Genomic DNA, 72,089 nt, shown 5'->3' on the forward strand with positions numbered 1-72,089 from the left:
GCATAGTGCCCCTTCTGGTTACAGATATAGCAACTATCACTGCCGGCCTTACAGATTCCCACATGATTTTTGTTACATTTGGGGCAATGTGGGGCTCTCTGTTGGTTATTTCCCATCTGTTTCGGTGCACTCTGGCCTCCATAGCCCTGTGACTGGAAGACCCGTCCCTGCCATGGCCTCTTCTCGCCTTGGTTCGGGTTACTGTTGTCCCATCTCCTCTTTCCTTTGAAATTCTGATTATAACTTTGATCATGTGGAGGTGCTGGCGCAGGTACAATTGCAAGTCTTTCTCCTGGCATGGCTGCCTCAATGTCTAACGCTCGGCTGAGCGACTCAGTGTAAGAAAATCCTCCGTGGCTTGCCAAAGCCATCCTAATTTCGTGCCTCAGACCGGCACAAAACTTTTCAGCCATCTTTTCATCTGTGTCAACTTGGTCCGGCGCATATCTAGACATATCGCAGAACATCCTGTCGTATTGAGTTACCGACATCTTCCCTTGTTTTAGATTGTAAAATTCAGCTTCCTTCTTCTTGCGGTAGCTCTTGGGTATATACTTGTCATATATACCGGCTTTGAATTGTTCCCAAGTCAGGTTTTCTAACTGCTCTGCTGTCATCGTTTTCATCCGTGCTTCCCACCAGAAATCAGCTGACCCAGTCAACTGAAAGGACATACAAGTCAGGCGCTCTTGGTCGGTGCAACGCAGAAAGTTGAAAATGCGCTCAATAGCGCGAACCCAAGTTTCAGCTTCTGCCGGGTCTCCTGTCCCGTTGAAGGTAGGTGGGTTCTGTCGCAAGAATAATTCTTCAATCCGTCGTTCTGGCTGAACAGGTGGTTGAACTATTTCTGGTTCTGGCCCTGTTTCTGGGCCTTTTCCTTCATTTCGGGGAATCCTGCCCCCTCCTCTTGGTCGTCCTCGTTTTGACGGCATTCTATTAGGTCAAAACACAAGTTGTTAATGCAACATCACAAGGCATACTATTGTTCTATCCAACTTCTCTCGGACGCCTTTGCTTTGTTGGCATTCCGATGAGTCGACATATAGTCACCAATGTAATACACAGATGCATATCATCGATTCTGTAAATTGTTTTCTTGATTCTCAAATCTCGCTCATACTCTTCCTCATGAAAGTATATAAATAACATAGCGGAAGTAACTTGTCGCAAAAGACTGATAGGGTCGCTACATAGACATGGGAAATTAGTATCAATGAGGACTATTTCATCAACAATTGAATATAGATCTGGTGATCTATTCAAGCATTATACACGATGAACCAGCTATCTAGCAAGGTCATCATGAAAGAGCTCAGTTCCGAAATGCCCTATGAACCAGCATTTTCGTACTAATACTTATCAAAATAACTAAGCCAACATAGGGGCATACAAAAGCATCGAAATGATCATCGTTTTTGAAATACACAAATAACGTCCTACTAAATGCACAAGAGAATGTCTGTATGCATTACGTGCTTGACCCTTGGATTGAAGCATACGTGTTTGACTGATTTAATCTGATGAGTATCTGCTTGTCCTTGGGTCACAGAAAATCTACCAATAGCTAGTATATCGCAATGATTCAAATCACAAATGGCAATTAGGCAAAGTGTTTCAATAATTTGCCAAATAATTGAAAATGAATAACCATAGGGTAGAAATGAATTGACTGAAAGGTCGAAACGAAATGACCTAATAGTCTGAACCCGTTTGGCTTTTCAGATGAAGGTTTAAAATATATAGGTTTAAAGACCCATATATGACGACTACTGAGATTTTGGCCATGTGGACTGGCCAGGTCCGACATAACTACTTCTCTGTTACTCGGAAATACTTTTCCGAACTTGGAAACTCTTATTCCTTGGCTGCAAAAGGTATATTTGGTCTAAAATCACTACTTTCTTCTTAATATCTTGAACATGTCCTTGAGAATATTCTAGAGCTTCTCAAACTTGGAGTCTGCCTCCTAGTTTAATGCAATCCTTAAACATCTTCTATAGGTGAAATAAGGTAGGCTCGACCTTACTCAACAATGTTCCTCTATATGATCTTACTGTAGTACTTCTAGTACTTAGTGTTCCTTCACATAGCTCTTGAAATGCAACCATATAATTTGAAGCACTCTTCCGTGTTATTGCAAAAGACCTTCTGAATCATCACGCATTCAATAAGGAAATAGCTTTTGCTCATCTGAGTACCTTTATAGGGTATGTGTCCCCATGTGTAATTCTAAGTCATGGAATGACCTTAGTCAATGCTTGCATTCTGGCTACTAAACTGAATGTTTGGTCTAAAATGTTCTAACTGGGGAATGTCTCTGATCGACTAAGGTATGCATACTTAACCTGCTTAGTCTCTCATCATAATCTCAATCTCTTAACTTTAACATCGAACCATTGTCGATATTTCTAGCTCTTGTTAAACTCCAAACCATCTTCAGGAACTCCTCCCGTCTTACGCACTTGTATAGATTTTTCTAGTCAATCATAATGGTTGGTAACTTCTAGTTACCCATGGCACCTATCCTCCTTTCGATTTGTAGCAGGTGATCGTAATCAATAGGGATTCTAAATCATGCTCACGTGTAATATAATAGGTAATTGTAATCATAAAGGTTCTGAATATCTGAAACTGTAAGCTGGCAGTTCTAATCGCGATGCTATAACATCATACACAAAGTGTTATAACTACATATGAGTCCGACTCTGAAGTTCAAGCATAAATCATGAAGGTTCTCTTCATGCCATAACTGGTGATAATCGAGAGTTAGTAATGAGTCTTAGCTCATTATGCGATAGCTAGCTGATTACATAAGTCACACTCGTCGCTACGAGCAATGACTCACGTGATCTATCATCAAATAAGACAATAGTCGATTCGGTGTTCTGTCACTCGTGAACAACCTGAATGAAGAACTATGCCTGCTTCAGTGATTCGTGCGTGGCACTCCGCTTGCACTGCTTTCATGGGATTCTCTTTTTCTTTCTTAGCTCTTCACCATGGCTATAGTGAAATATAACTGAGTTTCTAGCTTCTATTGTTCTTCTCGTAACAGTGATCATGCATTCTTAACGCATCTAAGTTCATTGAGATATCTAATCAATCAATAAAGTATAAAACTTGAATGTAAGCATCAGTACATTCATATAAAACGTGAACTTCTCAATGTTTTAAAATCATTACCACCTTCTTTCTTGCTGAGCATGACGATGTGATGAAGTGATGAGCTTTGGCTGACTGACTCATATATACTAGTGATCATACTAGAAAAATGGCTAACTCTAGGGTTCAGAGCAAATGAACTGCTCCGATACCACTCTGTCACGACCGGACATAATTAAGGATAATTAAGCCGGGGAAACCGTGACTAATGGAGGGAGATTAGAAGCGGGGTAGAAAGGGGAATAATCAAACAAGAAAGGATCGCAGTATCATTGTTAACAACAGGGATATTTATAATATAACGGAGTTTTAGTCGTATAGACTCAAATAACTAGTAAGTTCGGATAACTCCGACTTATCCAAAATAACATAAAACTTCTGAGTACGCAGCGGAATAAGGTTCTGATTACATGTATGAAGACATGTAACCCTAGAGTTCATTAATACATAATAAGACAAAAGAGTCCCGCTCGTCACTTCATCACCATCGGCAGCTGCTCAACCTGCACATTTAGAAATATATGCAGGGCTGAGTACAAAAGTACTCAGTGGGCACATATGCCTACTATGAAATATAACATGCTTCGTAAAGTTGTAAATTGTCATGCCATCATAAACAGTACAGCAAGGGAGTTTTTCGCTAAAAAGGCCCAAGCTTACTAAATTCATTTGTGATTCTTAAAGTTCGTCTGCAGACTAAGTTCTCTTGTAATCTATCATATCTGGAACTGTGTACCGGAGAGGTGGCCACCTCTCACGGACACTTGACCGGCCAACCCGCTAGATGACTCACGGTCACTGGTGTACACTAGCCCTGGCAGGATAGCTATCAACTGCTCAGGACCCGAATTCGATTTCATAATAACTGGCAAAGCCACATCAGATAGATATCATACCAAACATTGAAACATTTATGGCAAGACAACAGTTGAAATAATTTTCAGTTCAAAGATTTTGCAATGAAATCACTGTTCAAACATAACATTAAACTCATTTGATATATATGAAAGTAACCCACCTGATATAAACTTTTGCTTTGGTAAAGTAGCTCCTTGACTGGCTATTATTACTCTCGCGCTTTACCTTTATTGTGATGATATAAAGTAAGATATTTGCTCGAATAAAATCCTCAATAAATGAGAATGCGTAATTAACGATGCATGATCCTCTTATGAATTATTATTCAGAAATAATCAGGGAATTTCTATTGTTAATCTAGATTATCGGATTTAAACCAAAGCTAAGTCTCATCTCATGAAGCCGGATAATTAACTAAAATTAATCTATTCTCTTCAGGATGTTATACTCCACTGATTAAATAAACCCCATTCCTCGTAGTCAATAGAAAATAAATAAATAGTTCAACTTATTCGCTTTATAACCTCATAATTAATTGGGCTTAATAAATAGGAACAAGTAATGTTATAAGATTAACTAATTAAAAGGCTCAACATAAGGCAGCCTAATAATTAATTAAATAGAAGTGGGCTTGAATAATTAACATGAGAGGCCCAATTGAAATAATTCATCGGCTCAATTAAATAAATCAAACGAGGCCCAACGAAATAATGTAATAGAGGCCCATCTGAGTAAAATAAATAAGGCCCAACTGAAATAAATTAACCAAGGCCCAACTGAAATAAATTAATCAAAGGCCCATATAAATAAATTCAGAGGCCCAATCAGTAATTAAAATCGGCCCATATAAATAAAATCAGAGGCCCAATTCATAATTTAGATGTGAAGCCCAAGTCATTAAAAATAACATCAAGCCCAGCTTAAAATAATTCGGCCCACAATAAATTAAAAGGAAAAGCCCAATTTCCTTAAAATAAACAAGCTCAAATTCGGCCCAAACAATAACTCAAGCCCAAAATTAAAAAAAAATCGAGCCCAAATATAAAAAAATTCGAGCCCAATGTAATGGCCCAACACCCAATTCTCTTCCCCCTTTTCCTTCCAAATTCGGCTGAGCCCTTCTCTTTCTACCTCACGTTTCCTCCCCATCTCTGTTCTCTTTCTTTCTCTCTGTTGGAGCCGCTCCCTTCGGTTCTCTCTCTCTTTCGATCCGCCTCCAGCCGAGGTGTCGGCCGTCGAGGCTCCGGCGAGACCGCCTGACTCCTCTCACTTCGAGTCATCTCTCAACATACTCGGTCCTTTCTCTCTCTCAAAGAAGACGCACGGCGCTCCTCAAAATCCAGTCGGTCCATCTTTTCCGGCCGTCCAACCATCACTGCTCCGGTCAGCTTCGACCGGCGACGTCATCTCTCTTCCTCAATCTGCACGTAGAGTTCAAAATCAAGCCCTAACTTCTCCTGGTAAATCTGCACGCAGAGTTCAAAATCAAGTCCTAACTTCTCCTGGTAAATCGCAGCTGCCACACCTCCGTATAGAATCCGGCGAGCGGTCGGCGCCGATCGTGGCCGTCTCTCTCTCCCCGTCTGAAATCCGACGGCTGCTGTCGTCTGGGAGCCATCGCCGACTGGAGTTGCTGCTGCTCGTTCGTTCGGAATCCGTAGAATCAGTCGGCATCTCTCAACATCAGTCGAGCTTCAGTCGCCTTCTATGCTCCAACAGGCGTCGGCTGCCTTGTTGTTCCTGAGTTTCCGGCGACTAGAGTAAGATGGCCTACGCCTCTCACCGCGCCGCTGCTGTCCTTCCGATGCAGGCAAGACGACGAGAGTTCGCCGCCCGTCTTCTTTTCCCGTTCAGCAGTAGGTGGTTCGCTGCCCCTTGGGCAGCCGGCCCCTCCCTTACTAAAAGCTAAGTTCCACTCTTCTATTCTTCTCTAGTTCTAGTTGTTAAGGAGGGAGATTCTCAAGCTTGTTGCTCTAGAGTGCAGTAAGGTGAAAAGCATGAGTTTTTCTATTGTTATTCATGTCATGTGAAATATGATTATGCCTCTGATATGAATGCGAACTGAAAGATTATTTGGGATTGTGAATTACCTCCAATGTTTGAACTGATTGCTTGTTGTTGGAGGTTGAACGTATTGTACAATAACTGAAATGAATTGAAACTGCCATTGCTTAACTAATGAAGGAGACTTTGGCAGTAGTGGTAGATTTAAGAATAAACTCACCTTGAAGTTGCTTTGTTTGATTGTTGAACTGATTGCTAAAGCTGAATAATTGTAACTGGGAAGATTACTGAAATGAACGATGGTTCTCGTTTAATGCAGGTAAACTTCTCAAAGAAAATGAAATGATTAGCTTTGTTGGCTGAATTTAAAAAAATCCATGGAGGTGGTGGTTGGCTGTAAAGTTTAAAGGAAAGTGAGATAGTGGTGGTGGTTGGCTGAGGGAGGAAAACGTGGTGGTGGGCAAAGGATTGTGGTGCACATTTTTTTTTCTTTCTACTAGCTTTATTGACTTCTATCTCTCTTCTTTAATTGTTGTGCCAACTTGAGTGAGTGGCAGTAAGGTGGCCACGTAAATTCAACCTTGTAATATACTATACGATTTTCCCCAAGCTGGGAAGTAGACTGTATTCGTGAACTGTAATAAAATACTGGCTTCTATTCTCTATCATCTGTTACTGTATCTGTTTGATATCTGCTTCCTTGTTTCCAATATTAAAAAAAAAACTATAATATGACTTAAATTAAATCCGTAGATTTAATCTGCTTTGCTGTCGGAATAAATCCTCAACTTCTAGTAGCACTAATAAAATATAAATTCTTCTGTTTTTTTTTTTCGATTAATAAATAACATGACTTTGCTAAGTCAGTTATAACTTGGAAATAATAATTATTGAATGCTTTAATAATATGAATTCAGGATCATAAGCTGAATTCATATCAGGATAATAACCGTTTTCATTCACTGATGAACAAAAATAAACACTCATTACTGGATTTAAAATATATAAAAGAGCGGGTCACTACAGCTCGGCCATTGATGCTCGATTGCTCGACTCGCAATGGTCGAACATTAGTACATTTATTACTAATTCTTGACTCATAGATGTCGAACATGTTGAGCATTAGTACATTTACTACTGCTCGCATGCTCGACTCGCAGTGGACGGACATGTCGAGCATTAGTACATTTACCACCAACGCTCGAACACATTGGTCAAGCATGTCAAGCAAATTCGTGATTAAGGTGATATATATAAAATATCAAGATGAAGTTTTCAATCTATTAAGGGATAATTGCGTGAAAATACACAAACTTTGCCAAAAATCCATATTTGACGCGAAGTTAGGATTTTACATTTTAATACACCAACTTTCGTTGTTGTCCAAATTTGACACGACTTAATTCTTAAAAATTCAAAAAACAACCCTTTTTTTGTAAATAATTATACAAAGACTCACTTATGTTATTATTTGGGATATTTAAACCAAAATAAGATATTTCATTATGATGTTTTCTTTTAATCTCTGATCTGCGCCTAAAATGGTTTAAAAGAAAACATCATAAGGAAATATCTTGGTTTGGTTTAAATGTCCCAAATTATAACATAAGTGGGTCTTTGTATAATTATTTACAAAAAGGGGTTGTTTTTTGAATTTTTAAGAATTAAGTCGTGTTAAATTTGGACAACAAAGAAAGTTGGTGTATTAAAATGTAAAATCTCAACTTCGCGTCAAATATGGATTTTTGGCAAAGTTTGTGTATTTAGGTGCAATTTTCCCATCTATTAAGTATGGACAATTTTGTCCTTTCAATTTTTGTCTTTGAAAATGGGTAAATTAAAAGCTACTATTAACCTTATTTTATATATTTTAGTTTGTACGGGTATATTTATCGTCTAGTTTTCAAAGTGAGTGTAAACTATCATTAAGTCATTTTTATGGAGTTAGCATATACTCCCTCCGTCCGCCAAAAGTATTCCACTTTGGCTGGGCACGGAGTTTAATAAAATTGGAGATGATGTTGATGTAGTGGAGAAAGGGTCCCACCACTTTATGAGATGTGTGGTTGAGATTGAATTTTAGGTGAGTTTTTTGTAAATAAAGAGTGTTTGTAAGGATAAAATATAAAGGTGGATGGTGGGACCATGACTTAAAAAGGAAAGTGGAATACTTTTTGCAGACGCCAAATATAGTAATTGTGGAATACTTTTGGCGGACGGAGGGAGTATAAGAGAATATATTGAATTTTGGACTATAATAGACATGATTTTGGCCTATTAACCCAAACTCAAAATGAAGAGTATAATATCATCCACATTAGATAATATATAATCAAAAAAATTGGGCTAATGAACATAATATTGACACAAATATTGAACAATGATTAGACTAGAGCAGAAAATAGTACTTTTGAAATGTGTAAGGAGTAACATAATGCAACAAGTTACAGATTATCTATATATACATAAATATATATAACTAGTGATGTTGTTGCTCTCCTATCCAAGACCAAACTATTTCCTCAAAGGCAGGTCTTATATTTTGTTTCATCAAATGCTCATAGTCTATCAAATCCCCACTAGATTTCTTCATTTCCACTAAATGGTAGGAGGGGCCAATCTCATATATCTCTACATCGACGGACAATGCATCCTTGGTGCCTTCATCAGGCCCCTGGTCAAGTTTAAACAACCCTCTCCCCTTGTTCATCAGCTTCAACCCCCCGGACCGGCGCGCAACCTCTTCGAGCTTCGACACGATGCAAGAGGCCGAGCTCGTGGACGTGAAGCGGGCATCACTTTTTTGATCCCGACTCACAAACAAACCAGATAGATCGAATCCATCAGAGAGAGATATGATATTGAACGCGTTGAGACTATCTGGCCTCACGAGCTCCATATTGGCCTCATCAAAAGGCTTCCCAACAATAACATCATCAAATTCCATATTTTGCTTGTCCACTCGTGCATTTGAACTGCTCAGATCATTCTTAAACCACGGGTGCTCCATGATCTTGGCGGTAGAGATCCTCGTATTAGGGTTGGGATCAATAATCCTGGACAATAGTCTTCGCACCTCAGGGGAGAACCAATGAGGGCACTTGTAACTTGCCTTTGCTATGTTTCTATACATATCCATGAGGTTCCTGCAATGGAAGGGAAGATGTCCCGCAAGCATCACGAAGAGGATCACCCCGCATGACCAGATGTCAGATTTTGCCCCGTCGTAACCCCTTTTGCTGATGACCTCGGGGGAGACATACGCCGGGGTCCCACACGTGGTGTGGAGCAACCCATCCTGCCTTTTGGACTCGGAGAGCGCACTGAGGCCAAAATCCGAAACCTTCAAGTTCCCATTCTCGTCTAAGAGGAGATTCTCCGGCTTGAGATCACGGTGGTAGACGCCTCTGCTATGGCAGAAATCAACGGCACGGATGAGTTGTTGGAAGTAAGCCCTAGCAGCCTCCTCTTTGAGCCTTCCTTTGACGATCTTCTTGAAGAGCTCGCCGCCTTTAGCGTATTCCATGATGAAATAGATCTTGGTCTTGGTGGCCATGACTTCCTCAAGATGCATGATGTTGGGGTGCCTGACCAGGTTCATGATGGAGATCTCTCGTTTGATCTGATTGATGAGCCCAACTTTCACCACTTTTTGCTTGTCGATAACCTTGATTGCCACACTCTGCCCTGTTCTCACATTCCTACCGTAGTAAACTTTGGCAAAAGCGCCTTGACCTAACATCCTCCCTACTTCATATTTCTTCATCAATATGTTCTCCTTCTTCTTCGTCGACGTCTCCATCTTGATCCTCTGAGAGCACGAAACTGCAAATGTGTTGCGCTAAGAGCTCATTGCAGCCTCGTGCTCCACCATTTGCTGAAATACACAATATAATCGTTGTAGTCCTTAGGAAACCATAGTTGGTATGCGTTGGGCGAAATGTTGCAAACAGCCCACGTGGAAGCCTCAACAACAATATACATCTTTCAGCATCCCTAGGGAGTTTGGATGTCGTCGAAGAATAAGGAGAACCTCTACATTAAAATATAAGACACATTAAAGTTTATAAGGTACATTAATTTTTTTTTACATGACAAAGCCTAGACCTTGTTGTTTACATATTAGGCCTACATCATTTGTATGTCCCTTGAGACCACTTTAATATACTTTTGTACAAAAGTTGAGCTATTAGGCTATTAGTTATGTTTTTTTTGTCACTAACTTGCTTTCAAAACATTAAGATAGAAAAATTCATGAATGATTTGAAGTGTTAAAATCACCATGTTGTTTTATTAATCTTAAATAAAAATTGATATATTGGATAGGGAAACATATTAAACTCCAAGCAAGCATTCTGCAAATCCAAAACAAATGAATTTCACCATTTTGCAGAATTTGTAGGATAAAATTATCTATAAAACAAAGTTCAATTTTCTGGTGATCCAAATCGAAGTTCTTCATCGACAAAACAACACGACTGAATTAGACATAATTAATCATATTCAAATCTCCAACTCGATATTCAAAAGAAAGAAAAGAAAATGTTCAACGGAAATTATTCCGCTTTAATATCTAGAAACTTTGTAATAACACGGAGACATTGAAAATGGGATAAAACATCAAATGGGGTTATAGAAAACCTAAGAAATTGTTGTGAATTAATACAATGAAGACGATACCTTGATGAAGATTGAAGCAAAGAGGGCTTCGGTTCGGTTGGATCCAAAGCCACAAGAGAGAGAAGAGAGTAATGTTGAGGTGAGCACATTTTTGCGGTTGTTGGTATAAATATGGATGAATATAAACTAACTATTTAAGGAATGTGTTTGTGTTTGTGTTTGCTTAAATATTTTTGTTGTCATAATTAGAAAGGTGTGGCGACACTTTTATTTCTCAATATAAAATATGCTAATTCAATGGATCTTTGTTGCAAATTGTACGAAAATAGCAATTTATTTCGAATTACTATATTTTTATTAGTACAATGTGCTAGCAGAAGCAGTTTTACCAATTAATTATTTGATGTGATGAAATAATATTTTTGGTTGGAAAAAATATGAAAAATAATATTTCATTCATCCACAAAAAAATTGACACGTTATGGACGACACGAGTTTTAATAAAATGTAAGTGGAGTTGGTAGTGGAGCAAGGTCTCACTCTAAATGTGAGTAGAAATATGCATATCCTATTACTATAAATGAAAGTGATAAATTTTTCTTGGATGGAGCAAAAAAGAAATTGTCACAATTTTTTTATGGACAGAGGGAGTATATACTAAGGGAACGTTTACTTTTGATGATTAACCTTGATAGATAAAAACAGTCAGACTAGTCATTTATTTACTTAGATAGATTGAAACTTTGGGATATCCCAAGGCCCTTGATAACTTATATCATTTGAGTTAGTTTTGCTTGATTTATATCTCATTCAAAGGGTGTGACTGAAACAATCCTAATATGAAAGAAAAAAAATACTCAATCATGCGTCTTATAAATCATGCAAAGTAAACACTCCTAAGAGTACAAATCTACTGCTAGGTCAACCATATTAAAATAACTTGAAGATGCCTACAAAATAGGGTAAATATCAACCAAAAGCCTAAACTATGAGTTGAGTCACAGATATATCCTAAACTATTGATAATATCAATCAAAGACCCGAACTATCAAATATATATCAAATATAACCTCAGTTAAGTTTTCCATCACAGAAAAGTGGCGTGTATTTTTCTTTTATTTTTAATGATGACCTGGATTACATTTTCCCATTCATTTTAAAACACCACATACATGTCAGATGATCAGCTCACGAACATAAGAATTGCGGGAACAAGGATTCAACCCTAATGTGAAGAAAACAAAAAGCCACATACAAACTTGAAGCAATCCTACGCAACTGGGTTGAGCACCAGGTGCCCGCAATTTGACGGCGATCAGAACCTCTTCTACCTCGACTTTGTCTCCCCCATGTGCTTCGACAATGCCTACTTTAAGAATCCGCTAAGTTTAAAGGGCCACCTCTACTCCGATCAAGCTCTTCCCATTCACATAAACACACAATAAATATCCCCTTGATGACATCATTCTGCCCAATTGATAGAAGTGTTGCAAAATTAAAGGTAATGTATATTTCTTTTCAATACAGGAGCACAACTTTTCAATTTGATAGAAACCATCATTTACCTTTTCATTGTTTTGAAAATTAAGATACTAAAAAATCCTCTATATTTCATTAACCATTTAACATTTGTTGTAAATGACTTATGAATCTCTAGGAGTCTTAACCACTATAATTTTCAATACTATCTCTATGTATTATTTGATGTCTTTTCTAATGCTTAGTTAATTAACTTATTTATTTTTTGTAAATGCAGCATGAATGTTGGTGAGTGTTTTTTCATTACAATTGAAGTTTATTCAGGAGGAACTTTTGTAGCAGAAACTAATTATGATGGTTATAAGATTTGTTATGTTTTGGAAGAATGGGATTGGTTTTCATGGACTTTTGAAGAGTTAAGTTATTCGGCGACTAGATCTTGCCAAATCGTCAAAAGATATGCCTTTAGGATTAAGAACACTAACAAGTTCATTTTCTTCGATGGTGCTAAAGGATTCTTTGAAACTCCATGGGAGTGTGTTGATTTTGAAAATAAAAAGTTAAAAGTTTATGTTGAGTACGCTGGTGATTATTATGCAAGTGGTAATGCTAGTTGTGGAGAATGACAAACAGAAGATAATGATGTCGATGATGAAGAGGGGCAACAAGATTAGAACACATCTGATTTTGAAGGAACAAATGATGGTATGTCTGATAGAGACTTCACAAGTGAAGACGAGGAGTTCTTAGAAGCCCGGAAGAAGATAAGTGGGATGAGAAAGACGAACAAACAGGTTAAGGAAATGAGGTTAGATATTGGAGAACCTTCGGTACTTTCTAACGATAGTAAGGATGACATTGTGTCAGTATATGGGGATGAATTGTCAGATAGATCAGTTCCATCATTGGCTTCAGATGAAGATGCTGAACCATTCCAAAAAAGGGGAAAAAGTTTGGAATATGACAAAAAGTGTGATCATAAGAAATTAATTTTTCAGGTAGGCATGAAATTTAAGGTTGTGAAGGAATGTAAAGATGCAGTCATTTTGTGGGCTATTCTGAATGGTTACAACATCAAATGGACTAGGTCTGTTAAAAAAATAGAATACAAGCAAAGCGTGAAGAGAAATGTTGACGGAGGTTGATCATTTACCTTGTCGGTGTGCAGTGGATTCTTCGTGCAAATAAATTTGTAATTTCCCTATACCCACAGCTAGGTTCCGCTAGCGGTAAGTATATGGTTGATCCCACGAGGAGTTGGTGTATTCTTCTCCCTTGTCACGGTCACAATCACACACTCTAGGTTGTGCCCTGATCAGAGCACTGGAAACGAAGAGTCTGAAATAAAACAAAAGAAAGATAAAAAATAAAATGAACTTGGTTTGGGCATAGTCTCGTCAAGTTTGGGCAGAGTCATCGCTCATAGGTTCAAGGATTGTCATTGTGCCTTCACATCTTTGGCTATGGACAGTCGTCAGTAGGTTGGGCCCCCCTTTTTTAATCGTCACGTGCACAACTTACCCTGTCCTCATCCGTCACATTTGCTTGGTAGAGCCAAATGACCCATAAGCATGTCCGAGGACATACGATCACATTTCCCACATTTGCCACACTATGTGGAGCCGGATTCCTCCTAACTTGAGCCCACTTGTTTCTTGTAACTTGATCGTGCCTAGAACGTCATCGGCCTAATGAAGTTCCGGGTTAGCCCAAGTTGTATTGGCATCAAGCCAAATGCTTCGGGAATGTGACTGCACAAATCTTGTGCCCACATTAGACCTCACGATTTCACTTGCTCATACTTAACTCGATTTTTAGCCTAAACAAAGTAAAATAATTACCTAGACATAATTAAATAAAATAACACAAAATAAATAAATGAAATAAACATACTTGAATTGAAATAGAAGTTCAAAAATAAAAGCAATCTTTGAGCAACACCAACTTTGCCCAAAGCAAATAAAAAAATACATAAAATAAAAAGGTGCCCAAAAGGCTTGTTTCTTCCTTGGCTAGACTCTCATTGAAAATAAAAATACAAAACAAACTAATCTAAGGTGTGGAATTATGTGTGGTAAACTTCCACTCTCTAGCTCTCCAAATTCGTCCTCTGACCGCAGGGGGACTGCTTCCTTATATAGAGATTTCAGTGGGCCTTTGGGCCAGGTCCATGTAGATTAGGACTTGTGGGCGCAGCAGCTAGAGTTTCTGGGCACGGCGGCTAGGGTTTCTGGGTGCAGCCATATTGCTGAGATTTCTTTCCATATTTGCTTTGCCCGCATCAGATATGCATCCCATAACTTTGGCAAGTAAAGTAGGGCAGATCCTCCTATGTATGGTAAGTGGATATCCGTCTTCTTCTTTCCTTATATTGATGGGTGCGCGTTGTGCCCTTATACGCCAAGTTGTGCCTTAAAATCAGCATCACAGTTCTGCTTAATTTTCGTTCGACCTCTGACTTGCGGTTGTGCCTGTGAACACCAACTTTTTCCGTTGTGCCCTGGAATGCCAGATTTTGCTCCTGTGTCGCGGCTGTGCCTTGGAACGTAATTGGATCTCGCGTGGTACTTAGTTTGGGCATAGGAGTACAACTGCTGTGCCCATGAATGATATCAAATCTTTGCTTCTTTTGCGAAATGCAGTCTGTTGTGCCCGGGATCCTGTCCACCTGTCCTTATGCCCAAAATGTGTCCTCCCAAACACAAAACACATAACAAAAGACTCGATCTATACCTAAAAGACACACAAAAAGAGCACGAAAAATGGGCTCATCAAATTTCCTGGAGGTTATACGCAAGTGAGTTACCTCGTGAACCAACTTGTGTCATTTAGACATATGTTGCTACGCACGAGTGTGTGAGGCCGATTCGACACAAACAAGTCAGTACTGAATGGGTATCAAACATTTTCATGGAGGTTTTGAAGACTAATCCTACGATGAAGGCTCTTGATATTTGGAAAATTTTACAGACACAATATCATGCTAATAATGTAGAAATAATGACGTGTTACAGGGCAAAGACGCAAGCCTTTGAAAAATTGGTGGGAAGTTATGAGTCTTACTACAACAAGCTTTAACCATATTTGGCTGAATTGCAAAAGAGGGATATAGAGGGAAAGTTTATTGCAAAATCATATTTTGATACAAATGGCAGAAGTGTGTTTGAACGTGTATATAGGATTTTATGCTCTTCGAAAGGGTTTCTTGATTGGATGTAGAAGGTTCATTGGATTTAATGCGTGCTTTCTCAAGACTCGTCTAGGAGGGGCATTAGTTGCTGCATTTTCAAAAGACTGTAGCCTAAAAATGTATCCAATTGCATGGGCTGTCGTGAAAAAGGAAAATGAAGAGACATGGAAATGGTTTATGGAGTTGTTATTTGAAGATTTTGGTATATTAGATGGGTTTGGATGGACATTCATGAGTGATAAGCACCTGGTAACCTGGTAACCTTGTTGTCATGTTTAACATAATTGAAGTTTACTTTAATATTTCCAGTTTATCTTTTGCGTGCATGGCTTGATTAATGCGGTTCAAATATTGGCTCCTAATGTTGAGCACATAGGCACTGTGCAAGGCATATTTATGCCAATTGGAAGAAAAAGCATGGTGGAAAGAAGTTCAAGGCTTTATTTTGGAAAATGGTGAAGACTACAACGATCATTTTGGGTACTACCCACCAATCCTATAATTTTCCTCAAAAACTAAAATTTAGCCTTTAAAACTTACCATTTTTTTATCACTTAACTATTATTACAACTAGTATGACCATCCGTGCGATGCAAGGCGAAATCGAAATTAAATTATATGTTTAAATAAATAAATAAATATATATATATATATTAAACAGAAATAAAATATAATAAATACAAAATATGATTTAAAAATAAAATACTGGTTACTCAATAAAATTTCGAATTTAAAAACGTAATTTTCAATTATGTATAAAGTGTAATGATAATTATAGTTATTAAATTATTTTAAATTATTTGATAATGAAAATTAATATTACACATTATTATTATAGAGCATTTCACACAATAATAATAATAAATAAATACTTTCATTCACAAACATAAATAAAAAGTTGTAAAATTTTAACAAATAAAAAGAAAATAAAATATTTTAAAATTTTAGTAACCTATTTGTTTTAAATTCATTTTTGATAATTTTTATACCATATTAAACATATTAAAGATCTTCTGACGAACTTAATCTTAAGATGCACATTGAATATTTTTTTATAAATTAAATTTGACCATGTTTAGAAAAGAATTAAAATCATAAAAAAGAAAAGAGAAAAAATATAGTTAAAAATTTGATAGGAGAAGAGAGATAAAAAATGGAGGGAAAAAATGGATGGAGAAAACTCCTCTTTTATATATTATATAGATTACGAAAAATGCCCAAGCTAAATCCTCTTCCCTACGCCCGTTCCCATCCCCGGAGCCGGAGTTCCAACATTTGACCTTATGATGATATTTTAACTCAAATTATAAATATAATTTATATTAATATTTATTGTTCTCTTAATAACTCGAGTTAAAACTTCTGTCAACTGAAAGCGGATCGTATATCATCATAAATAAATTTGGCAACATTGTCATTAGGGGTGAGCATCGGTTCGGTTCGGTGCAAAACCGAACCAAAAACTCAAAACCGAAAACCGAACCGACGGTGAAATTTGAAACCGAACCGCACCAATAGGGGGCTCGGAACCGAACCGGTAAAACCGTCGGTTTCGGTTCGGTGCACCGAACCGAAATGTGGAAACGGCTGCTGCTACTGAGGAGTCGCCGGACGGAGGCGCTGAGGAGTCGCTGGTTGCTGGAAACGGCTGCTGCTGCTGAGGAGTCGCCGGACGGAGGCGCCGAGGAGTCGCCGGCTGCTGGAAACGGCTGCTGCTGCTGAGGAGTTGCCGGACGGAGGCGCCGAGGAGTCGCCGGCTGCTGCTGCCAAAGAAGGCGCTGAGGAGTCGCCGGACGGACGAGGGCTGGGCTGTCGCGCCTGGGCAGGCCGCAGGGGTCAGGGGACGAGGTCGGTTCGGCAGCAGCGGACGAGGACGCCTACACTGCTACACACGCGCCGAGGCCAAAGTAGGCGCTAAGGAGTCGTCGGACTGCCGGAGACGGACGGGGCGGAAGGAAAATCTGGGACTGTGAGGGAGTGGCTGTGGCGCGCAGAGAGATATGGGAGGGAGCGGCGCGAATGGAAGGAAGAAGACTTAGGGTTTCTTAGTTTAGGTTAAAACTAAAATTAAATATATTATAAAATATAAATATTTAATAAAATATTAATATTAGTCGGTTCGGTTCGGTGCAAAACCGAACCAAAATTACAGAACCGAAACCGAACCGAATTTTTTCGGTTTTTGGATTTTGGAACCGAACCGAACCGACCACCAATAGAATTGGCACCGAACCGCACCAATACGGTTCGGTTCGGTTCGGTTTTGACTATCGGTTCGGTTTCTGCTCACCCCTAATTGTCATTCTTTCAACAGAAAGCCTCCCGATTAATACAAGAAATTTCCTCGATGGCATCGAAACATATGCATAGGCAATTGACTCAACTAATTAGCCTTGCAGATGCTATATATCTTTTTTGCATCAATTCAAAGTTACAAAAAAGTTTTATACAATTAGAAGGTCCATCGAGCGCTCGTGGCTGTCATAATAGATCCAAACAAATTCTTTATATAATAAAGCAGAGGACTCATACTAACAATATTTTCGCCTCAAAAAAATATATATATATACTAACAATATATTGGTAGACTTTCTCTTTTACCACAAATATTTCACCACTTTTGTTCTAAAAGGACTCTTTCTACTGTCATAATTTTTCCCGTTGAGATTTCTATCTGCAAAAGGTTTAACTCATTGTTAACATAGCCACAAGTCTAGGTTCCAAATCCTTAATTTTTAAATAAATTTCCATATATTCAAAACGACAGAGAAAAGTTGTATATCATGACCTCAAATTACCTAATAACCCTTGAAAATATTGTCGATGGTGAGGCATTTTTCTGGAACAAATTATAAAAACAAAAATCTGCCATGAACTATACATCTGAGACTTGATGAAATGCACTTTGTACAGACTGCAAATTATTTTTTCCCATTGCATTCATAAAAGAAAAGAAATGTAATAAAAATGAGAAATCAAGGAAAGAAACGTATGAGTTAGAGGAAGGAGAAGGATATGCAATGATGAGCCCTTAATTACAACACATGTACAAGAGATGTCGCGAGAGAAGAGACGAGTCAGTATATGGTGTCGATGGTCAGCTTCCTCTTCGGAGGTGATTTCTCTACAACTTGTTTCTGCAAGTCCATGAAGGTCGAACCTTTGTGGGCAAACAATCTCCGCAAATTGATCACAGACAGCTCATTGAAGCTAGCAACGGCTAGGTCAGCTTGCCCCAAATCATACCTGGTTTTAAACGCAACATCAGCATGTTGATATTTTTCCTATTTAAAGATTAATTGTCTGTTCCTATCTCTGAAATCACATCATTAGAAAAGAATACAATTTTGGAATTTTCTTTTTGGCATGTGAAGGAGAAGTTGTACAAAATTATTAACATGATGCAAATCATTGACATATCTAAATAGCAAATGACAAACTGAGGGAAATTTGTGGGTCACGTACGCTGGATGGGTACCAATTAAAGCTATAGCCATCATCGTGCAATTATGAGCAGCCGTTATTCCTCTGGGGTCATCCTCAAACACAACACACTTGGAAGGTTTTCTGTCCAACTGCAACAATTTTTAGGTGAATGGTGAGAATTAAAAAGCTGTGTCGCCCCAACTTAAATATTCTCATATCGGATATGTGAAGTATTGTTTCTTCTCTATTTAAGCAGATTACTGTACCAAAAATACAGCTGAATGTACCTTAACAGACGCTGAAAGGAATCTATGAGCTAGGGACTCCATACCATCTTCCTCCGACACAACGGCCTGCAACTCCAAAAGGGAAAGTCTTAGCTTTCAAAAAAAGTGATGATCATCATTTTAACCTAATGCATATCAGTTCAAAAGACCATAGAAATTTGGAGAGAGGTGTCATTTTGTCAATTTCCAGGTACAACATAGGGCCTAAAGGAAAAGCATCTGCATATGAGACTAAATCCACATTTGTCTGGGTAAAAATAGTATGATTTAAATCAGAACAAGTTACCACGTACATTAAAGACCATACACAATATTAATCAACATTGAACAGTGGCCAAGATAAGAGTATAATGCACTGTCGTGAGGATAAGGAGAGGAGAACCAGAATGACAAGTGCATAATATCCGAATATTTGAATTTGCAAGTAAAAGCCTAGTCTGTAAGCATCTTCATGCCTGTGCGAGCATGCACACAAACACACACTGCTGACATGCGCACATATAGAGAGGGAGGAGAGACCTGGAAATAATTTTTCAGACCCATCCTTTGTAAAGTGTCAACCATGTTCTTGCGGTCAAGACTTGAAACAACTGCACAAGGGATGCGAGATGTAGACAGAGCATCTAACCATTCCTTTAGACCTTCCACAGGTTCTGAAAACTAAAGACAAGATTAAATAATTAATTACAGTATATATATATATATATATATATATAAAGAATAAAAAAAAAGCAGAACAAGCAAATGAAAGTTATTGAACATCTTACTTTGATAAGGTTGTCATAATATAACTGTGAGAGCCTGGACTTCAGTCTATCTACATCATCTTCATCCTTTTCCCAAAGCAATACCTAAAATTTTGTCAAAGAAATACAGTCAGGACTTCAGTGGAGGAATCGAAACTTCAATGAAGTATATTCCTCTTTTTGCACAGACAAGCTTATGTAAACCTCCTTATGATGCTGCTAAATAAAGATGATAAATCAAAGCTTATAGTTTCTTTTATTATTGTAATTTGAAGAAATACAAAATGACTCAGACATGCAATAGCCCCTCAAGGTGACTCGAACCCCCCAACCTACTAGTTGGAGGGTAAATTCAATTACACCTTTTTAGAGCCCCAGACCCCCTTCGTGGCAACCCCTCCTCATACAGCCAAGCCCAGACACACTAAAGGTTACAATTCCGGTGCGTGTGTGTGTTGGCCAAGCGATAAGGGGTTAATGCCCAAGGCCAAAGGTCTTGGGTTCGAGTCCCCTGTGGCGCGGCCTTTAAATTTATTTATTTAATACTGTTAATTTATTCAAGAAAAAGAAGTTACAATTCCATGCTCACTCCTGCCTACTACCACTACCAAAGGAATAGATAATTCCTAAATGCTTGTAGATGAAACAAACCAACAAGGCAACAACCCATTAGTAAGAAATACCAAATAAACCACCCCCCCCCCCACACACACACACAAAAGATTAATAGCAAGAATAAATAACATGACAACACTAGCTGAACAGCTCGATTTTGACCTTTTGAAGCTTTTTATTGAACTTAGTCTTCCAAAATAATGTTACAGAAGCCTATCCAAACACCAGCACCATCCCAACCATGTGCCAAACAATTTCTCTCCTTACATAACAAGGAAAATGCCGTGAAATGAGAAATTGAATACACTTGTCTGAAATGTCTATGAACACCAATGCATGAATTCATTGCCTATAGTCAGTTTAGAGAACATATATAGTATTCCCTCCGTCCCATTGGGCTTGTCCCATTTGGTTTCGGCACGGTTATTAAGGAGAGTATTAGTAGTGTTAATGTGTAGATAAAGTAGGAGAGAGAAGGAGAGAGAGGTGATAAAGTAGGAGAGAGAAAGTGATAAAGTGATAAAGTAGGAGTGTTATTTATAGAAATGGGACAAGATCAATGGGACAAACAAAAAAGGAATACGGGACAAGATCAATGGGACGGAGGGAGTATAAATGTAATAATTTTTCGATACCCAGTCAAATTGGAAATTATGCATAAAGTATTTAAGTATCATTAAAAGCCACAAATGACGGGAAAGAGCACACGAAAAATCATCTTTAGATTCAGACCTTGCGCAGAACATGATCAGCACCAGCATACAGCAAAAATCTTTGTACATTGTCATCGTTAGGAATCTCCTTTCCTGCAAAATAATTGTTCTTTTCTCAAATCTATAGACTATAGGAATTCACAAAAACCTAGTACAGGTGCACAAGGTCATCATTTTCCTGTTAAAGGGTGTCAGTGTCAAAGCCTCAAATCAATAGGAATTCAGAAGAACCTAGTAGAGGTGCGCAAGGTCATCATTTTCCTATTAAAGGGTGTGAAAGCTGAGAATTTCACCAACTGGAACTAAAACATAATTTTCTGTAAGCATACATCCACTGGGCTACTTTAAAACAAACATGTTTCACGTAACACCAAATAAGTCAGCTCTTTCTAGCAACCAAATTTCTGGTACATTGAAGCCCATGCTATTGTAGGCAACAGCAACTAGATATTGATTAATCATCGCAACATAGCTTAGCTAAAAAGTTAACTTTCTAGCCAATACAACGAAGAAAATGTCATTACATCCTGAATTAAAGCACATAAGCAAGTTTGTTTGTTTGCCATAAATGTAAAGGCTGCATCCTTTACTCAATTTCATTGTGGATATTAACACAAAGCTCAATCCTAGAATATTCTATTCAGTGTTGGTCATGCACTTATCCATGCATACATCCTAGGGATTTGTTTCCAAATGTAAGTCAAACTTTTGCACTTTAGATTCTGATATCCACGTAGAATCCCAGACATAATAAACAAGCAAACTGAGAAATCAATCAACTCAAGTGAAATACCCTCACCTTCTTCAGATGCAAGTTGTTCCCAAGCACGCAATTTTAAGGCTTGAGTATCTGCCTGTACAGGAATCAAGGAGTACACATTCAGTAGAAGAACATGCAATCTACATAATTAAAATTGTAATATGTACAAGAAAATGCCATTCAAATTAGAAAGTTATACAGTTTCGGGGGGGGGGGGGGGGATTTAATTTAAGCTCCCTTTTGACTGTAAGAAAAATAAAATTGATGGCATGCCACCAACAGGGTTAATCCATGTGGGTGCAGAGGTGATAAGATGGACTAGCACAGGTGTACATATATAAGAACTGATCTTTTCTGATGAGACCTCGAGGTGAGTAACCACTAAATATATCAAGTAGTATAGATAATCACAAACTTGCAATAATCACCTCAAACAGAGTTTGAGTATACAAACTATGATTACTGCAAAAGCATACTAACAGTAAGCTTCGATTCCAAAGAAGCAAAAATCAAACAAAATGAAGGATGCTTCTTAGTCCTATTTCTAACTCATTTTCGTTAAGGAGAAAAGTGGTGTAACAGCAACATTCATTTGATTAGGTAAGACAAAGTTATTTTATTATGATTTAGGAAAGAGTGTGAATTACAGCAGCGGTAATTATTTAATTACATGACATATAATTTACTTCATCTTCATGGTCTTTCAGGTTCACATTGGTTCGTGTCTAGACATTCGCACCACCATTACCATTAGCAACTAAAGATTCATTGAAGTACAACCCACCAGAAGAATAATATTCATACAGATAATAACAAAAGAACAATTTACGCACAAAATTGTGACTGGATCTTCATAGATAAACAAATGAACTTTCTATATTCATTGCAAAAAGTACATATGAGTCAAATACATGTACACATACTGTTGCAAAACAACATCTTTCAGGAATGTGGAATAACCACAAATGGTAGTAGCACATAAAAACAGCATTTACCAAATACTCATGATTATAACTCAAAAGTTTACCACAACATCCCAAGAGAATATGAGGCCATAGGCTTCATCAGGCTTCATGGCATAGCGAATTCGTTGGAGGAAACCTTCTTGCATTCTGTCATTTAAAAAATCCTAGTATGATACCAACAATACAAACCCATTAATTTTAACTGAAAAGTGAATCGTAGAGAATGATATGTGATGACAAAATGTACACACAAAACTTACAACATCGACTTTAAGGGGACCTTCGGGTCTAAATGTCTCAAAACCTTCGCCATACTCTGCTCCAATGACCTGAAGAATTTAGCAAGATAAGTCTACAGAGAATTAATGATAGTGCAGCATGAAAAAATAATACTAATTCACAGAAACGAACAAAGAGGGGAACCTCCTGTTAATGTTTCTTTTTTCTCACCACCAAAAAACTGAAATTAAACAAACAATAAAAAACCCAAAAACCTATAATTACTAAATAAACTTCTTCTAATTCTTAAATTCATGAAGCAAGAAACTGAAAAGTCGACGGAACCACACGAACCCAAATTCCAAAGAGTTCACAAAAAGACGAATCAAAATAACAAAGCTAAAAAACAAAAACAATTAAGGGGAAATGGAAAGAGAGCAGAAAGCACCTCCTCCATGAAAATCTTGTTGGGTATATTCGGGAACCCGTTAAGCTGTCCATTCTCATCCGAGCCGAAACCATTCCTAATCACTAAAGATTTACTCCGGCGCTGCTGCTCTTCCGCGGCGCTTGCGCGATTTAATCTCTGGTAACGGCAGATTAAAAGAGGCGAATGATTACGAAGAAACAGAATAAACAAACTTTCAATCACACAGAGGAATTAGCGTCGAGAAGAGAGTACCAAAAATGTGAGTTTAGACGAGGGGGTAAGAGAGAGAGGGGAGGCGGGAGTGACAGGTAGCAGAGAACAAGAGGTGCAGCTGAGAGCATTCTCCATTTTTGGAAGGGCGGCCTACCTCTGGAACTTGTTATACCTGCTATTTTATTTATGATTTATTTTATGGGCTTTATTTTAGGATTTTAAGGATGATTTGTTCACTGCCCCATTTTATTGCTATTAGCCCATGTTTGATTAGATTTTTTTGAAGCTTTACGAAAAGATTTAATTAATTGAATTCATTATAAATTGAGTACTAAATTATTTGATTTGAGTAATAAATTAATTTATGCTTGAAGGTAATTCAATAATTCAATTTGTTACTTTTTAAAAATTTTGAGAAATAAAATTGTTTATGCTCGTAACTCTTCTCTTCAACTCTTTGTCTTTTCTTCTTCTTCATCGACGCTAAAGATCTCCATCATTTCCGATGTCTTAAGAAGATCAAATTTCATTTCAGATATTGCTACATTTTCTTTGGTACTTGTTAGAATTTATTCCCTTCAATTTTTCAGAATCATAAAATTGATTTTTAACTGAAAATTATTGATTTTACTCTTTCTGATTGGTTATAATGTGCTAGAATTGATTATAAATTTAGCTTTTCGATTTTATCAAAAATCTTTACAAGTAATCTCTTATTTTTCTGAATAGAAACTTTTGGAATTTTTTTTGATAAAATTTATGTTGGAAGGGTGCTTTGATTTGTATCATTTGCATCTTGATTGCTCTCCTTACCCCTTATCAGGTACGTGTTTTCTAACCCTGCTCTTCCTATTCTTGTTGTGTTAGGGAACTTTCTATCTCTCATACTCCTGCATTAGGGGAGCTTTTGTTTAGGGTTTTTTGGTTTCTTTGCCTCTGCTCTATTTCTAATTGATTGTAATGGGCTAGAATTGAATGGATGAATTATTAATCATAGGCAAGAGAGTATGAAACTACCAAATTCTCAGTGTTAAATCCTCCTTGGACAATTCATGATATACGAAAACAAAAGATATGCTAGTTGAAATTGTGCTAGTGGAAACTGGAAAGTGAAAGTGGTTTCAAGAATGATAAAAATTGTGCTTCCTGCTTGTGGCTTAAGAGCTGATCCACGATTGAGTCAAGGATTAAACATTGATACGAGAAGTATAGTGCACTAGCTTAAATGCTATTTGTTATTTTCATTAATCATTTGCTTTTCACAAAAATATTATTTTCATTTAAGAAAATTGTCATTTCATATCATGTTTTATATGAATAATTTCATTATTATTATTGTTAGTAAAAGTATAAGTATCATTTGTTGTTAATAATAGTATTATTTACATATAGTATTTAAATGGAATAGGGCAGAAATGAAAAAAAAGAAAAAGAAAAAAGTGACAACGGATCTAGGCGAGTGGAATGGACGCAAACATGGGCCCAAATTTGACCCGACCGTATGACGAGATCTCTCTCAAGGGAGACCAGCTCTATCTCTTTTGTGTTGTTAACTTTGATAAGGTTGGCAAGGAAGAAAAACTAATGAGTTATATTACCTCCGCCCCCTAGACATCTTCCTAAGGGAGGGTGGCACGGGTTTTAATAAAAGTTAGTTGTGTATTTGATAAGTAGAAAATTAGTCCCACAAAAAGTGAAGATTGTAAAAGTAATAGTGAGTGCAATCATTTCCAAAAGTAGATTAGGAAGATATTTTGGGGACGGACCAAAATGAAAAGAGAGAAAGATGTTTGAGGGACGGGAGGAGTATCTATTTTTCCCATAAATTGTTAATAAATTTTGATTTTTGGATAATTGAGTTTGATCGCATGGGTGAGATGGTTAGCGAGCTTGATGGACAAACAACCAAGTGGGCTTCCAAGTTTTATGCTTCATATTTAACTTGAAAAATTATTGTATTGCAAAAGCTATCATTATATAATATGATTAGTTATTTATGGCATCTCCATATTTCATTCTCTTATTTGGCTTCATCACAATTTTTATTTTAATTTCTCTGTAATTCTAGAGCTTTTGATTTTAATACTATAGATCTATGTGGCTTTATTATTTATCTACGTGTCTCCTATTTTATGATTCTTTTATTTCTCTTCTTAATTTTCATTTCAACTACCAAACCTCCAATTCCACACCAAAAAACGCACACACATCTCTCCTAATTTTCCTACAATGGCGGTCATCGTATTATATTCTTCTCTCTGTTTGCGGTACAATTTTGTTTCTTCTAACTCCTACTTTGTATGATTTATTGTCCAGATATTTGTATACCTCATCCGGAAGAGATGATTAGCCTCATTTCCTCCGATGCTCTAGCTCCAGGGCCCAATCCATCTTCACCATTTCCCTTCCTCTAATCCTTTCCTCAAACCCTTTTGGCGCCGGTTTCTCGTTGTCGTTGCCGCAATCGCACACACATCAAAAACGTTCAATTCCACAACAACAAAATGCACGCTTATTTATCATAATTTTCCTACAATGGCGGTCGCCGTGCTATCTTATTCTTCTCTCTGTTTTGCGGTACAATTTTGCTTCTTCTAACTCATACTTTGTATGATTACTTCCCAGATATTTGTATACATCATCTGGAAGAGATGATTGGTCGCATTTTCTGCTAAGCCATCAGCCCTTAAGCTTTGGCGCCGCACTAAATCCATCTTCACCATTCCCCTTTCCTCAAACCCTTTTAGCAGCGATTTCTCCCGCAATCGACATTGTCTGCTTCTATTCGTCGGCCACCACTAATGGCTGCCCTACCGCATCACTTGGCCGTAGGGCTAGAAATCGCCATTATCGTCGCTGCCATTATAAGTATTCTATTAGGAAAGATTACAATTATAAATATAGAATGATTAGGGCTCTACTTTAGAAAGAACAAAATTTGGAAGTATATACAATCATTTAGATAATTTTTTAACGATGAAAACTTTATAACCTAGATTTTTAGAATAATTTATTACTTCACTTTAAATTATGTCGCATCCACCCCGCCGCCCCGTCTCCAGCCTTTGCTTCATCCTTCACTCTTCAATCTTCAAGTAACAGCTTTTCCCTCAAATTTTATGTAGGCTCGATTTTAATTGTGTTGTAGGGCATATTGTTAATTGCTATGCTAGAATTAAATGGTTGTGGCTAATGAATGAATAGGACAAATTCGTATGCTCGATTCTTAGAGCATCAGCAGTGGGGGGTGACCTGATAGAGGGGGGACCACATTGGGTCAGTGAGGCTGCAGTGGGATGACATGATAGCTGACCTGATTTTTTCAGTTTTGATTATTGTATTTTTCATTTAATTTTAATTGCAGAAATTTAAATAACACAATTTACTTCAAATTAAACTTCATTAATTTTAAAAATCCTAAAGATTACATTTAAAAAAAAAACATAAAGACACAATTTAAAATTACTTAATTAAAAACTAAAAACATAAAATCCTAAAGATCTCCAGCTTCTCTCATCCTAGCGATGATCTTCGCGCAACGCTACTTGTGGAGGACGAGGGTTTCTGGATTCATGTCGTCGGTCTTCACGAATAAAATCCGGTCGTCGTGCATCTGCTTCAGGAGTTTGTTCGACTTGGCGACCTCGGCCATCATTTGTTTGATGTTCTCGTCCGACATGTCCATCCTCTCCACGTATTCGGGTGGAGGCCTGGAGCTTTGCATCACCTTTTCTTTCCCCTTCACCGCTCTCACCGCTGCCTTCGCCGCCTTATTTCCAATCGGCCGGGAAGACGTGATCTCCTCGCCCGACGCCGAGGTAGTGAAGTTGCCCGTCTCCGACGTCTTCGTCCACTTAGAGGAATGGACGTCGCCCTCAAGGTACATGGACTTGAACCTCCGATTGATCCGGAGCATCCTCTATGCATTCTAGTAGTTGAAGGGGCCGTTAGTTGGGCTCCTTGCTTGGAACATGACTTGGGCCTTTTGTTGGAGCATGTCATCGGAATGGCTGGAAGGCCACTTCGCGCAAACCTTCACCCAAACATTCTCCCACTACTTCACATTCTGGGCCACTCGGGTGAAGTGTCCCTTTATTTGGCGGGGCTTGAAGGCGGCGTCGAGGAGGCTGTTAACGCGGTTGAGAATCCGGCCCCAGTAGGCCTCGCCTTTTTTATCGACACCCCGGATGACGTCGTTCGTCACCTCCGCCCAAACACGGACAATAAGGTCCGTCTCCTCGAGGGTGTATGTGTGTCGAGTGGCCCTTCCCTCCTTCGGCTCTCTCGCCAGCGCCTTCTCCTTGAAGGCCATAGCCTTCCGCCGCCCTCTTTTTTTGGGCTTCGACGCACTGTGAGCGACCGGTGGATCCTCGTCGCCGCTTGGACGAGGTTCCTCCTCCAAGTTGATATCAGCCAAATTGGGATGATAATCATCTCCGCCGGAGAGGTCGGAAATCTAATTTGAGTCGTACCAATTGGAATTGTATGGATCCATTTTTTTTTTTGGAGAGAAATTGAAAGAGAAGATATAAGATTATGGAAGAGAGGTGAAGAAGAAGAAGAAGAAGATAGGCAAATTTATGGAAGAGAAAAAAGGAAAAAAAAAAATCAAACGGTCGAATGACCGTGATCCGTGAATATGAAACAAAAGAAAAGCAGCAACGGTCAAATTCATTCTAATTTGATTTTTTTTAAAAAAAACACGCGCCTGGCCAAAATTCTATCGGAGCTGCCCTGTTCTATCGGGACCCCATCGAGGCGCCTTCGGTTGCAGCGGGCGACTCGATATGCGGGGTGACTCGAGACCCCCTATCGGGGCACCACTGCGGGTGCTCTTATATGTGGTTATGTGAAACTGTGACCATAATAGTTGATTTTTTAAGAAGTGTTTTATTTGATCCTTATACATTTATATTCTTTTTTTTTTTTGATAAGGAAAGTAAATATTATAGAACGATAAGGCACCAGTAGTACCAAGAAGATTACAAAATCATCGGGGATTCATCATTCGACATCCACCTATGAAACCCAACTCCATCATTAACAAAACCAAAAATTCTACCCCAACTCCACACTCTAGCTTTGATTTCTCCAAACAAGTTTGCACTCTCCCATCTTTTGTTCTCAAATCTACTCTCATTCCGCATTTTCCAAATAAGCCAAGTAGTACAACACCAAAGAGCCATCAAGAGCTTCTTATTTCTTTTCCGGCCACTCAAACTAGTAAAGAACTGGAAGTGCGAGTGCACGTCATATGGCTGCGCCATGCTAACACCGAGCCATTGAAAGATTGCTTCCCATACCTTTGAGGTCTTTGGACAGTGGATCAACACGTGGTTCGTGGATTCCTGCCGATGAAAACAGGCGTTACATCCCACCTCGACCTCACACAACATCACATTTCTTCTCAAGAGGTTGTCACACGTCGGAATTCTGTTCTTCAAAATTCTCCATGCGGTAAGCTTGACTTTGTTTGGAATAGGGATCTTCCACACCTTCGTACTCGTATCAGTTTCCTCCACCGCCTCCGTAGTCTCGTTTGCTTGATCTTTAATAGCTTCATAAGCGGACTTGGTTGTAAAGCCTCTCCCAGTGTCGCCATTCCATGTCCATCCGTCCTTGTTACCTGCACACAGATTTGTACCAGAAACAAGGCTAAGCAGCTCCGAAACTCCTTCCCTCTCTCTCTCAAACAGCTCTCTTCTCCACCTTAAATCCCAACACCATCCAGTATCAGTCCCCAACTTCACAGATTGCAGCTTCTTTATTCGCACTCAACTGAAAAAGTCTAGGAAAAGTAAACTTCAACGGCTTTTGACCAACCCACCACTGAGTCCAGAATTTAAAGGTCTTCCCATCCCCCACCTTTGGCTTCAAATTTTGAACAAACCAAAAATTGCTCGCCCCTCCCGCCGCAGAAACGATCTTCGGCCACCACCCATCTCTAAATCTACCTTTCCCCGCATTTTCCATACCTGTCTCTCCCCACTCAACCTCACCATATATGGACCTAACAATTTTTGCCCAAAGCATGTCCCTTCCAGTAAGGTACCGCCACAACCATTTAACGACTAGTGCCTGATTAAACCACTCAATATTTTTAAGCCCCAAGCCTCCTTCATCTTTTGAAGCACAAAGCACCTTCCACTTCACCCAAGCAATCGCACTTTTACTAGCACCCCTTCCCCACAGAAAATTACCAAGTAAAGCATTTAGAGAACTCACAATTGATTTTGGTAAACAGGTAAAAGAGAGCTGATAAATCGGTATGGATTGAAGCACAGCCTTCACCAAGGTCACACGGCCCGCGAGAGAGAACTTCCCATTTTTCCACGAATCGATTTTCTTTCTGACCTTCTCAACCAAGTATTTCCAATCAGCAACCTTTTTACCCTTGCTGCCCACTTTAATACCGAGGTAATTGAAAGGTAAGGAGCCCACCTCACAGCCCAAAACAGCCGCCATCCTCTCGATCGTATCCTCCTCGACCCCAACTCCGAAGAGACAGCATTTTTTGAAATTGACGGCAAGCCCTGATAGTAGCTGGAACACTCTTAGAATCATTTTAACTGCCACTGCATTTCTTTCATCATCCTCCATCAAGAAGACCGTGTCATCGGCGTATTGGAGGTGCGGAATTGAAATGTCATCATTTCCTACCTTTACCGGCTTAATCAGCTCCTTCTCAACAGCTCTCGTAATCAAAGAGTGGAGCCCCTCCGCTGCAACAAGAAAGAGAAACGGGGAAAGCGGATCCCCCTGCCGTAATCCTCTTTCTAAACACACCTCACCAGATGGAGATCCATTTACCAAAATATTCGTCGTTGCCGAGGAGATACAACCTCGGATCCATTTCCTCCATAATGGCTCAAAATCCATTCTTTCAAGCATTAAATCCAAGAAATCCCACTCAACGGAGTCATAGGCTTTCGCGAAATCCACCTTGAAGATAATCCTCCCCTTTCTCTTCTTAGAAGCCTCCGCGATTGCTTCATTTAGAACCACCACTCCATCTAGGATGTAACGGCCGCCAATGAAGGCACTCTGATTATCCGAAATAACTGAATCCATGACCTGTTTCATCCTATTCGCCAAAACCTTCGCAATGACTTTGTAGAGGCTACAAATAAGTGAAATAGGCCTAAACTCCTCAAGTGAGCAAGCTCCTTCTTTTTTAGGAATGAGAACGATGAATGAAGATTTACATCCCCGATGGATTTTGCCATTGGAGTGAAATTCAGTCATCACCTTTAAAAAATCTTTCTTGATAATCTCCCATGACGCTTTCCAGAACTTGAGGTTAAAGCCATCCGGTCCCGGGCTCTTGTCACCGTCACAGCTCCAAATGGCCTCTTTAATTTCTGATTCTGAAAAAGGTTTGATCAGCTCCGCATTATTTGCTGCAGAAATTTTCCGAGCAGTGAAATCTCCCGATATCATAGGTAGGACGCGCGGCGTCTTCTTGAAGTGATTCTCGAAGAACGTTTTGACGTTCTCCTTAATGATCTTTGGATCCTCGATCCAGCAACCCCCAACATCAAGCCCTGCAATTTCATTCTTCTTTCTTCTCCCAACAATTGCTTTGTGATAAAAACTAGTATTCAGATCGCCCTCCTTGACCCATTTGATTTTCGCCTTTTGTTGGAGAAGACTACATTTTTCTTTGGATTTAAGGAAAATCTTTGCTCGTAATTCATTTCTCCTGATTGTGTCACTCTCCTCAAGACCAAAGGTGTCATCAAAAATGTCCAGCTCCTGAAGTTCATCCTTAAGATCTGTCAAGCCGTGCTCAATATTGCCATAAATCCTCATATTCCACTCTTTCAACGCACTCTTCACCAATTTCAATTTCTCTTTGAACACAAAGCAACTCCATCCTTCAATCTTAGCTTCATCCCAAGATTTCCTTACCAACGCGCAAAAATCTGGGTGGGAGAGCCAAGAATTAAGGAACCTAAAAGGTTTGGGTCCCCAGTTCTTGGTTTTTGTAGTCAGGAAGATCGGACAATGGTCCGACACTGATCTCTGAAGCCCCCTTCCGACTGTGTCCGGCCATTCCTGCATCCATTTCTTGTTGACCATAAATCTGTCTAGTTTACTCTTGCATCCTCCACCAGGTTGATACCACGTAAACTTTATTCCCTGTGTTCTGATTTCCATCAGATTACTTTGCCTAATAAAAGCGTCAAAAGACCTTGCATCTGCTTGATTAAAGACAGCACCTTTCCCCACCCTTTCTCCCGAATCACGCACTGCGTTGAAGTCGCCAAGAAAACACAGGCACGAGTCTTTATTTTGAAGAGCAATGAGCTGTAATGTATCCCACAAAGATTCCTTTTCGGTGGTTCCCATGGGCGCATACACATTAACAAAACAACAATGCAGGCCTCCTTGTAGCCAAATCCCATTAACAATAACAGCCCCCATCACGTTCCATTTACTAGTTGCCACAAACTTATCCTTGTTCCAGACCGATAGTATTCCACCCGATCTGCCTTCTGACTCCCTCACAGCCCAATCAAAATTACTCATCCCCCACCACTTATCACACATTGGGGAACAGAAAATTTCCATTTTGGTTTCCTGAACAAAACAAAAATCTAAAGCATTTTTCCTAACCAATTCTCCGATATCGCTCTGTTTAATGGAACTCCCCAAGCCTCTAATGTTGTAAGATAAAATATTCATTAAAAACCTGTTTCAATATCACCCACGACCTTCGGATCTCCTGCCTTCGCTCTTTGCTCCTTCAATTGGTCGATCATGACCGCGTCTTGGTGATTGCTCGACAAACCCAACTTCTTGGCAAAGAGCCATGTTCTTGTGTCTTCATCTATGTCCGAATTCTCCCAATCCGCCTCAGTAGATCGCGAGCCGCTTCCATTCTTGCCCATCTCACCCTCTGATTCAATATCAGCAATGAAATTGCCCCAAACTTGATGCTGATTTTCGGCGGCTTTTGATTTATTATTTTTCTTCCTCGAACCTCCTCCTCTTCTGTTCGCCGTTCCTTTCTTATAAACAACCCCCTCAGTGAGAGAATCTGGTACCCTCGAGGGATCGCACTCCTCCCCCTCAAGTTCATTTTGAAATTCCTTCTCTTTCTCGTTTCTACTCCCTTCGCTGATCTCTGTTTCTCTACTCTCTGGCTCATTTGAAGACGATTTATCAGTCCCTTTGGAGGAAACCATCTGGACTTGTCTCACTTTATCTTTGCCAGAGTAATGTGGGAACGGGCCATTAGTTTCCACCACCTTCGTCTCAAGTTCCGAGACGCCGTTTTTTTGAGTAACCGACTCGTTTCCTTCACCGTCCTCTGTTTCTGACTCGACGATGGAAGCCTTCGCCGGAGACTGTGAGATATCTTGTAAAGAACATTCTGAGTCAGCATCTTCGTCCAAAGACCTCTCCTCCTCCTCCGGTGAAACGAAATTATCGGGCATTTCTTCCACCCGTATTTGGAACGAAGCACCATCAATTTTACATTTGAGGATGTTTCCAATAGAGTTGAACCCAGTAGACATCTGTATAAAAGCCACGTCCAGCCTCTCTTTCATTCTTGTTTTTTCTTCAATTTTCAGAAGCAACCCGAACCTCGCGCTTGCCGTACTGAAGAAACGGGAATTCCAAACATGTATCGGAACTCCGGTCCATTTAGTCCAGACAACTCTTTGATAGTTGATATCCACAGATTTCCAAGGCCTCCACCACTGCAACCAGAAGTCTCTCCATTCGTTGAGGTTATTGAGATTTTCCTCGGTCGTCTGCTCATTGCTGCTTTGGATTAGGACCATGTTGCCACCGAGGGATTTCAACTTTAAACAACCTGCGCATTCACTATTTATTTCCTCTTGAACTTCTTCCCAGAGAAACTCAGATTTAATGTAACCTGTAAAAGCCCCATTAAGCCAAACCAAGTCTTCTTCTGTCGTCTGGAACTGAAAGGTCTCGACATCAAGTTCTTTATCATCTTTAGCACCTGTAAGAGCTTCCTTAAACGAGACACCTGCGTGCCTGTTATACACCTTCATGGTGCATGGCTGGATCTGTTTCAACTTTTTTTCTTTGACGCTATTCTGCTCATTCCTTCTCTTCTCAACATCCCTTTCGAATTTAGGCTTATAAACTCTAACCTTATAACTGCCAATCCAGAGTTTGTTGAGGTCCTCTAGTAAAGTCTCAGACCTCTCCACCTTCTGAAATCGAACAAAACCGAACGGTCTTCCCCGAAGATCTCTCTTCCTTGGGCAGTATACATCCACCGTCTTCGCAACCGTCTCGAACTTACGTCTTAGAAAATCTAGGCTGCAATCCTCTGGGATGTTGTTAAAGAAAAAGGTTGTAGTGCCTTCACGTTCATTCGAACTCCAATCTCTCCTCCCATTCAAAGTATTCCGGTTCCAGCTTCTTGCTGGTTTTCTCTCGACATGTTTGGGATCAATCCCTCTTTTTCTCACCTCTCTCCATTCTTTCTCCCTCTCTCTAGGCTCCATTATAGAGAAAATCACCGGTTTTAGGAATTAATGAACTACAACGAACAATACATCAATCAAACAAAACAACTGCAAGGTAAGCTCTGTCCTTAACTTTGCTAATTTCAGTTCCAATCTCCTTCATTTCGTTTCAACATGGCACCTTCAATTCATTTCAGTTATTCTACAATACATTCAACCCCAACAACAACCTATCTGCTTGAAAACATTCAAGGTAATTTGCTGTCTCAATTGCTCAATTCAGTTCGCCTCCATATCAACTGAACATCACCCGAGATAAGGTAGTAGAACTTAGCTTTAAAAGAGGTAGGACTGACTGCCCGTTCGGTTGGGACAAAGCGGCGTGACAGCAGTGGCGACTGGTCGTGGGTGAGTGGCACGGTGCGTTGGGCGTGGCCGGAATGGGCTTCTGGGCGGCGGATCTGTGAGCGAAGGTGGGCCGGCAGAGACCTCAGGGCTGCGAATCTGCTGGCTGCTGCTGTGAAGGCTCAAGAATCGCACTGCTGCTGCCGGACTGATGTAGCTGGAGAAGACGTCTGCTACAAACTTGCAGCGCTGCTGACGGAGGAGGCTGATCGGTGCGGCCCGGGCGTCTGCGCTGAAACCGGCGGCTACTGGTCGCGGGTGGCGGATGGATCCGGCGCTGGTAGTGGACGAATCCGGCGCTGGCAGCAGAGGCGCGGATCCGGGGAGGCACAGGCAGCGGCGCAGGCAGCAGGGCGGCGCGCGGCGGGCAGCGGCGCGGGGGCTCGGCGGAAACGGCGGAAACGGCGATGGCTGTGGAGATCCGGCAGAGAAGGAAACGGTGCGGCCCGGGCGTCTGCGCTGAAACCGGCGGCGACTGGTCGCGGATGGCGGATGGATCCGGCGCTGGTAGTGGACGAATCCGGCGCTGGCAGCAGAGGCGCGGATCCGGGGAGGCACAGGCAGCGGCGCAGGCAGTAGGGCGGCGCGCGGCGGGCAGCGGCGCGGGGGCTCGGCGGAAACGGCGGAAACGGCGATGGCTGTGGAGATCCGGCAGAGAAGGAAACGGTGCGGCCCGGGCGTCTGCGCGATTTTAAAAGTATTATACATTTATATTCTATATTAGTAGATTCTTTTTTAACATATTCATTTGGTCAGTTAATTTTTCTGTTAAATATATACCACTTCAATATTAGTATTATTTAAGTTGTTCACTTCATTAATTATTATTAAATGATGACTCTAACTTATTCCACATTATATTTTAAAGGAATTGGAAGATAAACAAATTAAGTTTGCTGTGAGAAACTCATCAGAAACATCAAACATTCAATTCTAAGAAAACATCAAACTTTTTGTCTTGGGAGACTCATGATATCACTTTTATTCCAGTGATACATGATTTGATCATATAAATTCTTCTTTTCCAGTCTTTTAACACGATGAAATCGAGCCAAACCACAACTAGCTACAACGCACACAACCTGTTCGATGAAATTCCAAACTGGTGGCAGAAGACGATGTTCATGCGTTAAAAATAGAGACTTTTATTTCAACGGCTACAAGCTCATCTATGTACACTGCGTAAGAGAAAACTTAAGGACAAAATTGTTGTCTGCATTGCATTAATTGTCAGTTATAATGTATTATGGTCGAAAGCTTGGAGCTAATTAAGGTTTATTATCTAAATTTTTTATTGTAAATAACCTCTCAAGATACCAAGCACTGATCATAAATATTCTATATCAAGAGCATAAACAATACACTAAACATACCTATGAATTGTTTGCTCTATGACAAAATTTCTAGTTAATTATGAACCAGAAATCATTAGGCTCAGAAAATGAAATACAGCGATTGCCATATCTACGTATAGGTTTTCTTTTCTTTTTGTTTATAGAGAGGCATGTGTTTGGAATAATTAAGTATTTTGATAATAATTTATCAAAATCTTTTATTAGAATATGATATGGAAGATATGATGTGGATTTTTTTTATGTTTTAGAAGAGGTATGATGATGTGGAACTTAATTTAATAATGAAATGGTATATATTTAACAGAAAAGTTAACTTATTAAATGGATCTGTTAAAAAAGGATCTAATCAAATCTAATATAAAAAAATCTTATTGTCAATTGGTTTGGTTATGGATACTCGTAACTGGAATTCTAGCATATATTCGCGTACCATTCTCTTTCGGTGAGATTATGATTGCTCGTGCATAATCTAAATAATTTTTTTAGTTGGATTTACTCATATAAATTATTTTCAGAGGATAAGATTTGGTCAGAACTGCGCACCACGAATATATAGACTTTCCGAAGACTTTACTTCGTTTAATGATGAATTTTTGGTCAGAATTGCGCACTGTGAATATATAGACTTGTGGAATACTTGACTTTGTTTAATGAAGAAGTTTTTTATTCTGTATGAAATCAAATGATAATATTCTTATATATGAGGATGTCGTGAGACGATGAACGTATTTGAGAAGCTGTAACAGGAATTTAAGCAATTTACTGTCAGGTTTGGCGTTGGCCTAAATTATTTTTCCTTAAGACATTATACCAATAATATATACAACTTGATACTTAAGTTCCCAGATAAACCATAACAAGAATTTTGATTGCTTCCCATTTCAGTAGTTACTTCCCTAGCCAAAATTTCTGAAGTCGAGAGTTTCTTAACAATATATAATCCAACTTTTAATATTGTTGAACATGTTATTTTATTAAGAAAATTCAAAATACATAAATATATAACATCTCACGAGACCCTTACCCATGTAATTTGAAATGCTTTATTTATCCTCTCTAGAGACAAAGAAAAGAAACCCCATTATGTTCAACTCTCTTAATGACATAATAAAAGGAAATCAAAAGTAAATGATATGGCTACTGTATTAGGATTCTAAAAGTTCTGATTTTTCGTAGATGAAATTTCATGTGCTTATTTTCATTGGTATTTCATTCTATGATATTTGAATTTAATTTGGGGATGTGTATGTGATCACTCATTCGATAGACTTAACCATTGCATTATTTCTTCTTTGTTAATATGTTAATATGTTGTCTTTTTATATTCTTATCTTAAGCATAGAAGACGTCAACATCAAATAAACATATTCATTTGAATGCCACAAATGGGAAACAAGAAACAAGCTTGAGGTGATCAGAATACTTCGATTGTGGTGGATTTAGAAGAACATAACAAGTCGGGAATGAATTAAAATGATTGTAGGTGATGAAATAGTAATTGTTAAAATACACTCCAATAACTTCTTACAATTCTTTCAGTATTGTTATTTTTTAGCACATGCCTTATCTATACAATCTATAAATAACTTTTTTTTTTATGTACAGAGCAATAAAATTCAAGCTACCATTTTTACATAATTAAAAAATAGGTTTATGCATCTACTAGAAAATAGCCAAATTTATGTCATTGAAAACTTTTAGGCTCATTCCTCAAAGAAAAAAAAAAACAACTCCAGGCTCTGGAAAATAATCTCAACTTTAAAAATGCCAAAATTAATCATCAATGGAGGATCAAGCATGGCCTTGCTACTAAAGTGTCAGAACTTAAGAAGTCCCCGGACATTGTGAAAGATGAATTTTAGTTTATTCCTGTTAAGGAAATACAATCACATAATAGCATGTTTATTTTGAGTAAAAATAATTTCACGAACTTTCAATCGAGCCTTCAATCAAATTAGTGCACAAGCCTTAAATAAATCGAGCTCAAATAACATACTCCCTATCGTCCTCAATATATGACTTCTTGATGATTTTCATTAATGTTGTTTTATATGACTTTTTAGATATATTTACCAAAATTAACCTTATTTATTAGCCTTAATAGGGGTGGGCTACCGTGATAGCACATCTTAAAATAAGAAATAAGAGCAATTTTTAATGTATGAATTTTATATAGATTACGTATGAATTCGTTGTATAAAGGTATGAATTGTGAAAAATAAATTTTTGCTACCTTTGGGATTCGAACTCAGGATCATAAATCCATCCAACAGGATTACGAATCGACCGTAGATCTTGATGATCTAAGGGCTGAAAATGATTCTTATTTTATATCTTAAGAAATGCTCTTATTTTGGCCCTTCCCTTGTTAATTGTCTCATGTTTACGGCTGGCTTCTTCTCATCCTATTCACACTTCTTTTTTTTTTCTCAATCAAACTTCTTTCTTTCCATTCATACTTCTTTTATTTTTTTCAATTAAATTTATCCGTAATTATTGTGAAAATTAACATTAAATTAGGTTAATACACGTAAAAAATGCAAAACACTTCAACAACTTATATTAAAAATAGAAAGGAGTATTAATTAAGATCAAGAGCACATTTTGAACATTCATAAAAAATTTCTAAGTTTTTAACGAATTTGAACTCGAATATCATGTATACGAACATTTAAAGAGCCGAACTCAAATTCAAATTCGACATTATGATATCACCCAAATTGAATTCGAATTAATTTTGAACCAAACTCAAGCTCGATTAACAAAATAGAAGCTCAGATCGAGATCGAACATCCAAATATTTAAACTAATCAAGCTCGAACCTATTAGTATTTGGCTTGACTCGAGCTCGAACTTGTTAGTATTTGACTTGACTCGACTCCTCTAGAATCCTATTGAAAACTAAGAAACACGTCGCATATTAGCAACAAAATTATAAAATTGTAACGTAAGCTACAAACAATCACATGTTGACAAGTCCTGGAAACATGAAGTTGTAACACGAATGAGCTGATCGACATCAAATTGCGAGAAAAGTAATACTACAATATTTTCTTTGTAAATCAAATTTAAAGGTTTTGAACTTGAACTTTTAATCATAGGCATTAATTAATGCAACGAGGCACCCCATAATGATTCGTTTAAATTTGACAGCATTAATCGTCAACTAATTAATTGACAATCGAAACACAAATTGATCTGTGCATGAATATTCTTCAAATAGATAAACGAAACTGATCCCAGTCGATTTCTTGAAGAATCAAATTTTAATGTTGAACATACAGGTAGCTCAAAGATCATCACATTGATCTAACAAGAGTAAAATAAAACTTAGGAGAATTAAATCGATGATCCACAGCAGTAAAAATTCATCCAAATGAAATTGCACACCGACGTCGACGTCTCACCATCTTTTCGGTATATGCACATAATGAGCATGAAACTAGCTCTTTCGAAAATTTCCCAATGGAAAATAAATCATTGTAACTATATTTAATTACAAATATCACTCATAAATTATAATAATGATAACATAATATTAGCCAAAATGACTTGCCTCCGGTTATATGATATCCATAATGCTGGGCTCCGCCGTTGCAATGATTATAATTATTCACCAACCACTATACCCACATATAATCTTCAATGCCCTCGTAACCTGTCTCCAAACACCAAAAAAATATTAAGTAAACCGAGATTTATTTATAGATATATATGGACTTTTTTTCAATCAAATTATAGATTTTTTATTTTCATATATATATATCTATATATATATATATATTGAGGTGGGCTAGAAAAATAAAAAATAATGACGAATTCGCAATAATAAAAATTAATATTTAAAAAAAAAGAAAGAAACAATTAAGAAATTAATATATGTTAATAGAAAAAATGAAAAAAAAAAGATTTATTCAAAAAAAGGAGAAAGGAAAGAAAATTTTCTTAAATTTTACTAATATTTAAATAAATATACCTTTTACATTTGAAATTCAATATTTACATAATATATATCAAATTAAAGCTCTTGTCATTATCTTTAATTTGATGATATCGAATATTCTATAATTAGACAAATTTCATAATTTTAGAAAAGAAATAAAATAGAAAAATAAGAAATCAATGAAAAAGTAAATAAAAATATATAATTTACAAATAAATTTTAATTTTATTATAATCACAAATTTGCTACTCAATTTTTAAATTAATTTAAAATTAATTTCAATATGAGATGACACGAGTTTTAAGAAATCATGTAAAGTGTAGTGTGATGGGCCCACATTGATTGTGATGTATAGTGGAAGAATTATTACTATAAATGGACTATGCATGTTTTTATGGGACGAACGAAAAATGAAAATTGTATATGTTTTTATGGGACAAAGAGAGCATATATTATAAATTATACATGATTTGATAAATTTATAAAAATATTTCAAATTACTTTGAATTAAATAATTTTATATTTTATCAATTTATCATATTCCTCATAATAAACGCTTAGTTAAGCTATTTTGCCTATATCCTCGTAGATTTCAAGAATCGAGTGTAAATATGCTATGATGGAGTATGTACCATTTTCTACACAAAAATAATACTACTACCTCTTTCGAGATGTGCTTCCTCGACTCAAATCCGTCTTGTCAATCCCAATTACTTCATCTTCTTCTTGGTGCATCTTAGAAAATTCTTTCGTAAAACTTTACAAAAATAAATAAATAATGTCATAGTAAGCCAATCCCTACCAGATCAAACCAACAGTTATCTACGTGCCATTCCAAAATTTCAGTTAATTACTCCATCCATTCACGAAAATAGTCTTAAGAGAAGACGACGAGAATTTTAGGAAAAAATAGTTGTTTATTTAGTGAGTAAAAAAATATTCCACAAATCTTTTTTTAAAAAAAGTACAGAGAATTACTGAGAGAAAGGACCCCATAAATTAAAAAGGGTAAATATCATGAAAACCCCTGAACTATATTCACTTTATCAAAAATACCCTGAAACTTTTGAAATGTTCTCTAAACCCTCAAACTATCAGGTTTTTATCAAATATATCCTGCATCTATTTTTCGATTACCAGAAACGTGACGTGGCTCGTCGGATGCCACAATGTAATTTATATTCTATTTTTTTAAAATGACACAGAAAAAACGACTTCGTTTCGTACCATATTCTATCGTGTCTATCCATAATTATAGGTGATTAGCGTGAATTTCAAACATGATAGTAGTGAATTTTAAATTTCAGAGTGATTTTTTTAAATTATATGGTACGAAACGACGTCGTTTTTGCCATTGCATTTAAAAAAAATAGAATATAAATTTCATTGTGGCATCCGGCGAGCCACATCACGGTTTTTGTAATCGAAAAATAGATGCTGGATATATTTGATAAAAACCTGATAGTTTAAGGATTTAGATAACATTTTGAAAGTCTCATGGTATTTTTGATAAAGCGATATACTTCAGGGGTTTTCATGATATTTACCCAATTAAAAATTGTGGGTCATGAATGACAAAAAAAAGTTTGAATATATTTTTATAGACCGAAGAAAATGACAAACTAAGACCTTTCATGGATGAAGAAAGTATAAAAGACCGATTATACTAGTAATATAAAATGTGGTGGATACATACAATTTAAATTTTCTACATTGGTCCCATTCATTATTCTTGATTGAAATTGAAGGATTTAATAACATACGGCCAAAACACACACACACACACATATACATATACACAGTATAGGGATTTGATAGAACCCTTCTTAGAGAATATATAAATTCAATTATGAACTACACATTTTACACCCGTGAATACATAAAAAGATAACATGTGGTAAATAAGGACATTTTAGAGCAAAAGACAAAAGAGGGGTATTATTGTTTCGTAAAAATTGGGGGCGCAACTGCTCCCTAAACGAAGGGCCGCGGTTGTGCACCATGGGCATGACTGCGCCTTCACTAGACGTGCACAAGTTTTTTTTTTTTTTTTGCTATTTTAATATTCATAATATTGAACAAAAATATGTATTTTGTTAAACACAAATATATTACTTTGATGTTATTATCATTTTGGCGCGAACAACCCCTGATACTAGCCTTATGTGATTAAAAAAATATGCAAATTGCTAAACATAACATGTATATAGTTAAACATAAATATACATATATTGTAACACAAATATGCATATAAAATTAATTGCTTCAACACGACCAGCCAACGCGAGCACGCCATGGAACGCAAAGGTGCCACTAGCAAGACCGTGATCGCGCTCTCACGGCCCCGGCCCCTGACGTATGATATTTGTGGGAAAATAATACCCCTCCACATTTTATTATGTGTCCACGTAAACATAACGCGTGATTTAAATTTATAATTTAAATTTATATTTATATTATTATACATATAAACAAAGCCCCCCCCCCCCCCCCCCTATATATTAATTAATTACATACCCAAAAAAAGACCAAAATTAACAACACACGACCAATCGCATCCAGAAAAAACGAACCAAGTTCATGAATTTGATGAAGAAACTACTAAAAATCAGCACCACTCCCCTCTTATCAAACCAAAGAAACCAAATATTTAACTAATTAGCAGAAGATATGAAATAAAGCGAAAATGATGAAGGCTGACAATAAAATAGAAACAAGAAAGAAAACATGAAACTTAAAATGGCAATATTATTAATTGATTTCTTCCATTTTTCCTGTACTGAACAAATTGCAGCATATCATTCACATAATTTGGAGCAGAAATTAAATCTTTCCGGCAATATAGACGACGTTTCAACACGCGATAACGTTATTTTTGTATGCATATGTAATTTACAGACGTAAAAAGCGGCAGAAATTAACCATTGAGAGGCGGCGCTGCGGGTGGCGTGAGCCACCGCCCGTGGATGCATCATCGAAGTTGAACCACTCTCTGCTGCTAAGCTCAACCAGAATATTCATTTTATAGATTAAAAAGCTCTATTTAGTAGTAGTGTTTGTTAACGTGCGCCTTAGTATGTATAGGCACGCTCCTTCCTTTTTACAAATTGCGTTTTAATAATCTATTATCGGTACCCCGTAATTAGGAACGTCACTGCATCCAAAATTTATACATTAATTAAAATAGATCGATAATTTAAAAGGTTTAAGATTATTGATGCATAAATATATTAATTTATTGATCGGTGATTTTAACACGAATCATATTTTTGACCCAATTAGAACGACATTGGATCAATTCACTCTTAAATTTAAATGAATTAACTGTGAAATTAATTATATAAATTAAATCCAAATAAAATTTTAAAATTTCCATCTTTTAAATGACTTTATCAGCAAATAGAACGAAATTGATCTTAATTTCGACATCATAGCTTGATATCTGTTCAATTTGAACAGATAAATAATTATTTATTAAAATAAATTATAACTTTGAGATAATGTATCCATGATGTTGTTTTTAATAAACATTCGAATTCAAATTAAAGTTACGGTAATTAATAAATTGATATATTTTTTTATACTTATTTTTTAAAATTCGTATTAAAGATTAGAATTGATCTACAATTAAAGAATTTATACTCTAATAACTAAATAATAATAGTAATACGTGGAGAACACCGCAGACAGGCGCATTTTAGTAAGGAGGCTAGAATAAGGTGGTGAATGAGTAGCAATTATTAAAACGGATAGCTTTCAAATTTTTTGGTAAAGTAGCAGTGTCGTCCTCTACATAATGGACACGTTAAAGTCGTGTTAATAATTTCGTGACACGCGTCTCTCTCTCTCTCTCGTCCCGTAAAACACTTTCCAACACTTGACCTCAACCACCCCTCAGTGGAGGAGGAATTCCACCGGAGGTGAAGGGTATTTTGATAATTCTGCTTGACCTGAAGCAAAAGGTATGATGCGCGCATGTAATGTAATAGTGGGGAAATATGTTGCTTAATTTAGCCAATATAGCTAAAATAGCAGGAATCGACCCATCATCTATATATTATATAAAAGAGCAGTTTAACGACTATTTTTTTTGCCATAATTTAAAATTATAGTAGTTATTTTTTAAATTTTAGTTATTAAAGTATATTTTCACTAACTTTTGCTATATATGCGGTGGAGAGGTTTTATTTCCAATTCGAACTTCTTTTCTTCTTTTCTTTTATCTTCTACTTTTTTTTCTTTCTTTTTTAAAATCATATAATATGATTAATGATAAAATATTCAATATGCATATTAAACTAAAGATCATAAGATTAACTGTAATTTATTATAGCTTTAATTTGATATATAATAAATATAAAATAGATTTAAGATAATAAAGATATTAGAATTTAAAGTTTTAAACTAAATTGTTTTCTCTCTCCTCTCTCTTATTTTACTTCTTTTTCTTTGATGATCTATTTTCATTTGATTTATTATATTTGTTTTCGTTATATCCTTCACTTATTTCCTTTTCATTTAGATACTATTTTATTTTAATATTTTCTTTTATTTTTCGGTTTTATCGTCTTTTTTTTGTGCATAGCATGTTTAAGTATGATTTCATAGATATATTGTAATTTTTTTTGTTACGATTTCATATAAATTTTATACCTTTTAAAATTTCAAAATCATAAAAAATAAATTTAAAATGAATAAGTTATGATAATTTAAAATTTTAAAATAATTTTTTTATCCTTCCTCTCTACTCTCTTTAATGTTTTTTTTCTAATCTTCTTTCCTTAATGACATGCGTACTTTTTGTCTTCTATATATATATATATATTTTTTCGATATATGTATTTATTTTTATTTTTGTATTTTTAAAGGGAAAATAAATAGATATCACATTTTGCGTTTTACATATTTTTTTATATTAAAATGGTTTAGAATGTAACATAGGTGAATGAAAATATATTTGGTTCATTATATAACTCTTTTTTAAATTATTTTTTTTGTATTAATTTTAATATAACTTTTTTGATTAATAATTAGTTATTTATATTAAAAATATAATTTCAAATATGAATTTTTATTTATGTTTGTGCATGAAAATATTTTTTTTATTTATTATGACGTGTAATACTCGATAATAATAATAATAATAATAATAATAATAATAATAATAATAATAATAATAATAATAATAATAATAATAATAATAATAATAATAAGTGATGCTAATTTTATCAAATAATTTTTAATTGTTTGATAACTATAATTATCATTGCACTTTATATAAGGTTGAAAATTTAATGTTTTCAAATTTGAGTTTTGTGATTAATTGATGTTGATTATTTTATTTTATTTTATTTTTGAAACATATTTAGTATTTATTTATATTTTAATTTTATTTAATATTTATATTTATTTATTTAAACGTATCGTTTAATTTCGATGTTCGTCGTGCATGGTACGGGCAGACATACTAGTTTAACATAAAAAGAAGGAATGATGATTTCCATTTCTTTACAAACAATGTCTTTACATTGGAAATAAGTTGGTTTTGCCGTGCATCTTGCACCCTCTTTCGCATCAATCTAGAATTAAGAATTTTTATCCGACTGTGTTGATCTAATGATAAGGGGTTAATGTTTAAAATTTAAAATTTTGAATTTGAATTATATGTCACGCAAGTTTTAATTTTTTTTATTTAATTATATAATTTATACAAAAAAAACATTACAAATTTCTTATGACGAGTATAAGCCGGTTTATGGATGCGTTCTTATTTGGTGAGGGATTTTGATTGAGCATGGATGTGTTCTCATTTGGGGAGGGACTTTGATAGTACATATATAGTAATAGGGTGTTTGGATAAACTTATTTCAAAAAGATTATAAACTCCAATAATTCATAAGAATATTTTTATTTGAGAGATTGTTTGGGGGCTTTATAGAAGTGGTCCTTATTTTAGAGCCCCTCGTCCATAGTAGGGAACTTTATAATCAGACTCTATAAAATTTCTTTACATTTTCTCCAAATTAAATATATTTCAAAATTAAAATAAATATAGAATTTTAAGATCGAAAATTTCATTAAAATTAATTTCAACAAGCAAAAGACAAGGAATCATGTCAAGGTTTGAAAAAACGTGCTATAATTGAGTGTTTCAAGAGGCAGAAAGTTCAAAGTGGAACAATCTCTGCAATAGATGAATTAAATGTTATATGGTTGTATTTGCAGATGATGAAACCTTCGATATTTTGATTTGGTGAAAACTTAATCAACATAGGTTCCGGTGCTTTTCCATCTTGCTAGTGATGTATTAGTTGTCCCCATTTCTACCATAGCCTCAGAATATGTTTTTAGTACCGAAGGAAGAGTGCTCAATGCTTTTAGGAGTTCTTTTAACTCCTACAATTGTTGAGTCACTTATATGCACTCAAAATTGGTTGAGGAGGTCAAAATAGACAATCACCATAGAAGAGGATTTAGAAGACATAATGAAGCATGAAGAAGGTCAAATTTTAAAGCTTTTTTCAATTTTATCAGAATATATATACATATATATCGTTCCATTACCTTTCCCATTTTTCCTTCAACACAACGCAAACAAGAGCTAGTAGTTCCATTTGGGACACATCACTAGACTCATTGGCTAATATAGCAAAATAGTTATCACTTAGCTCATCCATAATTCGCTTAGTTATTTATTTAGCACAACAATTGATAATATCTTTTTGAATAATTGGAAATATCAATTGACAATTGCTGGGAGCATTTTCAAAAGTGACCTTTGAAACAACTCCATTCTATTATGCGTCTTTAACCATTTCAAAAGTTCAACAAAATTTAACCTTTTAATGGATTCTTCATTTTCTCTATGCCAACGAAACATCATCTCTTGTCCTAATAGAAAACACAAACAAGGAATTGAAGCTTTCAAGCAAACTTCTACTCTTTTTGAATCACATTAGTGGCATTATCAAAAGAAATAAGAATTGATTTTTTTTTTCCCATCTCTTAAGGTTACATATTTCTCATAAGCAAGGTTGTGAGCTATTTTAACACCACCAACATGTTTAAGAAATCTTTCCGATTTATTCCACGACTTAAATCCTCAATTAACAAATGCATCTCTCCCCATATTAATCTTAACTTCATTCTTGAACAATGCGATATCTTTCTCAATACTATATTCAAGCCAATCTCATTTTTCAAACCAAGAAGCACTAAATCGACGCAAATCTCCATAATTTTTTGGAGGAAAATCATGAGTTTTTGGTTGGCAAGGCTTTTTAAGAATATATGCTCTTCTAACTGCATCTCGTTCATTTGGAGGATAATCCATTATCCTTATTCTTTTTTTCAGGTCATGAGGAAGAAGTTCAATATCATAAACTCAATTCTTTATCCTCTAATTAGTACTATTTGAACCACCCAAATTTACAGAATTTTCTTGAGTTTGAAGTGACTCATTTGTAGGAGACTCACTCTCTTGAATTTTCATTTTCTTGAATATTAATTGTCGAAGAACGAGTTATTTTTTTTATAATAATATTGTGTATATAATTAAGATTTTATTGAAAGAAAGGAAAAAACGAACCTAAAATCCCTTGAGAGCACAGGGAAGCAAACTAAGGGCCGAGCCTCAATAAAACTAACGAGTTATTTTATTATTCCTTTTGAATCTTTTGATTTAGGTGTTTCGCTTGCCATTCCTGTATCCAATACACAAATATAAGAATTCTATAAGAAAACTAAAATTTTCACAAACATAAACAAGTTCACATATCAAGTAGGCAAAAATATAATTGACAAATGATTTCGTCATTTAATCAAATATATTATATGAAATATATAATACCCTAATTTAAACAAAAGAATTATATAATAATACCTTATAATTGGTTGAAAGAATCAGATTCTAAGCGAAAATGTCGAGGACACGATGAATTTAAAAGGGTTAATGGCATGTAAATTACTAAACTATGACCAAATTCTGGTTTAAATACCGAAATTCAATGTGTATCATGAAAATTCCTATACTATTAATTTGATCTGATTTAGGTACTCCGCAAATTTTCCGGCGAAAAATTGATGACATGGACAACTGAAAATCTTACGTGGATAAGCCGGAACAATAGTTAAACACAGTCGTTTTACTTAGTTAAAAAACGATGTCGTTTTGTTAATAGTCTGGTCCAGCCCTAGTGAGCTACTGCAACTCGAGCAGCCCTACATCGGAGACGAGCTCCGTCAGCCAGAAGGCGGTGGCGGGTGCGCCACCTTCGTCCCTGAGCCGGTACGAGTCGCAGAAATGGCGCGACTGGAACATGTCCGGGCGGTATCTGAAGAACCACAAGCCGCTGCTGGTGCTGAGCCATTGTAGCGGGGCCCACATCCTTGAATTCCTCCGCTACCTCGACCAGTTCGGCAAGACCAAGGTCCACACCGCCGGCTGCCCCTTCTTCGGCCATCCTCACCCCCTTCCCCCCCCGCCCTGCCCCTGCCTTCTCCGCCAGGCCTGGGGAAGCCTCGATGCACTCGTCGGCCTCCTACGCGCCGCCTTCGAGGAGAACGACGGCAGGCCGTAGACCAATCCCTTCGGCGCACGCGGTATCGCCTATGAGAAGAAAAAGCGGAAGAAGCCCCCAAAGCAGCAGATGCAGGCGCCGGATTCGAGGTCAGGGACTCACAGCCCTCCTCTCCTTACTCAAAGAATCGAATTGAGCCCTAGATTCGATACCTCCATTAAAGCTGTCGCCTTGTGATTTTTGGCAAGGTCGGTGCTCGGGCAGTCGAGTCTCTCAAATCTCCAACCCCAGTCGGTGCCCTTTTCTCCCTCAAAATCGCAGCAGCCGCCATCCTCTTCTCAATTCAGCGACGTCAAAGCCCAAGGCCGATGTCGTTCTCCTTATATTGTGGTGTGTATCGAATTAAAGAAGCAGATCTACTGGTGGTGGCGTTGTGGTGTTCTGTGTGTCGTGAGTGTGTCGTTGTGTGTGCGTGTTCTGTTGAGTCGGAGATGGGGGTCAGAGGGAGATCCGGCAGGGGCCGACGGCCAGCGTCGGCTACTGCCGCCGGATGAGAAGGGAGAGAGGGGGTGTTGTGTGTTAGTGTGTGTAATGTTGAAGAAGAAAGGGGATCTAGTCACAACACTAATTTGCCAGCGCAACATTAATTTACCTGCATTTGGTGTGCTGGGATCCAGTCGGATGCCACATGGATGCCAATATCGTTCCAGCCCAACATTAAATAGATCTGTGTGCAAAATATCAAAAATACCCTTGCCGGAGTACTTAAATCAGATCAAATTAATAGTGTAGGAATTTCCATGATACACATTGAATTGCGGTATTTAAACCAGAATTTGGTCATAGTTTAGTAATTTACATGCCATTAACCCAATTTAAAACCAATAAAATCTTTTTCTTACCTCTAAAACTCTCATACAATTTCACACTATTCTTTTAAGATGTTGTGTAGTGCGTCCAGTGGTGACTTTGTCTCAAAAACTCAACCATTTCTCTAAAATTTAGTTTATGTGATTTTTTTATTTTATTTGTTAACTTATTTCAACCGCCATTTTTTTACTTTAACTTGGGCCCAAAACCCAAACAAAATATATTCATATAAGAAGGGCCTACTCTCACAGTTCGATTGAGGGTACAAAAATAAATTAAATAGTATTTAAATACATATATTAAAAAAAATAAAAATTTCAGGTTACAACTATACCCCACCGCCTCACTTTGGATCGACCATTGTTGACGAGAATCAAACATAAGGCTTATAGTGTAATGATTGATGCACTTGTATCAAAGATCCGTAGGCTTCTTAAATAGCTTAAGAAACTCATTCCATTTAATAACAAGACAGATGTGAGACAAACTCCTTTTATTTTAATACAAGCAAATTTTGAACACATGCGTTACCCCAAAAAGCTAACGAGTCCTTGAAGCTTTGATAAAAGGAGAGCTGCAGTTACAACTATCACACAACAACGAGGATTGAGGATAGCAATTATATAAGCTTATCCAGACAGCATCGACGCCACGATAGGGATACTACGGGCAGAGAGCTTCGGCTCAGTCTCGTCTCCTTCTCCAAAATGCACAGCAACGCCAACGGCCTCTCTGGCGGCTCTACACACTAGCTGCACCGAGAATAACTAAATGGGAACAAGCATGACATGAAGCTTCTTATTCGATCCAAGAATTAAATGGACATTGGTTCACACAAAAATAAACACCAATTTTTGTCTTCTTTTTCTCACGCTATGAGCAACGCTTCTCTCTAGCAGCGCATCTCCACCACCTAAAGAAGAAATAAGGAATCAAAGAAGACCTGAGGTCCTGCTTTCGAGTCCTACGTCGCGCATTCTTTAAATTTTATTATTTATTTACGTAATTTATCAAAAAAAATAAAAGAATCAAAGTAGACAAAAGGTAAGGAGTGGACCTTTTTCATTTGGGCCGAGGTCAATGTTGGGTCAACACAATCCCAACAGGTCCATTATTTAAAATGGCCAATGTTGGGCCAACACAATCCCAATAATTGGTAAAAATAGAAAAAAGGGAGGAGTATCATCTCCAATACACAATACAAACAATTTTATATAACACAATAGTAGTAAGATGCTAAGAGGCTGGTGACTTTTTCTTGCTTTGCTTGGTGGGAATGGGCACTTGAATAAACCCAAATTTCTTCCTCTGCATGAAGTATTGCTTCTGCACATTCCCTTCTCCTGCAGTTTTATTGGGATGCAGAATGAGCCTGCTCTGCTCCCTCAGCATCTGGCTCAACGACACATGCTGCTTCTCCGACTGATTCTCCACCACCACGTCGTCTCGCACAATCACCTTCCTGCTACTACTCAGCACGTCCCCGATCGAAGCAGGCTTCTGCGAGTTCCTGAACTTGAACTTGGCGAAGCTATCCTCCACCACCACGTTGTTCTCATCCTCGAACTTCTCGAGCACCGGGACCTCCAGGTGATGAGAAGGTGTGTCGATGAATTTGGTGGTGCAGAGCTGATCGGCCTGCTTGGCCTTTTGAGACAGAGCCTTGTATTCCTCGAAGGAGAGCGTGATCCCATCTCCTTGATTGGCATTGGTTCGAGCGAGGGCGATGGCCTCGACGGCCTTAGCCGCCTCCTCCATCTTCTTGGCCGCGTTGAGCCTCATCTCGGCCATCCGGATGCAGTCCTTGGTGCGCTCTATCTCGGCCATCGCCTCCATCACCTCGTACCTCGACGCCTCCGTCATCTTCTTGTACTGCTCTGCCTCGAAGCCTATGCTTTGCTTGCTCGACGACACGGTTAGAGAGACGTGATGGTGGGTCTCTTGCAGCTGCATCTTGCTTGCCCTGTGAAGCAAAATTTTATCTTTTCTTAGATTCTTGTTGAGGGACTCAACGGAGGCTTGAATTGCAGCGAGATCAACCGACGTTTTGCTAAGGTTGAGCTTCGCCTGGTTGAGCTCGCTGAACATGAGGCCAGGCGACGGCCACGCGACGTCGAGCTCGGGGATGAGATTGAGTTTCAGGCCTTGGACGAAGCTCTTTGCTGCTTCCAGCTCTTTCAACACGTTCAGTGTTTGCTGCTCTTTCATTATCAGATCCCTCTCCAGTCGTACTGCCTCTTCCTCTATCTTCTCCACATCGAACGCCTCATTCTTCTGCTGCAACAATTAATCATCACAACTATTGCATCCATCAAAACTTATATTGCGAATACAACACTTCACATCACGACTCCATCTATGATGCCATGAATTCCGAAAAGGAAAACACACCATCTTTGTGGACGGACGAAAATGATAATATAAACACACGATCTCATCTTTGTGGACAGAGGGAATACTTGGCGCAGTGCTAAAATTGTTAACATTTATTAAGTTATTCGGTATGGGATGTGACATGCACTGCGAATAATACTTTGATAGGAAACCATCAACTTAGTGCTCCAAAACAAACTTTATTTCTCCATTTAACCCAGCTCCCCATCATCTGAATTTGGAACACAGCACTCCATAGTGATAAATCTAGCAGCACTGTCACTGCAGGCCCACTAACATGGGCCGCAACAAGTGTATCTACTCAAAATAAGCTTCTTTTTTTTCGTTAGTTGGTGTAATAATAACTTCTTTTTGGAAAAAAAAATAATTTCTTTTTCGAGTCAATTTCCATGCATAGCTGAAAATTAAAACATGTTGCTTAAGTTCTTCACTAATTGCAATCGTCGTCAAGCTTCTATGATGGAAAAGTAGTAATTCGTTTCTTGGTGGCGCAGCAAAAATGCCAATAAAAACTCCAAATATATACTTTGTAAATATGAAAAATCAACAAGTTTGTCTTTCCCAATCATCCAAGATGATAAACATCCTGTCCCATTTTAGTCCAGCTACATAAACTAACTCGATCTATTTCTTACCCAAATGCTCACATTAATTTCAAGTATTACGATTATAGCGCAAGGAACAAGAAGAGACAGAGTTGCATAAGATTATAAAGATTAGAAAAGGTAAGAAAGAAAAAGAACCAACATTGGGTAAGTGATGAGGAATCCAAGGGCCGCTGCCGCCGAAGTGGTCGACAGCCTCCTTGACCGACTCGAACGGCGGCGAAGTGTCGATTTCCACCCGGGGATCGATTACCTTTTTGGTGTCGGCGGATTCCGCCATATGCTTTTATTGAGAGTGATGAACTTGGAATTCAGAGAAATGGAATATTGTTGGTTAATGCAGCAACAATAGCTATAGTCTATATATGGAGAAAGTGGCGATAATTGGGATTGGAATAGATGAGCATATGCATATTGCAATTGCAATGATGGAGGGTAAAACAAAGGACCATTTAAGATAAAGGGAAGGAAAATTCTAAATTTCACTTTCCATATTATAGTACATTAGTGAAAGGCTGAAGACAGCCGCGTGGTGGATTAAAGTGAATCAAAATTATAAAGAGAAACTCAGGACCATTTGCTTTATAGAGAGAGAGAGAAAGTGCGGTACCTTCGGATAGTACACGAGGGATCTTCTGTCTCATTTTTAGTATCTTATACCGTGTCAATTTTTCTTTATATATCTATTTTAATTATTTTATAAATAAATTTCTTAAATTTTAGTTTAATTTTGAAATAATTACCTAAGATTCACTAATTCAATTAGTATTTATAATTATTGTTGAATCTTTGTTTTTCAATTTTTAAATTAATAATTGATTAATTAATCCAAACGGAGTATAAATCTTTTAATTAAGTTTTAATTTTTAATGGTAAATTATAATTTATTGTATAATAATATTTTTAGTTTTAATAAATTATTTTAAAATAGTAAAATTAGTAGTGAGACACAAAAGACTATGGAACATAAGATCTCATTCGCAGATAGTATGGGTGCAATTTTAATTTCTCTCCCTTCCAAGTGCGTGCTCACGTGTAGTATATGATTAGAAGACATAAGTCGCTCTAGGAAAAGATGAACAACTGAAATAAACGACCCATAATTAGTATGGGGTTATTTCATGACCGGATCAATTCTTAATTAATGCTACTAAATAATACTCCTAGTGATTAATATTCAAAAGTAATATATTTGGTTATGAATGTGAATCAGTCGCTTTGAATCGATTTGTGATGGTCGGAATTCGGTCTTGATTAGTGTAAGTACTCAAAACTCAAAAAATTTGTGCTTGGATGTTTTTTACTTTGTTGCAAACGGTAATTCATCCATCATTCACATGGAGTTATGGTGATATAGTTATTAGTCTGGAGGCACCTTCATGGAGCAGTAGATGTTACAAAAATTCATCAACATTTATATAAGCATATATATATCATCAACATTGAATAATAATAGTAGTATAAAATTAATACAAAACGATGGGGTGTTACAAAAATTCAATATAAAATGTTTCCCCCAAATAAACTGACACATTAGTGTATTGGATTTTTTGTACACAAAAAATAATGCACGCAACACATTCCCTTACCGTCAAATACATGCTAAATATTAGGGGTGGTCAAATAGTTTCAATTATTCGGGTATACGTGTACCAAAATCGTACCTATTAGCTATTCGAGAAGCCGATAACCTCATTTAACTATTTCGATACAGATATCAATTTTATACCCTATGGGTGCATTCACTTTGATGGATGAGAAAATGAGGGATAACAAAAATTTATGCTTTAATTGTCTCCTTTCTTTTTCACATTTTATACAAAAGAAAAGTTCACAATTTTTCTTTCCTTATTTTCACTTCAAGGAGGGATAAGGCTCAACTCTTCGATCGCCGAGACGTTTGTGAATCTGCAGCTCACAACTTTCTCTCCTGTCTGAAAATTGAACTTTGTTAAAATGCAGTTGATATAAAAATTATACAATTTGTTTACGTTCAATAGAATTGCATGCCTTAACCCACCACTAAAAATACAGGGCAAGTAGGGCACTCGTTCTCTCGACACCCTCCACCTCAGCCCCTCCAACTCTCTAATCGCCCTTTCCCTCTATACCAAATCATTGTCGAAAGAACTGACAGAATTTGAAGAACATGGAGAAGAACTTTGCAATGTCTTCAGAAAGCAATTGAACGAAGCATGACTTCAGAAAACTGTCGAAGAACACGGCAAAGATGGAACAACTGCTAGGGTTGGAAGATTAAAGTTTGTCGATTTTTTTTAGAAGAGGAGGGTTTGTCGCGCGAATGAATTGTGGGAGAAGAAGTTGGTCGAATGAATTGTGGGCGGGAGAAGAAACTGAAAGTTTTAATTAAGCCCAATTGCTTTTATTTATGTTAGAAATTGTGGTTTTTGACTTAACATAATTATGTTGCAGTTGAATTGGCAAGAGTTTTTTCTTATAACTCAAAGGTCCTAGGTTCAACCCTTCCCAAACTCCGCATCTTTAGTTTTTTTCTTTCTTTATTAAGATTTCCAGATTTTTAATTAAATTTCGAATATAAAAATTTATAATAATGTTTACTTTTAATCCTTGAAATGATAATTTAAAATTATTTTATTTTTAATAATTAAAATTAACTATAGTTTATTTATATACAAATTTGAAAATAATTTTTTATACTTTTATTTTTAGATAAACATGTATTTGTTTAAAATATATATATATATATATATATATATATATATATATATATATATATATATAGGGGAGGACTAAAATAAAAACACTTCTTAAAATATAAAATATAAACAATTTTCAGCCCTTAGATCATCAAGATCTACGGTTGATTCGTAACCTTGTTGGATGAATTCGTGGTCCTGGGTTCGAATCCCAAAGGTAGCAAAAATTTATTTTTCACAATTCGTAACCATGTTGGATGAATTCGTAACCCTGTTGGATAAAATTCGTACATTAAAAAACGTTTATATTTATATTTTAATAAGTGTTTTCACTGTAGCCCTCCCCTATATATATATATATATATATATATATATATATATATATATATTATGGCTTTAAAAAAATTATACAAAATTGGAAAAAATGAAAAAAAAAATAATTCTCATAACCGTTAATTAAATTTCTAATCTGAAAATTAATAATAATTTTTACTTTTAATCCATTAAAATGATAATTTAAAATAATTTTTTCTTATTTTTAATGTTTAGATAAACAAGTTTTTGATTAAGAAAATATATATATTATGGTTTTCAAAAAATAAATTGAAAAAAAAAATGATTCACAGACATAACATGTCCTCGTAACGGACGAAATAACCGTTGTTAAAAACAGTCATATATAACGGTTTTTCTAACGCTTACATTGTCATTATAAAACACTCGCTCATAGATAACGTTTCGCATAACGGTTCAGGCTTAGCGTTATGTATCCATGTTTTTACATAACAATTTCCGTAACGGTAGAAATAACCTTTATAATAGACACACATATATAACGCTTTTCATAACGGTTTCGGAGTAGCGTTATCTTTGTGACTAAACATACATAATAGTACATAGATAACGGTTTTTTTGAAAACCGTTATCTATCATAGATAACGGTTTTTCGAAAACCGTTATCTATGCAGTGTTATGCATGTGTGTTTTTGGCGTAGTGTAAGTGATTTAACTGTTGAATAATTTTTAAAATATGTAATTTCAAAAAATTCTCAAATTTGAAAGAACCCATCTATATAAACAATAAAAATAGAATTTAATTAATTAAAGGTCAAATATTTCAAAAAAATTCATAAATTTTGAAAGAACTCGTCTATATAAACAATAAGAATAGAATTTAATTAATTAAAGGTTACCATTTTTTTTTTACATTAGACATAAACGAGCAACAAGAAAAGAAAACAGATATGAAAATATGCATGTGCTATAGGTTTGAATTGTAAATATGCATGTACACATAATTTTGTATACGTGAAAAGAAAACAGATATGAAAATATGCATGTACACATAATTTTGTCAAGAAATCTGAAAATTAAAAATCTAATATAACAATTAAATAAATATTTTGAATCGTAATTCTAAAATTAAAATTATAGAACAAATAGTAATTCATAAGGATGAAGAATTCTAGTGGCCCTACTGCTTAGATATGTAATTCTAATATAACAGTGCTCTCTTATGGAGTAATGTATAAATAAAATATTAATCATAAACTAATATATGCATGGTTGTTATATAAGTGAATGTAATTAAAATATTTTAAAATTTAGGATACTCGCAGAGTAGACGTGCACACCATATATATCCTTATAAAACAAGTTTTCTAAAACAAACAAAATAAAACAAAACAAGAACATGTTTGTCTATTGCTCGATTAGGTCACACTAGATTCAAGTATATTAGCAGAAATGTTAATTATGTTGCTTATTTTATTAATTACCCATTTTATTTAGGTGTTTGGTAACCCTCATATGTGGATTGAGCTACCAAATTTTGTGATTGGTCTTCTTTTTTTGGAGTGTACATGCTCGTTAAATTAATAATAATGGATCCTTTCTTTAAAAAAAAAAAAAAACAAGAACATGTTTGCTTTCTTAGGAAGATAAATCAACTGTCACATTCGTTTCAATAGATAGACGACAAGAGCCAGTTGACGTAACAATACTAATATACGAAAGCCATTTACGGCTGGAAATTACTTCATCCGTCCCATGAAGCATGACACACTTCTTTTCGGCACGAGAATTAAAAAATTGGTATTTTGTGTGTTAAGTGTGGTAGGTGAAAAAGTGAAAATGTGAATAAAAGGTAATTTTTTTTGTCATTTTCAGAAACATGTCATGTTTTGTGGGACAGATCAAAAATAAAACTGTGTCATGCTTCGTGGGACGAAGGGAGTAAATTATTCAACTCATCAATCCACAAATCGTACTAAGAAGTCCTCAGTAGATTTCTAAGGCAACAAATTAATTTAGTAGTCTTTCAAGATTCGATCCAAAGAGGGGCTTGTTGAGGGCCCTGTGCAATTGCTTTTGTTGTGTGGTGGGTGTGCAGTTTGTTCATGCCCAAAAGAGGCATAATGACCTCGCTAAACCAACTTGTTGATTTTGACTAAAGTTACAAAAGCACACAATAAAGGAACCATTTCACATTTCACTTTATAATTACATTATTAGCGACACAATCAATGGAATTTAACCTTTTTCCGCAATTGCAGGAAATATTGTGAAACGTAGGCATTGTAGTGCGCAATTTTTTACCCTTTGTAAGTAATGTTCTATATTTATTTTTATTGTAATGGTACCATTTGTATATGGCATCGAATTGTTCCTCGAAGGAAATGAAATTGACAAACTCGAATTGATATTCTATTTGCAGTGTGTGACAATAAATTGAAGGAAAGTCAGTTGCAGCGGGAATTAGTTTTAGCATAGTTGAAGGAGCTATGGATGCAGAGACTGTAGTTGAGCTTAAGCTGAAGCTGGAGTTTTCAGCCCAGGTGAAAGGTCAGTTGAGCTGATACCAGACTAATGTATCAACTGATGCCGGGCTGATGTATCAGTTGGACGGATGTATCAGCTGGTATGCTGAGCTGACTGACGGGTTTGCTGATACTGAAGCAAGCGCGGCAATTATTTTAAGTCCTATAAATAGTGATAGTCGTGACACACAATAATATATGAAAATATACATTATACATAGAGCGCATATCTTTGAGAAGAGAAAGAAGATGGTTAGAGATAGAGAGATAGAGAATTGCAGATCTCTGCGACTGAGAGCATTTTCTTGCTCAATCTTATAATTGTAATTTATTATCATTGATAGTGAATTTTTTTTAGTGACATACCGTGGTCGTAAATCATTATGATCGAACCACGTAAAATTCTTGGTGTTATTTTCTTCTTATTTTCTTTATTTCTTTGTTGCGTCATTACCGAATTCAAATCTCAACAATTGGCGCCATTTGTGGGAAACGATTCACGACAACGACGACAGAAAAGTTCGAGACAAGAAGTTCCCCGAAACGAATAATTTTGGCATGTGGAGAATCAAGATGACAAGGATTAACCGATGCCCTAAAAATTGATGAACCGTTGAAGGAATGTGAGGATAAATCGAGAGGGCAGAAAAGATGGAAAATGTGCAACAATGAGATTATCATTCGTCTTGGAGACAAAGTGTTGTGTGAGATAGCGAAAGAAAAGATTGTGGCGGCTGTTTGGGCAAAGCTGGAATCCCTATGCATGTCGAAGTCCTTCGCAAATCAACTGGACATAAAGCAGAAATCCTATGCCAAAAGATTATAGGATAAAAGCATAGAGGATCAGCTTGAAGACTTTAACAAATCTCTTGATGATCTTGAAGACATCTATGTCACAAATCAAAGATGAAGATAAAGCGATTATCTTGTTGAATGTTCTACCGAAGTTTTTCGAGCATCTAAAAGATGTTATGTTGTTCGGGAGAGAGGCATCAATATAAGGAATGATGTTGTTGGGAAGGACTGAATCTTAAGAGTGGGAAGGGATTCAAGAACAAAAAAGGAAGTTTTGCGGCCAAAAAATCAGGTTAGTCAAAGGGGAATGGATCGAATGAAAAAGAAACCAGAGTGTTCCATTACTGCAAGAAGCCAAGACATTTGAAGAAAGATTGATTTGCTGTGAAGAACAAGCAAGCTGAGAAAAACTATAAACAACCAAACACTACTGATTGTGCAGAGGAATATGAGGATGATGAGATGTTGAATGCGACCAATAGTCATATAGAGAACACATGGATTATGATATAGAGAACACATGGATTATGGACTCTGAATGCAGCTTTCAAATGTGCCATTACAAGAATGGTTTCAGGATCTTGATGATCATGAAAACGGTACAATTTTACTTGGTAATTGTTGGATTTGTATATTAAATAAAAATATAAGAACCTTTTATGCTTGTATATAATGATTCCTAAGTTCACTATCTTTATTCTATTTAAATTGTCCATAATTGCATATGTATGTCCAACTATCTCTATATAAGTAAATTATATGATGTGTTGTAGATCACAAAAGACCATATAATTGGAATAACCTTATGAGATATAAATATATCAAAATTTATAATTGTGAATTTTCTTTATTTTTTCATATTTAATTGAAATATATTCAGTTAAAATTTATATATATATACACACTACAAAAAAAAAATCAGCATTACCAGCGGGGTTTTGCCGTCGGTAAATATAGGGCGGTCGCCACCGACGGAAATACTAGCGGCGAGCGGCCGTTGGTAACATTCTCGTCGGTGATCGCAATACTGACGGCAAATGACCGCCTTCGGTAAATAACGGCGACAATGCTGCCGGTGAAAGTTACCGTTGATCGACGGACCTTTGCCGGACGTTGCCGGCGGTAATTGCCGTTGGTGATTAGCAGCGGCACACCGTCGCCGGGAATGTTCATCGGACGGCGGTGGCGACCCTCGCCGGACTGCCGGAGTGTTACCGGCGGCGTTGGCCGCGGGTGATTAGTGACGGCAACGTGCCGCCGGTAATTTTTTTTTAATTTTTTTTATATTATTATTTATTTATTTTATTTATTCCACACAAGTATTTTCGTATTTATACAGTATTGCACACGTTAGACGAACTTCCCAGACACTCACCCATCTTAGTTGTGCTTTAAGTCAAGCACGCTTAACCTTGAAGTTCATTTCGAGTGGTGACCAATACAGAATACTCATATTATTGATATATCTAGTACCTATTAATTCATTTAAACTCTATTTCAATATATAATATACAATATACATTCATAACCTTAGAATATGTCTAGATGATATCCAAGATATGTCGTTAATTATTGATCAGTCTCGTTTCCGTCCTTATTTTTATGTCGAAAAAATATTTATTAATTAATTTATTTATTATTATTATTATTTATCAATCTTGTTTATACACAATAAGTATTTTAATTTGGTATATAGGTTACCTTTTTTTGAAGTATGTATATATATATAGGCTACAATAAAAACACTTCTTAAAATATAAATATAAACGTTTTTTAATGTACGAATTTTATCCAACAGGGTTACGAATTCATCCAACATGGTTACGAATTGTGAAAAATAAATTTTTGCTACCTTTAGGATTCGAACCCAGGACCACGAATTCATCCAAAAGGGTTACGAATCAACCGTAGATCTTGATGATCTAAGGACTGAAAATCATTTATATTTTATACACTTAAGAGTGTTTTTATTCTAGCCCTCCCCTATATATATATATATATATATATATATATATATATATATATATATATATATATATCTTTCGACTTAATTATACAATGACAATAAATAGGGGATGGAGAACGAGGTAAATGCAATATGTTGTTTGAAAACATGAAATAAATAGTTCAAGGAAACATAAATGTAAAAACAAAGTTATAATTATAAGATTCTTACTAAGAATCTTGAATTCTTAGAAAGAATCTTAGATTAGTGAGGAGTGATGAGTGAATCACTAATCAAACTAACATTCTTAAGTTATAATTATAAGAATTTTACTAAGAATCGTGAATTAACATTCTTAAATTATAATTATAAGATTCTTACTAAGAATCTTGAATTCTTAGTAAGAAACTTAGATTAGTGATGAGTGATGAGTGAATCACTAATCAAACTAATATTCTTAAGTTATAATAATAAGATTCTTACTAAGAATCTTGAATTAACATTCTTAACTTATAATTATAAGATTCTTACTAAGAATCTTGAATTCTTAGTAAGAATCTTAGATTAGTGATGAGTGATGAGTGGATCATTAATCAAACTAACATTCTTAAGTTATAATTATAAGATTTTTAGTAAGAATTTTTAATTCTTATTAGGAATCTTAGATTAGTGATTAGTTGGGATTCTACTTAAGATTCTTGATTCCAAACTAGATTAGTGAAGAGTTTTGTTAATTATTTTAAATTGAAGAGTGATTAGTTGGGATTACACTTAAGATTCTTGATTCAAAACTAGATTAGTGAATAATCTTGTTAAGATTCTTCAATTGTTTAGTGAAAAAATTCAAGGAAAACGAAAAAAATAACAAAAACATAATGAACAAAAGGAAAAAAGAGAAAGAAAACAAAAAATATATATATAAATTAGCGGTGGCACCTCGCTGCCGCCGGTAAATATTTTAAATATATAAATTAATTGATTTTAAGTATACCGGCGACAGTCGCCGCCGGTGATTAGCGGCGGCAATAATGCCGCCGGTAATTGTGGCCAGAAGGCGGTGGTGCTACTGTCGGACGTCACCGGCGGTTTCCGCCGCCGGTGATTAGCGGCGGCACGTCACCGCCGGTGAATAGTGGTGGCAAGGCCGCCAGTAATTGATTAAAGTATATAAATTAAATAATACTCCCTCCATCCGTCAAAAGTATAACACTTTGGCTAGACACGAGATTTAATAAAATTGGTGATGATGTTGATGTAGTGGAGAAATGGTCCCACCATTTTATGAGATGTGTAGTTGAGATTGAATTTGGGGTGAGTTTTTTGTAAATAAAGAGTGTTTGTAAGGATAAAATATAAAGGTGGATGGTGGGATCATGACTTTAAAAGAAAAGTGGAATACTTTTTGCGGGCGCCAAATATAGTAATTGTGCCATACTTTTGGTGGACGGAGGGAGTATTAGGTATACCAGTGGAACCGCCGTCGGTGATCACCGGCGGCTATGTTGCCGCCGATATTTTCGCCACTATTTTGAAAAACACGGGTTGTCCCGTTCGCTGTCAGTGGGCCGCTGGTAATTACCGACGGGGTCACCGCCGTCGCCGTTATTTCGACGTTTTTTTGTAGTGATATATATTTTTTTATATATATTTATAAGTATGATAATCGAATTAGTATTAATTTTATATAAATATAAAAGTTTAAAAATATTTTCCGTGCATTGCATAAGGTGCAAATGCTAGTAGAATATGAAATCTGAATAAATTATTTTAAAATTTGACACAAAAATCAACATGATAATTATTATTTGACCATGTCATATCCGTAATCAAGCTCGATCATATTGTCTGCAGGTTGCATCAACTTATTTCATACTAATATCCCCTCTTGCACCTTTTCCAACTTTTAATTATTATTAATATTCACTTTAGTCGAAAAAAAAAAAAAAAAAACCTTCCAGTATTTTGATGGACCGACTATATTGTTGACTTGAATTTTAATAAAAAGATCCGCCTGATGAATTTTCGACCCATATAACAAAAGACTGCCCAAAAGATTATGGTTCACGTAAATAACCATAACACAATCAATGGCCTAATTGACTAGGCTTTAATTCTCATTATACTTTTCCTTTAAAAACATTTGTTTCTAGAAACTCGTGATGATATCTGATGCATATATGTAATTATAGGTTAACTTAAAAAATATTCGAATTAAACTACTCTAGCCGTGCATCAATTCGTGTGTCATAGAAGAAGGGGCACGGATTTAAAAAAAAAAAGTGTATTGTCTATTTGTTTAGTGGAGAAGAAAGTACGACTTTTAAGAAAAATTGATTTATTTATTAAAGAAATAATTATTAAAAATGGGTAGGACACAAATTGATAGACGGACCAAAATGACAAATTAGGACACGACTTGGTGGACGTAGAGAGTAGTAAAAATAAAAAATTATCCACAAAGATAAAAAAAAAAAAATTAGTCATATTTATTTTACCCTTTATATAAAAAAATTTAAAAATAATTCACTAATTTCTTAATTGCAAATTTGAATTTTTGAGCTATAATTCACAACCAATAATATTTTCTAGTTGTGAATTCGAATTTTTGGAGCTTAATTCACAACAAATAACATTTCTAGTTGTGAATTCAAGTTTTAAAACTTGAATTCACAACTAGAATAATGCTTGTTGTAAATTAGAGTTTTAAAGCTTGAATTCGAGTTTCAAAACTCAAAGTTGTGAATTCATCGAATTGGTTGTAAATTCAAGAACATTAACAACACAACCTCGCCTCAATCATATTTTTCACAAACATGATACCCTAAACAAAAATCATAATCAAAACGAAAAAGAAAAAAAAGAAAATCAACACAACATAAGAAACGAACTCCGTCGGGTACCAATGTTCCGGCCATCAGCAAACAAATGGGCTAACTCATTTGCATCTATTTTAACAAAACTAACAATATAGTTGCCATTTATGCCCGACAATTCCCTGCAATCAAGCAAGATAGCTCCTAGCTCCGATCATCGTGGCACCAAGAATTCACTCTATTGTACACTATCTTGCTATTTACTTCAAAAATCACCTTATTCATTCTCATTCCTTTGATCCAGGAAAGAGCTTCTCTAAGTCTCATAGCTTGTTCCCTCCTGCACTCTTGGACAGTCATGTAAGCGCACAACTCTAGCCTTTACAAAGGCATCATTCTCATCCCTCACAACTATACCAGCCCCCGAGAAGCTCGCATCAATTAAAATTTTTGCATTCACCCCATATTTCTACCAACCCTCTTCAATGTTATACCATCATTTGCACCTGGGTATTGCCAGACTCCTGCAGCTGTTTATGATGCTGCACATCACCCCAATCATTCCTAGCAGTAATAGCACCCATCACCACTCGAAAATGATTGGTTTGTTGTGAACCCCATACCACCACAACAACATGCAGGTGATAGCCATTTGCTCCACCTCCTGGATACGTAGAAGGTACTGGAAAATGATTGGTTTGTTGTGAACCCCATACCACTACAACAACATGCAGGTGATAGCCATTTGCTCCAGATAAAATGCTTAACTTTGGGAGAGACTAACAAATTCTAGAGCGCATTTCAACAGTCCACATTCCTATTGTACCCATTAAGCGTGAGCGAAACAAGCTAAATTGCACGCTGATTTCACCGTATAACAACCTTGTTTGGAAAAGTGCCAAATCCATTTGACCCCACACTGCTCGATCCGCAAAGGAATGTTAAGAAGGGAGTTTTCATCATCCTCATTAAAAAGCCCCCTTATGAGATTAATATCCCAAGCTTGTTGTCCAGTGGTCATCACACCCTCAAATTCCTCATCTCTAGGTCAATGTCCCAGTGCACATAGAAGCGCCCTCATGACGGAGCCATGAATCCTGAAACATTTTCACCTTATTCCCATTTCCAATTTTCTACCTCATTCCATACTTTAAAAGATCTTGAGAAGAATAGATGCTACTCGAATTGTAACTTGAATTATGCCCCAACTCGGCATTTATATACCCCTCCCCCTCATAGGAAAATATTTAGCCTTAAAAACTCTCCAAACTAAAACATCTAAGTTGGTCATGAGAGGCCAACCTATCTTCCCAATCATAGCAATGTTGATATGTGAAGATTTCGAAAATCCATATCCCCCTTCTTCTTTTGAGAACACATCTGATTCTAACGCATCTAGTTGATGCTTCTCGAGTTGTCCTATTTATTTCCCCACCAAAAAGAATTAATCATTCTTTTGAGTTCGGCTGTGAGAGTAACTGGGAGAAGGAAAGTTGTCATACAATATGCAGAATTTGCCTGCGTCGTTGCTTTAATCAAGATTTATTTTCTCGCTTTAGAAAACTTCTTATACATCCACCCCTCCAAACTCTTCCACATTTTGTCCCTTAAAAAAACAAAGATTGTCTTTCCCAATTAAATAAGGTAGCCCTAAGTATCTCTGCGTATTTAAAAGGTTGTGAGACCCCAAGGATTGCTGAAATTAAATGCCTATTTGTCTCAACCACATTTTTACTAAAAATGTGTCCGACTTCTAGAGGTTAACAGATGGACTTGACGCTTGTTCACAAATATTTAGGACCTCCTTCAACTTTGTGCACTCCTCTTTAGTTGCCCTACAAAAGAGCGTGTTGTCGTCAGCAAAGATCCGGTGTGAAATTGGAGGACCATTCCTACTTATGCGTGTGCCATATAGAGTACCTCTCTTCATCTATGTAGTCAGCATGGCTGATAAGCCTTCCACACAAATGATAAACATGTACAATGAAAGATGAACACCCTATCTAAGGCCACGAGTTGGGTAAATCGGTCCCATCCAACACCTTAAAATCAACATTGCACACACTCATTTGCATCCACTTCAGCCAAGTCTCGCAAAAGCCAAGCTTGCGGATCACCTCAATAAGGTAGCTCCATTCACCCGATCATACACATTGCTAATTTTAATCTTCAGCGCCATGTCTCCAACACGACTATTATTCTTCATCTTCATGGTGTGTATCGCTTCAAAAGCTATCAACATGTTGTCCAAAATAGATCGATCTTCTACAAATAAAAAACTATACTTTCTTTTGAGCGTTGGCCAAACCATGAAAGAAATGCGGGTGATGAGTGTGATTTAATTGTCTAGATTCGAGTTGTTTACCGTGAGTTTTAATTGATATTACACAAATTTGTTGGTATTTTGTGCAGGATTGGCATGGTTCGTGAATGGAAAGTGGCGGATGCTAAAACCGTAAGAAAAATGTGAATTTAAAGAAGCAATTTGATGGAATTTTATGAAAGATTTCGAGAGATACAAGATCAAGAGCCGTCAGAGACACATGCTTATGTATTTCTATAATTCTTAGCCGATAGTCTTTTGATTTAATTGTTTAAAGCTTGTTTTAGTATTATTAAACATTAGTTGGGCTTATATTTAGATTAGTCATTTATTTGGCCCATAGAATTAGGGACGTGAGGTATTAGATGGGCGGCTAGGTATTAGGGATTAGGGAGTAATATAGTATTAGTTTAGTTTAGTTTGGAGAAGCACACGTTTTTTATATTATTTTCCTAGGTTAAGAGTTAATTTTTGTTTTTACTTTTGCTCTTGAAAACTTGCGGCTGACCTGGAGTTCTTCGAATTGTGGCAGCCGCCACTTTTGATTGTTAAGAAGTAGTGAATTTTATTATTTTTTGCAATTTATTTTATTGTTCTATGTTTGATTTTATTTATTTTATTTGTTTCTAGTTTAATTATGAATAGCTAATCTTTAATTCGACGAGAATAATGAAGTATTGATTTAATAATATGTGAGACCTAATTGAGCTTATAATTGATTCCTGTTGATTTCGATTTGTTCCTTGTGTTTAAAGATAGTTCTAATTTAATTTAAGCCTGATCAACTTAGGTTAAATTGGATTACAGTCAATTGATTCCCCCAATCCGTAATTGTTGGAATATGGCTGATTAGTGATAAAGCTAACATGTTCGTAGTAGGAATAAATTGGTGGATGAATTATTACTAGCGTATCTAGGATAATTTATGTAAACTGGGTTCCTTCATCTTAATGCTATTAGAATATTAAATCTAGGTCTGGCGTCTCCATCTAGGTTATATTTTAATAAGGGAAATAAGCAGGTCTGACGTCTCCAGTTGTTTATCGACACAGTAAGTAGGAATTGGGGTACGTCCGTTGCGTTTCACGGTATCCTATAACTGGTTGGTTGATAGGGATTAATTAATCTTTGCGTCGATGATCAAAGTCATTAAATTAATATGGATTTATTCGAGCCGAGTTACTTTTCTTTGATTATTTTCTAGTGTTATTTTATTTGATTTAATTCGCTTTCTTAGTTAATTAATATTTCTTTCAATTTAAGGCGTGGTGGCTACACCAATTTTTAGATCTTTAGGAAATTGATTGCAATTACCTGTTCCCTGTGGTTCGACCCTGCTTATTACTAACTATACTAATTCTTAGCTATTGCAGGAATTATTTGGTGGAATAGGACGTCCACCAGCGGGTTTTTATCTATATCCTTCAACCACAATTGTTTGGATCTTTGTCTCCTCAGATCTTCTTTATGTAAATTGTCCTATAAGGCTTTCTTTGCTTCTAATAATTGAACAATCTTCACCACGTCAATGCTACTCTCCGACCTTCTGTTGAAGGCTTCATTTTTCATTTTTTCCTTTCTCTCATCCTCTTAAAGAGTTCGCCCTTTGACTGCAGCGCATCCACCGTGGCTTTAAGCTTCTCTAGTATATCAATATCCTCTGATTTGGCCCAGTGAATGCTTCGGGGAATAGACGGTTCTGTAATATGTTATATGTGGTAGAAAATATACGGCCCTTTATAAATCAAAATCCTACGAATACTATACAGATTTGGGTACTTTTGTATACCATAGTAATCATAATTATAATTATTATTAATTTTATATAATCTTAATACATCCTACCAAACAATATGGGGTTATTGGCGCCCAAATACACAAACTTTGGGTCCATTTTGATTTTTCCCACGAACTTTGATTCATTTTGTTTTTTCCAACAAATTTTGAGAATTGTTAAAAAATACACGAACTTTGCCCATTTTATTTTTTCCCAAAAAATATATTGTTATAAAAAAATGATCTAAATAATTCTTTTATAATTAACTAGCTAGTTTAATTAATTTAATTAATGATAGATGATAATTATTCATGGTGATATAATTTCTTTTTAATTTTAAAATATATTTCGTAATTAAAACGACATCGTATTGAAAAAAATTTAAAATAAAAGAATTATTTGGATAATTTTTTATAACAATATATTTCGTGGGAAAAAATAAAATGAACCAAAGTTTGTGTATTTTTCGATAATTCTCAAAGTTCATGGGAAAAACAAAATGAGTCAAAGTACGTATATTTTTTGACAACTTTCAAAGTTTGTGGAAAAAATCAAAATGGGTCTAAAGTTCGTGTATTTAAGTACCAATAACCCAACAATATATTACTCCTTCCGTCCATTAAAAGCGGTCACTTTCTTTTGGGCACGAAGACTAAGATGGGGATTGTTATGTTTTAATTAAGTGTGGTCCACCAAAATTAATGAGTCTTAATTAACTTCCTTCAACCTAACTTCTTATTCTTCTTCTTCCTGCATCTGTTCCATTTTCTGCACCAAAATTCTTCTCACTGCACCGCGTCGGTGATCGCCCCACCGCCACTCACCCTCCCTGACTTCGATTTTTAGCGGCCCCAGGCTTCGATTTTCAGCCGCTTGCTCCAGCCCTATGCCCCCGAATCAATACCCTAGGCCCCCAAATCGATACTCCGCCGCTCGCCCCAATCGGAGCCTTAGGCCCCCAAATTGCTGCCCCATGCTTCGATTTTCAGCCGCTCGCCCCAACTGGAGCCCTAGGTCCCCAAATCAATATTTCGTCGCTCACCCCAATCGGAGTCGTAGGCCCCCAAATCGTGGCCCCAAGCTTCCATCCCAACCTGAAGATCGCAACTCACCTTCTTTTTCGGCGCTGATGACGCCGCCAGTCGCCCCTCGCTCCTAGCCCCTCTATTTTTCCCCTATTTCTCGCCCCAAAACTAGACACCCATATCACGACAAGCGCCGATTCTAGCCCTCAAATTCCGCCGATAAGCACCGCCGCCTTCTCCCTTCTGATTCCAGCCCTCGCTCATGGGCCCTCTTTCGATTTTCGACGGATATAGAGAGAGAGAGAGAGAGAGACGAGATAATGAAATGAAAACCCTTCAAGGGTTAGATAGAATAGAGCAGGTAGGTTTTAATTGGAATCTTAATTAAGTTTAATCTAATGGACTTAATTAAATCAAATCTTTCCTATTTTAGAAAGTGATCATTTTTAATGAGACAAATCAAAATGGAAAGATAGCTACTTTTATTGGAACGGAGAGAGTACATTTTACAGATATTAATATTGCATAAGGGTCATACATTAACGTATTGATAGTTATAATTCGTTCTATACAATAAGAACAATGTGAAGCCATGATCTAAAAGTCAACTAGCCCTAACTTTAGAGAAAAAAAAGGGTCATACATTAACTTATTGAAAGTTATAATTCGTTCTATACCATAAAAACAATGTGAAGCCATGATCTAAAAATTTGACTTTTTATATTCTTTTGTCATGTTCGTGAAGCGACTCCACCATTGTCGTCGAGAATCGTGTAACTTCCACGTCAAGTCACACAGCAGCCGTCGCAAGTCGAGTTCGCAACATCGCCGTCTCAAGTCATGCAATTTCTAATAGAGCAAAGATAATATGGACCATGTGCAACTTCTTAAAATAAACCCTTTATTAATATATTAAAAAATTCAGAGAGACTTAAATAAGCTTAAATTTCGCCAAGGGTTCCATAAAAGAATTTGGAAAACTTTTACTAAATTTAAATTATTGATTTATATACTTTGCGTACAGAATGTCTTTGATTTTTACAAATAGTTGTAAACTTTTAGGGTTAATACTTTCAGCGTTTTCTATAAAATATCTCGAACTTTTGTTTTTTCCTAAAAAATTCTGAATAATTCACAGTTTCCATAAAATGTCTCAAACTTTTAGCACTTTTATAAAATAATTTGAACTTTTATTTTTTCTCCAAAAAAATCCTGAACTTTCAACATTTTCTATAAATTGCCTTGCTATACAAAATTAGGTGCCTGAAGGATGACTCTTCTAAAGTTGATTGCAGTCAAGTTGTGAATCTTATATCATTAAATTGATCATTTTAGACTTCTTTGGCAAAAAGAGTCATAATTCGGTCACCAGATTTTGTATAACGGGATATTTTATGAAAAACAGTGAAAGTTTGAGGCTTTTCAGGAGGAAAAAAAGTTTGAGACATTTTATGAAAAACACTGAAAGTTCAGGATTTTGTAGGAGAAAATGAAAGTTCAGGATATTTTATGAAAAATGCTTAATGTTTGGCGTTTAAAAAAATAAAAATTTGAGATATTTATGAAAAATGCTGAAAGTTTGAGACATAAAACACTATTAATTCTAAATTTTATAGGAGAAATTAGCCTTTGGGCCTTTTATATTTAATTGTTGGGCGTCGATTGTCTAATTATTAAAAAGTAAGGCTCTTGATTAAAAGAAAACATTGATGGACTCATCCATACAAAAGTAAAATTTGAGCTATAAAAGTAATATCTGTGCCCATAAAAATTGATGTTCCGAAATTATTTACTCTTTTGGGCCAAGGTTTTGGGAAAATAACTGTAGGAGCCCAGTTGACTTTATTCCAGCAGTTGCTGTGCAGCCTTCCATCTAGCATTTTTTGGGCTAAGTTTTTGGGAAAATAATTGTAGCTCGAAATTGACCTTTTTTTTCTTTTTTTTTCTTTTTTGAATTAGACTTATAAGAAATATTTCAATATAATCAATTATGCAATCCGTACGCAAGATCTCAATACCATATAACTACAAAAAAAACTACACCACACGAAAACAGAAATACAATACCATTTAAAATTGAGAAATACCACTGCACGCAGGTGAAATTGAAGTCAAGATCAGAAGAATTTTTGGATTCATGAACTTTGTCCCAAAAGCAAGGGTTCATTGGCGGAGGCGCAATTGACTTTATTCCAGCAGCTGTTGTGCACCTTTCCATCTGCTCATATTATTTCTTAAAAAAAGATCTACTGATATTTTCCTCAATATATGGAGAGACCGTGATCTCTTTTCATCCTCTGATCTCCTTGATCAAGGATTAATTATTAAAGTATGGTCTCATTTTGGCCACGTCATTTCTTCCCTTCTATTTAAAGACCTCCTCTAATTAATGGCGGAGTGATTCAAGATGTCCAATTTTTTTCAATAAAAATAATAATTATATTAAAAATTAAATTAAATTAAAAATATATTATTATCATTATTATTAACATAATTATGATATCATTTAAATTAAAAAAAGTATATTTCAAAATGACTTTCAAGTTCTTGCAAAATAACTTCAAAAAATTAAAATGGATAAAGCTTTAGAATGCAAATTAATTTTCAATATCAAATTCAAAAAATGAATCTCTAGGATCCAAGTAAATTAATTAAGTGTCCACTTCATCAAAACGTCAATTCAACTCTAAAATTTATATGTCAATCACAGTGTAAAATAATTCAACCCAATAACGATAAAGATAAAATTAATTTTTTATTTTATTTTATAATAATATATTTATAAAATTACAAAATAGTACTCCTATTCTTTTTAAAAATTCCAAGAGGAGTCAAGTGATCTCCTGCCAACCCCTCAGCTCAACATGCTCCAAACCTCATTGCATGCGATCAGATTACTATATATGGGTAAATTTTCCTCTCAATCATCCTTCTATATTTCCTTTCTTTTTAAGATCACAAGAAGCTAAACTTGACCGCTTCTCCATTTTTCCAGCACTTATCTCTCGAGACCAAGCAATAAAGGCGCAACATAATTTGTTTTCATTTTCAAAGATACCAACCTAACTTAGTAGTCGACTGCATAAAGCTTAGTTAACCAAAGACTACAGTAAGTCCCTATGATCTTGGGAAGATTTTTCCTTAACCTAGGATTAATGGTAGGCTTTAAAAATTTACCTTGACTCTAGTTTTAAAAGAAAATGACTTAATTTATTGTCGTTGCCGCCGCCGACTGAGGGCAGACAGCAAGTTCACGAGATCGACCGGAGACATTAGCTAACTAGAGGAAAGAATTTCCTTCTGTTGTGCTTTAGAAAATTATGTGGATCCAGATTTTAATGAGGGTATATTCGAAATTGTATTTAATAAAAAAATATGTGAAATTATTTCACAAGGACTAAGATTTTAAATCGTAGTGTATGATAATGGAACAATAGATTTTTGTAAACAGTGTTTACGGTTATCCGTTAAAACCGTATACAAAACTACACATACAATATATATAGTTCGGAATAAATTAGCAATGATAGATAAATGTAATCTATTGAATACAATAGACTACAATTGAAGGAATATGTGCGTGACAAACTGTAGTTTATGTCCATGATAAATTTTTGATGGTTAATGTAGAATCGAATATAAATTTTTAATTAAAATGCAACATCCTAATGTAGCTAAAAAC

The 72,089-nt window shown here is 36.3% G+C and overlaps 5 protein-coding genes and 1 long non-coding RNA gene across 10 annotated transcripts; 1 reads left to right on the plus strand and 5 right to left on the minus strand.

Annotated features, from left to right (window-relative positions):
* Positions 1-8,332: 8,332 nt before the first annotated feature.
* On the minus strand, positions 8,333-10,799 carry LOC131002047 (CBL-interacting protein kinase 2-like). Of its 2 annotated transcripts, none has more exons than XM_057928719.1 (2): positions 10,705-10,798; positions 8,333-9,901 (listed from the first exon to the last, which is right to left on the minus strand). In XM_057928719.1, the coding sequence occupies exon 2, from the start codon at positions 9,824-9,826 to the stop codon at positions 8,504-8,506; it is 1,323 nt and encodes a 440-aa protein (XP_057784702.1). In that variant the 5' UTR covers positions 9,827-9,901; positions 10,705-10,798; the 3' UTR covers positions 8,333-8,503. The 2 variants fall into 2 exon arrangements, 1 of the variants encoding a protein (XP_057784702.1); XR_009094129.1 differs by lacking the exon at positions 8,333-9,901 and adding an exon at positions 9,908-10,059 and having other exon boundaries at positions 10,705-10,799.
* Positions 10,800-18,225: 7,426 nt separating this feature from the next.
* LOC130999624 (5-amino-6-(5-phospho-D-ribitylamino)uracil phosphatase, chloroplastic-like) lies at positions 18,226-23,885 on the minus strand. Its single transcript, XM_057925210.1, has 11 exons — positions 23,727-23,885; positions 23,493-23,630; positions 23,086-23,154; positions 22,888-22,989; positions 21,900-21,954; positions 21,120-21,193; positions 19,794-19,877; positions 19,546-19,686; positions 19,027-19,092; positions 18,779-18,888; positions 18,226-18,559 (listed from the first exon to the last, which is right to left on the minus strand). The coding sequence occupies exons 1-11, from the start codon at positions 23,820-23,822 to the stop codon at positions 18,391-18,393; spliced, it is 1,104 nt and encodes a 367-aa protein (XP_057781193.1). The 5' UTR covers positions 23,823-23,885; the 3' UTR covers positions 18,226-18,390.
* An 8,489-nt stretch (positions 23,886-32,374) lies between these two features.
* On the minus strand, positions 32,375-34,180 carry LOC130998225 (uncharacterized). The gene has a single exon (XM_057923655.1). It carries the CDS (start codon positions 34,178-34,180, stop codon positions 32,375-32,377), a length of 1,806 nt encoding a protein of 601 aa, XP_057779638.1.
* Positions 34,181-39,332: 5,152 nt separating this feature from the next.
* LOC130997160 (uncharacterized) lies at positions 39,333-42,995 on the minus strand. The gene is made up of 3 exons (XR_009092990.1): positions 42,767-42,995; positions 40,506-40,601; positions 39,333-39,559 (listed from the first exon to the last, which is right to left on the minus strand). It is a non-coding gene; the product is annotated as an uncharacterized LOC130997160 (long non-coding RNA).
* Positions 42,996-47,795: 4,800 nt separating this feature from the next.
* LOC130998226 (protein G1-like4) lies at positions 47,796-48,439 on the plus strand. Its single transcript, XM_057923656.1, has 2 exons — positions 47,796-47,831; positions 48,025-48,439. The coding sequence occupies exons 1-2, from the start codon at positions 47,796-47,798 to the stop codon at positions 48,421-48,423; spliced, it is 435 nt and encodes a 144-aa protein (XP_057779639.1). The 3' UTR covers positions 48,424-48,439.
* Positions 48,440-50,267: 1,828 nt separating this feature from the next.
* Positions 50,268-52,783, minus strand: LOC130997161 (WEB family protein At2g40480-like). 4 transcript variants are annotated; one of them, XM_057922422.1, is made up of 3 exons: positions 52,375-52,783; positions 51,278-51,507; positions 50,268-51,196 (listed from the first exon to the last, which is right to left on the minus strand). In XM_057922422.1, exons 1-3 carry the CDS (start codon positions 52,510-52,512, stop codon positions 50,470-50,472), a joined length of 1,095 nt encoding a protein of 364 aa, XP_057778405.1. In that variant the 5' UTR covers positions 52,513-52,783; the 3' UTR covers positions 50,268-50,469. The 4 variants fall into 4 exon arrangements, with proteins under 4 accessions (XP_057778405.1, XP_057778404.1, XP_057778403.1 ...); XM_057922421.1 differs by having other exon boundaries at positions 51,278-51,510; XM_057922420.1 differs by having other exon boundaries at positions 50,268-51,507.
* Positions 52,784-72,089: the final 19,306 nt, after the last annotated feature.

The sequence above is a fragment of the Salvia miltiorrhiza genome, chromosome 8 (assembly GCF_028751815.1).
Source record: "Salvia miltiorrhiza cultivar Shanhuang (shh) chromosome 8, IMPLAD_Smil_shh, whole genome shotgun sequence".
Classification (NCBI taxonomy): Eukaryota; Viridiplantae; Streptophyta; class Magnoliopsida; order Lamiales; family Lamiaceae; genus Salvia; species Salvia miltiorrhiza.

Excerpts from the sequence above, each read along its gene's own strand:
- LOC130998225 (XM_057923655.1), bottom strand. The coding sequence starts at position 34,180 with ATGGAGCCTAGAGAGAGGGAGAAAGAATGGAGAGAGGTGAGAAAAAGA.
- LOC131002047 (XM_057928719.1), bottom strand. The coding sequence starts at position 9,826 with ATGGAGACGTCGACGAAGAAGAAGGAGAACATATTGATGAAGAAATAT.
- LOC130998226 (XM_057923656.1), top strand. The coding sequence starts at position 47,796 with ATGGCATGTAAATTACTAAACTATGACCAAATTCTG. Across the intron at positions 47,832-48,024 it reads TAAACTATGACCAAATTCTG|TCTGGTCCAGCCCTAGTGAG; the intron begins GTTTAAATACCG and ends TTTTGTTAATAG.
- LOC130999624 (XM_057925210.1), bottom strand. The coding sequence starts at position 23,822 with ATGGAGAATGCTCTCAGCTGCACCTCTTGTTCTCTGCTACCTGTCACT. Across the intron at positions 23,155-23,492 it reads ACAAGATTTTCATGGAGGAG|GTCATTGGAGCAGAGTATGG; the intron begins GTGCTTTCTGCT and ends TAAATTCTTCAG. Across the intron at positions 21,955-22,887 it reads TATTCTCTTGGGATGTTGTG|GCAGATACTCAAGCCTTAAA; the intron begins GTAAACTTTTGA and ends ATTCCTGTACAG.
- LOC130997161 (XM_057922419.1), bottom strand. The coding sequence starts at position 52,512 with ATGGCGGAATCCGCCGACACCAAAAAGGTAATCGATCCCCGGGTGGAA. Across the intron at positions 51,511-52,374 it reads TTCCTCATCACTTACCCAAT|CAGAAGAATGAGGCGTTCGA; the intron begins GTTGGTTCTTTT and ends TAATTGTTGCAG.